This window comes from Bufo bufo, chromosome 2 (genome assembly GCF_905171765.1).
Source record: "Bufo bufo chromosome 2, aBufBuf1.1, whole genome shotgun sequence".
Taxonomy (NCBI): Eukaryota; Metazoa; Chordata; class Amphibia; order Anura; family Bufonidae; genus Bufo; species Bufo bufo.
In genome coordinates this window covers 794,289,702-794,353,459 of record NC_053390.1, presented here as the reverse complement: position 1 = coordinate 794,353,459, position 63,758 = coordinate 794,289,702, and the positions used below count along the sequence as shown (strand labels likewise).

Below are 63,758 nucleotides of genomic sequence, written 5' to 3'. Positions count from 1 at the left end.
TTGTCTCAGATAGGGGCTTATTTTTTGCGGGATGAGGTGACGGTTAGATTGGTACTATTTTGGTGGGCAAACTCCTTACTTTTTGTGATGTAAGGAGACAAAAAAATTGTTTATTTAGCACAGTTTTTATTTTTTACGGTGTTCATCTGAGGGGTTAGGTCATGTGATATGTTTATAGAGCCGGTTGATACGGACGCGGCGATACCTAATATGTCTACTTTTCCCCTATTTTTTTAAACTTTATTTGGAGAAAATGACGTTTTTGTTTAATTTTTCCTTGAGACTTTTAATTTTTGGGGGGGGAAACTTAATTTAAAAAAAAAATTTTTTACTTCATTTTTTGTCCAACTTTGGGACTTCAACTTTTGGGGGTCTAATCCCTTTTACAATGCATTCCAATACTTCTGTATTGGAATGCATTGGCTGTATGAGTAATACAGTGAGTATTACTCATACAGCTTCCGGCCTGTGAGATCCAGGGGGCTGGATCTCACAGGCTCGTCACCGGAAGGCAGCGCAGATGCCCAAGGAAGGCATCGTGCTGCCTTCCATGCCATCGGGTCCCCCCTACAGCCGCATGGAGACCCGATGGCACCTCCGATCACCGCCGCCGCATAAGGTAAAAGCCGCAAACCGCAGGTCTGAATTGACCTGCGGTTTGCGGCGATCGCCGACACGGGGGGGTCACGGGACCCCCCCCCCCCACGGCGTTGTGACAGGATGCCCGCTTAATGATTTCAGAGGACATCCTGTTCCGATCACCGCCCGCAGCGCCGCAATCTAGTTTTAAACTTAGGACGTACCGGTACGCCCTGAGTCCTTAAGGACTCGGCAAACATGGAGTCCTTAAGGGGTTGAGGATAATACAAACGGCTCCGTTCTGAACGGATGCATGCGGTTGTATTATCTAAACGGATGCGTTTGTGCAGATCCATGACGGATCCGCACCAAACGCGAGTGTGAAAGTAGCCTACGTCTTCTAACGTCCTAAAATTTTTTTATGACATTTGCAAAATGATGCCAACATAAAGTAGACATATGTGGAATGTAAAGTAATAACTATTTTATAAAGTATTACTATCCGTCTTAAAGAGGACCTTTCACTAGAATAAAAAATCTAAACTAACTATACAGACATGGAGAGCGGCGCCCAGGGATCCCCCTGCACTTACTGTTATACCTGGGCGCCGCTCCATTCGCCCGGTATAGCCTCCGGTATCTTCATATGTTAGGCTCCACCCAGTGGAACCTGCCGGCGTCTCTTTCTCCCATGCTGTAGCGCTGGCCAATCGCTGCGCTCAGCTCATAGCCTGAGAGAAAAAAAACTCTCAGGCTATGAGCTGAGCGCTGCGATTGGCCAGCGCTACAGCATGGGAGAAGGAGACCCTGGCAGGTTCCACTGGGTGGAGCCTAACATATGAAGATACCGGAGGCTATACCGGGAGAACGGAGCGGCGCCCAGGGATGATAGTAAGTGCAGGAGGATCCCTGGGCGCCGCTCTCCATGTCTGTATAGTTAGTTTAGATTTTTTATTCTAGTGAAAGGTCCTCTTTAAAAGCAAATTCTAATTTTGAAAATAGAAAATTTTCCAAAATTTCTGCATTTTTGGTTTATGCATAAAGTTAAAACGTATGAACTCAAATTCACCACTAACATAAAGTATGATGTGTTACGAGAAAACAATCTCAGAATGGCCTGGATAAGTAAAAGCGTTCCAAAGTTATTTCCACATAAAGTGACACATGTCAGATTTGAAAAATGGGGTCCAAACTGGCTGTCGCTTGAAGGGGTTAAAGACCCGGCCAGCGCCGTACTATTACGGAGCTGGTCGGGAAAGGGTTAAAGACTATGTACACCTTCGGGGACAATTTTTTATGGTTGCATTTTACTCATTTTGGGCTAAAAATCTTTTTTTCAAATGGTCTTTGTTAAAAAATATTCAGCCATTTCCATCACAAAGGGTTAACTGTTCATCTAGCTGCGTGAATCCTACTTTCACTTAGTGCCGGTCATCTAATAATCCTTATCTCTAAATTACTAAAAGGTCATAAACACTTATTTACGACACATTCCTATCAGTAAGATAAGGATTGAGCTATAATAAGTTGCTTAGGAGGTCATACATCAAAAATAAGGAGCCGTCAGCTGAGCTGCCTGATGGAACAGAGTGAAAACAGACTGCATGTTAGTAGAGAATCTCAAGGCTATACAGAGAAATAGGCTCAACATTTTTAATAAAGTCCAATTGAAAAAAATATATATATATTTAGCTCAAAATGAGTACAATGCAATAGTCTTTAATGTAATTAGGGCACTACTGCTTCCAATGAGATATGTGCATTAGGCCACGTTCACTTCTCCAAGAAGTAAATCCGATACAGTGTTCTGGCAGCGGAAGAGACTACCGCAGTTACCATAGTCCCCATTGACTATAAGGGGATCCAACATAAATGCCGGACTTCTGCCGGACAGATACCGCACCATGCATCACAATTTGGGTGAAAATCGGCCACTTTCATGCCAGATCCTCAATGGGAATGTGGCGGTAATTGGCTATGCCAGATATGGCGACCGTAGTAGTCTGTTCCTCTAACAGATCACCTGACAGAGATGTGAACATAGCCTTAGCAGCCTGGGCGAGGTGTTATACCTACTGCTGGGTCAAAAAGTCTGATATCTCATTATTATTAATTATTTTAATCACCCAATGATTATACTCATTCATGTGTCAATAGTCAATAAAGTTATACAAATAAGGGTAGGTTCACACTAGCGTTAGGGAATCCGTTATGGTTTTCTGTTATAACGGAAATCATAATACGGAAGGACGGATCCATTCTTCTGCCCATAGACTTGTATTATCACGGAATGCAAAACGGAAGCCTTTAAAAGGCATTCCGTTTGCTCTCCGTCCCAATAAAAGTCTATGGGAATCAAAACGTATCCGTCGGGGTCCCGTTATGCAAGACGGAAAACAAAGTCCTGTTGACAGGACCCAGACGGATCCGTTATGCCTTTCCATGGACTTCTATTAGGACGGAAAGCAAATGGAATGCCTTTTAAAGGCTTCCGTTTTGCATTCTGTCTGGGCATTCCGTTATTTTCCAATATAACCATGTGGAAAGCCATAACGGAATCCCTAACGCTAGTGTGAAGTGTGAACCCACCGTAAAATAATACAAAAGGCACTATGGGATAAGTAATGGTTACTAAACAGCGTGACAAATGTCTGAAACTTTAACGTCTACTTCATTGCAGAAATGTCTTCTAGTCCAGAAACACCGAGCACAACTACAGCGCCTCACGTAAACGACGCACGGACGTCCCCTAAGAAATAGCGGTGACGTCACACGAAACGTCAAACTAAGGGCGGAAGTTTAACGAAAGACATGAAGTATTGGGCGGAAGACGGAAGTTATTGAAACCGGAAGCGCTGTGTAAAGTCTCTCTGGCTCTGTTTGGTAGTGGTCCGGTACATAGAAATGGGACTTTTCGGGAAAACGCAGGACAGGCCGCCGAAAGATTTGGTGAGTGGCGGCCGGTGGTGTTGTAGTAATCATAGTGCGTGTCAGTGCGTGATAGTCATATACATACAGCTTACTGTACAGTATATAGATCACTCCTCCTGTCTATAACTGTACAGTATATATATAACCTGTCTATAACTGTACAGTATATAGATCTCCTGTCTATAACTGTACAGTATATAGATCTCCTGTCTATAACTGTACAGTATATAGATCTCCTGTCTATAACTGTACAGTATATAGATCTCCTGTCTATAACTGTACAGTATATAGATCTCCTGTCTAACTGTACAGTATATATCACCTGTCTATAACTGTACAGTATATATATATCACCTGTCTATAACTGCACAGTGTATATCACCTGTCTATAACTGCACAGTGTATATCACCTGTCTATAACTGTACAGTATATATATAACCTGTCTATAACTGTACAGTATATATATATCACCTGTCTATAACTGTACAGTATATATATAACCTGTCTATAACTGTACAGTATATATATATCACCTGTCTATAACTGCACAGTGTATATCACCTGTCTATAACTGCACAGTGTATATCACCTGTCTATAACTGTACAGTATATATATAACCTGTCTATAACTGTACAGTATATATATATCACCTGTCTATAACTGTACAGTATATATATAACCTGTCTATAACTGTACAGTATATATATATCACCTGTCTATAACTGCACAGTGTATATCACCTGTCTATAACTGTACAGTATATATATATATATATATATATATATCACCTGTCTATAACTGTACAGTATATAGATCTCCTGTCTATAACTGTACAGTATATAGATCTCCTGTCTATAACTGCACAGTGTATATCACCTGTCTATAACTGCACAGTGTATATCACCTGTCTATAACTGCACAGTGTATATCACCTGTCTATAACTGCACAGTGTATATCACCTGTCTATAACTGCACAGTGTATATCACCTGTCTATAACTGTACAGTATATATATAACCTGTCTATAACTGTACAGTATATATATATATATCACCTGTCTATAACTGTACAGTATAGATATCACCTGTCTATAACTGCACAGTGTATATCACCTGTCTATAACTGCACAGTGTATATCACCTGTCTATAACTGTACAGTATATATATAACCTGTCTATAACTGTACAGTATATATATATCACCTGTCTATAACTGTACAGTATATATCACCTGTCTATAACTGTACAGTATATATCACCTGTCTATAACTGCACAGTGTATATCACCTGTCTATAACTGTACAGTATATATATAACCTGTCTATAACTGTACAGTATATATATAACCTGTCTATAACTGTACAGTATATATATAACCTGTCTATAACTGTACAGTATATATATATCACCTGTCTATAACTGTACAGTATATATCACCTGTCTATAACTGCACAGTATATATATATCACCTGTCTATAACTGTACAGTATATATCACCTGTCTATAACTGCACAGTGTATATCACCTGTCTATAACTGCACAGTGTATATCACCTGTCTATAACTGTACAGTATATATATAACCTGTCTATAACTGTACAGTATATATATATATATCACCTGTCTATAACTGTACAGTATAGATATCACCTGTCTATAACTGCACAGTGTATATCACCTGTCTATAACTGCACAGTGTATATCACCTGTCTATAACTGTACAGTATATATATAACCTGTCTATAACTGTACAGTATATATATATCACCTGTCTATAACTGTACAGTATATATCACCTGTCTATAACTGTACAGTATATATCACCTGTCTATAACTGTACAGTATATATCACCTGTCTATAACTGCACAGTGTATATCACCTGTCTATAACTGTACAGTATATATATAACCTGTCTATAACTGTACAGTATATATATATCACCTGTCTATAACTGTACAGTATATATCACCTGTCTATAACTGCACAGTATATATATATCACCTGTCTATAACTGTACAGTATATATCACCTGTCTATAACTGTACAGTATATATCACCTGTCTATAACTGCACAGTGTATATATATCACCTGTCTATAACTGTACAGTGTGTATATATATATATATCACCTGTCTATAACTGTACAGTATATATATATCACCTGTCTATAACTGTACAGTATATATCACCTGTCTATAACTGCACAGTGTATATCACCTGTCTATAACTGTACAGTGTGTGTGTGTATATATATATATCACCTGTCTATAACTGTACAGTGTGTGTGTATATATATATATCACCTGTCTATAACTGCACAGTGTATATCACCTGTCTATAACTGTACAGTGTGTATATATATATATATATCACCTGTCTATAACTGTACAGTGTGTATATATATATATATATCACCTGTCTATAACTGTACAGTATAGATATCACCTGTCTAACTATATATATATCACCTGTCTATAACTGTACAATGTGTGTGTGTGTATATATATATATATATATATATATATATCACCTGTCTATAACTGCACAGTGTATATCACCTGTCTATAACTGTACAGTGTGTATATATATATATATATATCACCTGTCTATAACTGTACAGTGTGTGTATATATATATATATATATATCACCTGTCTATAACTGTACAGTGTGTATATATATATATATATATCACCTGTCTATAACTGTACAGTATAGATATCACCTGTCTAACTATATATATATCACCTGTCTATAACTGTACAGTATATATATATATATATATATATATATATATATATATCACCTGTCTATAACTGCACAGTGTATATCACCTGTCTATAACTGTACAGTATATATATATATATCACCTGTCTATAACTGTACAGTGTATATATATATATATATATATATATATATATATATATATATATATATATATATATATAATCATCTCCAAAACCAGGTGCCATCAGTCGGGTCTGTACTTCAACCTTGTGATTCTGATAGCTTTCTTGTTCAGGAAGGTGACCACTTGGTGATATGCCTTTTACCTATCACTTTATTATGTACAATTACTTTTGCCCCCCTTCTTTGCCAATTCATATATGTATTTTATACTTTGGTCTTAATATTTGAAAAAAAGATATGTTTTGGTGGTTATTTCTGTATGCAGGTGTTTGGGTGTTCCCATATAGGAGTTGTCGGTTGTAGGCACCTGTGATTGCAAAATTTTGGTTGACATTTGGGCCCTCATTTGAGGCTCCCGTTGACTTTAGGTCTGATCGGTTTCATGTCTGTACTTGGTGTCCAGAAAACGCTATTTTGGCAGCAGGTTTAGTACTTCTCTAATGAGGCAAAAATTCTGGCACCCATGCTGAACTATTAAAAATCATAATTAATTTGTAATGGATTTTTCAATAAATAAACATGACACAGAGCCCGAGCTATATGACTTTGGACTCTGTGTCATATTAATTTATTTTTTAATGGATTTTTCAGTAAATAGTGATTTTTTAGGGTACTTTCACACTAGCATTATTCTTTTCCGGCGCTGAGTTCCGTCCTAGGGGCCCAATACCAGAAAAGAACTGATCAGTTTTAGGCCTCTTTCACACGACCGTTGTGTGCATCCGTGGCCGTTGTGCCGTTTTCTGTTTTTTTTCGCGGACCCATTGACTTTCAATGGGTCCGTGGAAAAAATGGAAAATGCACCGTTTTGCAGCCGCATCCGAGATCCGTGTTTCCTGGCCGTGAAAAAAATATGACCTGTCCTATTTTTTTCACGGCCAACGGTTCACGGACCCATTCAAGTCAATGGGTCCGTGAAAGAACACGGATGCACACAAGATTGGCATCCGTGTCCGTGATCCGTGGCCGTAGGTTACTTTTTATTCAGACGGATCCGAAGATCCGTCTGCATAAAAGCTTTTTCATAGCTGAGTTTTCACTTCGTGAAAACTCAGAACCGACAGTATATTCTAACACAGAGGCGTCCCCATGGTGATGGGGACGCTTCTAGTTAGAATACACTACAAACTGTGTACAAGACTGCCCCCTGCTGCCTGGCAGCACCCGATCTCTTACAGGGGGCCGTGATCAGCACAATTAACCCCTTCAGGTGCTGAAGGGGTTAATTGTACTATCCTATCCCCCTGTAAGAGATCAGGGCTGCCAGGCAGCAGGGGGCAGACCCTCCCCCCCTCCCCAGTTTGAATATCATTGGTGGCCAGTGCGGCCCCCCCCCTCTATTGTAATTATTCGTTGGTGGCACAGTGTGCGCCCCCCCCTTCCTCCCTCTATTGTAATAAATCGTTGGTGGCACAGTGTGCGCCCCCCCCCTCCCTCCCTCTATTGTAATAATTCGTTGGTGGCACAGTGTGCGCCCCCCATCGGCCCCCCCCCCCTCCCTCTATAGCATTAACAACATTGGTGGCCAGTGTGCGGCCTCCCATCTTCCCCCCCCCATCATTGGTGGCAGCGGAGTTCCGATCGAAGTCCCAGTTTAATCGCTGGGGCTCCGATCGGTAACCATGGCAACCAGGATGCTACTACAGTCCTGGTTGCCATGGTTACTTAGCAATAGTACAATAGTAGAAGATTCATACTTACCTGCTGGTGGCTGCTGCGATGTTCGTGTCCGGCCGGGAGCTCCACCTACTGGTAAGTGACAGGTCTGTGCGGCGCATTGCTAAATAAACTGTCACTTACCAGTAGGAGGAGCTCCCGGCCGGACACAGACATCGCAGCTCCCAGGTAAGTATGAATCTTTTACTATTGTACTATTGCTAGTAACCCGCTGCCACCAATGATCAGGGGGGGGGGGGGGGGGAGATGGGAGGCCGCACACTGGCCACCAATGTTGTAAATGCTATAGAGGGAGAGGGGGCCGATGGGGCGCGCACACTGTGCCACCAACATTTTATTACAATAGAGGGAGGAAGGGGGGGGGGGGCGCACACTGTGCCACCAACAAATTATTACAATAGAGGGAGGAAGGGGGGGGGGGGCGCACACTGTGCCACCAACGAATTATTACAATAGAGGGAGGAAGGGGGGGGGGGCCGCACTGGCCACCAATGATATTCAAACTGGGGAGGGGGGGGGGGGGGTCTGCTGCCTGGCAGCCCTGATCTCTTACAGGGGGATATGATAGTACAATTAACCCCTTCAGGTGCGGCACCTGAGGGGTTAATTGTGCTGATCACGGCCCCCTGTAAGAGATCGGATGCTGCTAGGCAGTAGGGGGGCAGTCATGTACACAGTTCTCAGTATATTCTAACTAGAAGCGTCCCCATCACCATGGGAACGCCTCTGTGTTAGAATATACTGTCGGAAATGAGGTTTCACGATCTAACTCATATCCGACAGTATATTCTAACATAGAGGCGTTCCCATGGTGATGGGGACGCTTCAAGTTAAAAAATACCATCGGATTGGAGAAAACTCAGATCCGATGGTATAAAAGGGACTCCAGACTTTACATTGAAAGTCAATAGGGACGGATCCGTTTGAAATGGCACCATATTGTGTCAACGTCAAACGGATCCGTCCCCATTGACTTGCATTGTAATAGTTTGGCTCCGCACGGCCAGGCGGACACCAAAACGACTTTTTTTTCATGTCCGTGGATCCTCCAAAAATCAAGGAAGACCCACGGACGAAAAACGGTCACGGATCACGGAAAAACGGGACCCCGTTTTGCGGACCGTGAAAATATACTGTCGTGTGCAATAAGCCTTATCCTAATGCATTCTGAATGGAGAGTAATCCGTTCAGGATGCATCAGGATGTCTTCAGTTCAGTCTTTTTGACTTTTCAGGAGGAAGATAATACCGCAGCATGCTACGGTATTATCTCCGTACAAAATTCCAGAACACTTGCCAGAATTTTTTCCCTTGAAATGCATTAATGCTGGATCAGGCTCCAAGTGTTCCAGCAAAACGGATCCGGCATTGCGGTCTGCGCATGCTCAGACCGGAAATTTTTTTAAAAAAAATGAACGATCCATTTTTCCAGATGACACCGGAGAGACGGATCCGGCATTTCAATGCATTTTTCATACGGATCAGGATTCTGATCCGTCTGACAAATGCCATCAGTTTGCATGCATTTTGACGGATCCGGCAGGCAGTTCCGGCGACGGAACTTCCTGACGAAATCCTCTGCCGCAAGTGTGAAAGTACCCTTAATAGTTAAGCTAGGCTGCCTGGATTTTTTCTGTATTAGAGAAGTAGGTGTACTAATGGTAGCGGTAGCATGGCATGGATGTGTGTGGGCCGTCTGTCAGCAGTTTTCTACCTATGACACTGGCTGACCTGTTACATGTGCACTCGGCAGCTGAAGGCATCTGTGTTGGTCCCATGTTCATATGTGCCCGCATTGCTGAGAAAAGTGATGTTTCAATTATATGCAAATGAGCCTCTAGGAGCAACGGGGGCGTCGCCATTGCACCTAGAGGCTTTGCTCTCTCTGCGACTGCCACGCCCTCTGCACTTTGACAGGGCCAGGCAGTGAAAACGTCATCACACCTGCCCTAGTCAATCAAAGTGCAGACATGCAGTTGTAGAAATAGTTGAGCCTCCAGGTGCAACGGCAATTCCCCCGTTGCTCCTAGAGGCTCATTTGCATATATTAAAACCTAATTTTTCTCAGCAATGCGGGCACATAAGAACATGGGACTAACACGGAGGCCTTTAGCTGCCAAGTGCACATGTAACAGGTCAGCCAGGTTCGTAGGCACAAAACTGCTGGCAGATGCCCTTTAGGATAAGTTGGTACTGCAGCCCATGGGAAGACTATTGTTTTCTATTCTCTGTTATTAGTGGCACTGCCATCCTGGTGTACAAGAGCTGTGGTTCTGTGTTATCGGCCAGCTAGGCTGATTAATATACTGTTATAAGGTTGTTTTAGCCAAACATTCAGTAGTTCTTCTTGTTCCCTGTAAACTGTATATTCCGTATGCTAATCTAATATTTCTATAGAATGTGAGTATTTTAGTAATGTATTGAGCCCTGGCTGCCAGATTCCTTTGCTTTTATTGCACTCGTATTTTACCAATATCTACATTCATGCTTTGTTGTCTGTTTTTTTGTAGATGGCAGCAACATAAGGCCAGCGCAGTGTGAGTGTAGATATGAGCGAATCTTCTGAGGTTTGGTTCATTTCAGGTTCGCTAAACTTTTCAAAAAGCTCGCTTCAGACCTAAATCGATTCTACTCGAACCAATTGCCCTGAAAATCGGTATATAACACCCTCTGGTCTGCTTTTGTTCATTTTTTTAAAATGAATTTTTGCTTTTTTCTCCCCCTTCCCTAAGCTTGAGTGACACTGACGTACACAGCTACGGGTACGCATGGTTGACGGCGTTAACAAACACCATGTTTAAAAACATACCGTGCAGTTGCATATATGATGCTTTTTCATATTCCAAAGCTTCCAAAAATTGTTCCTTATCGAGGCCAAATGGTGTTTAAACGCACACAGTGTTATAGGGAAAAAATTGTGGTTTGTTGGGGGACCAGGTGCCTTCACGAGGCAGAATGCCTGCCCATATAAAAGAGTGGCTTGTTTTGATCAAGCCTCCAAAAATTATGGATTAACAGGGGAAAATGTTTGCCCGTATTTATACAGACACACATTTTAATTGTAAGAAGAAAAAGTGCCTCATTCTGAACCAGCCTGCAAAAATTCTCCCTTTTTTAATTGAGAGCAGCAGGAGTACATTGTGGAAAGGGTAAGGTAAAAGCGGCATGTAGCAGCACAGCATGGAACATACAAGGCTGTAGATCGGCTGTTTATGGGTGGTAGCAGTAGTAGTGGCGGATGCGTAGTCTTATTAGTGGTGGCAGTAGGGAATTAGCAGCTGTGGCTGCAGCCATATGATACATGTTGGCAGGCGGACAGCGGCAGTGGCACGATGGCAGAAGCAGCCATACAGAACATGATTGCAGGCAGTCAGACAGCAACAGTGGCAAGTGAGGCACCACCGGCAAGGCCAAATCTATTCATCAGTCTCAGCCGGAGGAGTGTGAAAATCCTCTCCAGTCTTTACCTGGTTCATTATGACAAAAGTGATGTTTTGAACACTGGTGAACAACTTTGTCCGTTTGGGTGTCACCACTCCCCCTGCCTCTATAAAAACCCTCGCAAAGCTGACACTGGAGGCTGGGCAAGAAAGAACAACAGAGAGTGCATACTGAGCCACTGTTCTAGTCTGCCTGCCCAGAAGTCAATGGGGTCGGGGAACAGGGCGTGCGCCGAAGACAGGGTAGAGTGTAGCTAGGACCGAACCTGGATTTTGGGGCGGTAGGCTTCAGTTTGCTGATTTGCCTCAGCCTGGTGTGGTACGTGAAAAATACTGTTCCGTGTTGAGGAGACAACTGTCTGCTGTGGCTTGTAGCAGTGAAGATGGCGGGCGGTGGACAGTGGCCTTTCTTTTAGACACGCCGATGACGGGTCTCTGCTCGCCAAAATCGTCAGCAAGCTGCGTACACAGTGTTTCCTGTTAATAACGTAATTTGACCTCCCTTTTGGCAGGAGGAAAACATTCCCCCATTTTTTTTATATCGAGTGTCTAAAACCATGACTATGCAGTAATCATCAGACTGCTTGATGTCAATGATAGGCCTGTCACTGCGTAAGCGAGCGAGCGAGCCTAGCAAGCGTGATCCATTTTCCTCTGATCTCATCTTCACTAAAAACAGTTTTTGGTCATAAGATATATTGAAGCTGACAAGTACTCGATAATCAAGCATCTAGAAAAACTATCGAATTATGAATCTGTCGCTAAGACTCCACCACATGTTTTACAACCCTTTATCTCCACTAACGCCTCATATCTAATCCCATTTGAAGACCTCTTATAATTACCTTATACTTCACCCTTATACTAAAGAAATATTCACTAATAACCAAGATATTTCTTCTCTTTAACTATTTGCTGAACTTTAAGGTAGAAGTACAAGATGTCCAACTGACACAACATGGAGAATTCTCAAACAAGGCCTTTTATATGTAACAGGAAAAACTATAATCTTGCATGGACATAAGTATTCACACGCTTTACTCAGGACTTAGTTGAAGCCCCTTTGGCCGTGGTTACGGCCTCCAGTCTTCTTGGGGATGATGCCGCAAGGTCTGCACACCTGGATTTTGGGGATTTTCTGCTATTCTTCTCTGCAGACCCTCCTAAGCTCTGGCAGGTTGGATGTGGACATCCATGTTCAGGTTTCTCTAGAGAGGTTTGATTGGGTTTAAGTTGAGGCTCTTGCTGGACCACGGAGTTGTCCCTCAGCATCTCCTGTGTTGTCTTGGCTGTATGCTTATGGTGTTTGTCTTGTTGAAAGGTGAACCTTGTGTCCAGTCTTAGGTGCGAAAAAAATGAATAAAATATAACTTTTATTACTCCATCTAATAGTAATCTATTGTGAATAAGTGCTCAATTAAAACTAGCTGGCGCTAGTACCTGTTATTCGAAAGTACTACAGGAGATCATTATAGGGTGTGAACTATCCATAATAATGTCCTACTATTCCTGCTTGTAATTGCCTCCGTAATCAGTTATTTTCACAGACATTCATAGTGAACTCTGCTGCTAGCGCTAGACCTCTGAAATCTATTGACTGCCCCAGGGGACCACTGGGACCCGCACCTGTATCGGAATGGAGCCCCGCAAAGTAGTGGCTAGAGGACTCCGGTCCAGCCACCACCAAGAGCTCTCCCAATAGAAGTGCATGACCGGCCACCGCTCCCATTCACTTCTATGGGCCTGACGGAAATAGCCGAGCGAGTGCTCGGCTATTTGCGGCAGCCCCATAGGAAATAAATGGAGGGCGGCTGCGGTCTCCACCACTTTCGGGGCTCAGTTCTTGATATAGGTGCGGGTTCCAGCGGCGGGACCCGCACCTATAAGACAATGGGGGCATATCCTAGCGATATGCCCCCATTGTCTGAGATGAGACAACCCCTTTAAGTTACCATAGTCAATATAATCTCTATTAACATCTTGTCCTCCTTCATTAGGTGAATGAATGGTCACTTAAAATCCGGAAGGAGATGCGAATGATTGAGAGACAAATAAGAGGTTGGTTTAATTTTCTGCTGAATATTTTTGATGCGTTATTACAATGTTTTATTGTCACACTGTTGGTTGGATAAACTTACATTCTGTTGTGGTAGCTCAAGCTGGCCATGGACGTCAGGTACGTGCCGGTATAACCCCCAACAGATGCTAGTTAGAGAGGGTACGCTGGGCAATGATCACCATGTGCACTGCCAGATGCTGCGCCCGACTTATGATGAGGGGTACAACTGGTCATAAATTAGGCGCAGCATCCGGCAGTCCGTGCCCCTGGCTGGCATAGATTTCAGTGTTCTACTCCAGAAAACTAGCATAGAAGATAAATGCGGCAGAGCCACCAATCCTGCATCCCTCCCCACTCTCACCATGTCGGGGACAGGACTCATCTCAGGTTAATTTGCATATGTATCGAATCGGCCATCTAGCAACCCATGTCCTCAGCTCTATACACAAAATCCTAGTAATAGGTTCCCTTTAACATTGCCAGAGATTAGTGCTTTGCCTTCAAAACAGCACCAGATCTTCTAGGTAGACTTGCACACAGCTTTTGAAGGAACTCGGCAGGGAGGTTGTTTCAAACATCTTGGAGAACTAACCACGGATCTTCTGTGGATGTAGGCTTGCTCAAATCCTTCTGTCTTTTCATGTAATCCCAGACAGACTTGATGATGTTGAGATCAGGGTTCTGTGGGGTCCATATCATCACTTTCAGGACTCCATGTTTTTTTGGGGGTCGTCGTTCTGCTGCAGAATAAATTTGGAGACACACGCCTGTCTGATGGAATTGTATGCTGGATCTGTCTGTATTTCTCAGCATTAGGCCTCCTGCACATGACCATTCCCCCCCCCCCCCGTTTACTGGCCGTTATATTGCCCGCAAATCACGTTCCGTGGCTCCATTCAAGTCAATGGGTCCGCAAAAAAACGGAACACATACAGAAATGCACCCGTATGTCTTCCATTTACGTTCCGTTTTTTGTGGAACCATCTATTGAAAATGTTATGCCCAGCCCAATTTTAGCTATGTAATTACTGTATATGCCATACGGAAAAACGGAACAGAAACTGAAAAAGCCATACGGTCGTGTGCAGGAGGCCTTAGGAATACAATTATTCTGGAACAAATCCCAAATTCCATTTTCTGAAATGCCGCCCTAAACTTGCAAGGAACCTGCATCCTGCACCACTTCTGGCCAGACTTCTCCAAACAGTAGATGAATGTACCTGTTTGCCACTGGTTTCTTCCAGTTCTGAGCTGATGGCACTGCCGGACATCTGATATCAAAGTGACGTAACCATGATGTGTCTTTTTCTGCTGCGAGTTTCCTTGGCCAACCACTGCATCTACGGTCTGCCTCAATATTCCCCATTTCTTTGTGCTTCTTCAAAAGGGCTTGAACTGCACATCTTGAGACCCCAGTCTGCTTCGAAATGCAGGATAACTTCTTGTGTCATGTTTTGCCATAGTGTATGGCCAGTGATATGGACCTGTCTTCCACAACCTCGCCTTTGTAGCATTGTTTGGCTGTTCCTCATCTGTTTCAGTTACTGACTTTCAACCTACATATGACAGTTAAGATCATAATCACCTGCTTGGTATAATTGGTTGATCATACACCTGACTATAAAATCAGGTACAAAATCCATGACTTTGGGCAAATGTACCCAGAACTGATGCTGTTTTGAAGGCAAAGAGTGGTCGCACAAAATAACAAGTGGATTTAGATTTCTCTTTTATTTTTGTTAGTTGATAAAAATAAACTTATTAACAGTTCTATTTTTAAAAGCATTCTTACTTTACAGGTCCGTCCGTCCCCAAACCTGCCTAAAGCTTTTGCACAGTACTCTATATACAGACATACTGTATTCTGCTGAAACAGGAAATGGCCTTAAAAAAGCGACATTTTTCAATTTCGTTCCTGCATGCAGGATTTTTTTCTCCCATTAAGGCCTAGTTCACACGAACATGTGTGACCCGTGCCCGTGCTGCGGGCCGCAATGCACGATCGCCGGCCGTAGGTCAGCCGCATTGGATCGCGGACCCATTCACTTTAATGGGTCCGCGATCCGCCCGTTCCGCAAAAAGATAGGACATGTTTTATCTTTTTGCGGAACGGAAGTACCGCAATACCGCCGTTCCGCAATTCCGGATTTGCGGACCCATTGAAGTGAATGGGGGTCCGCATCCGTGATGCGGAATGCACACGGAACTGTGGCCGTGTATTGCGGGCCGCAATACGGCCACGGATCACACATGTTCATGTGAACTAGGCCTAAGGGTACTTTCACACTTGCGGCAGAGGATTCCGGCAGGCAGTTCCATCGCCAGAACTGCCTGCCGGATCTGTCAAAACGTGAGCAAACCGATGGCATTTGTCAGACAGATCAGGATCCTGATCCGTATGACAAATGCATTGAAATGCCGGATCCGTCTCTCCGGTGTCATCTGGAAAAACGAACCCGGCATTTATTTATTTTTTTCACATTCTTTGCGGTCTGAGCATGCGCAGACCGCAATGTCCGATCCGTTTTGCCGGTAAAAACACTTGGGGCCGGATCCAGCATTAATGCATGTCAATGGGAAAAAATGTTTCGGCATTCCAGCAAGTGTTCTGGAATTTTTGACGTCGATAATATCGCGTCCTGAAAAGTCAAAAAGACTGAACTGAAAACATCCTGAATGGATTTCTCTCCATTTAGAATGCATTAGGATAAAACTGATCAGTTCTTTTCCGGTATTGAGCCCCTAGGACAGAACTCTATGCCGGAAAAGAAAAAACGCTAGTGTGAAAGTACCCTTAAAATATCCGTTTTCAATGTTTTTCGATGCTCAGAATAGGACAGATTAGTTTTTTAATTTTCCGTTTTTGTGGCAGCTCAGAAGAACGGAGAGCTAAACACAGATGTGAAAGAGCCCTTATGGAGAGTAACGAATCGATTTGACTCATTAGCAGGACTTCTTCACCTGTGAGGGGTTGTCCCTGCAGATGAAGAAGTGCCCACCGGCCGCAAGATTGACATGGCTGAACATTTAGCCCACCCCCCGACAACTTCCTTTCTGCTCCAGTTAGCCGAGCAAGGGCAAAGGCTTTGGCTTCAGAGCAGTGACTGCGCAGGTGCAAACTACCCGGAACTGTAGCGGTGCCTACCGAATGGTCATATTTTTGGGTGTCGTCGTCCCCCCCCCCGCTATATTCGGAATCGCATCCCCATGTATTGTACTGTAGCAGTTCTTCCATGTCTACTCCTTGTAAACTGCTTGTGTTTTACACCCTCCCGTATACGTCAGGGTGTTGCCGTGTGCAGGGCTGTGGCCTCTATATATAGAATATTTTCTCAGCTGTTTGGAACTGGTTTCTCTGAACCAAGGCGTGGGTATAAGGCCATCCTCAAAGGCAATGCTGAATATGCAGCTATTAGGAGATCAATTTCCTAAGTAAATATGATAAGAATATACTGATCCTTGTGTCTCTATTACATAACTGCTGTGTATATATAATATTCACTTAAAAATATATATACAGCCAGGTCCATAAATATTGGGACATCAACACAATTGAATTTTTTCTGGCTCTATACACCACCACAATGGATTTGAAATGAAACGAACAAGATGTGCTTTACCTGCAGACTGTCAGCTGTAATTTGAGGTATTTACATCCAAATCAGGTGAACGGTGCAGGAATTACAGCAGTTTGCATATGTGCCTTCCACTTGTTAAGGAACCAAAAGTAATGGGACAATTGGCTTCTCAGCTGTTCCATGGCTAGGTGTGTGTTATTCCCTCATTATCCCAATTACAATGAGCAGATAAAAGGTCCAGAGGTCATTTCCAGTCTGCTATTTGCATCTGGAATCTGTTGCTGTCAACTGTCAAGATGAGATCCAAAGAGCTGTCACTATCAGTGAAGCAAGCCATCATTAGGCTGAAAAAACACAACAAACCCATCAGAGAGATAGCAAAAACATTAGGCCTGGCCAAAACAACTGTTTGGAACATTATTAAAAAGAAGGAACGCACCGGTGAGCTCAGCAACACCAAAGACTGGGAAGCCCACGGAAAGCAACTGTGGTGGATGACCGAAGAATTCTTTCCCTGCTGAAGAAAACACCCTTCACAACAGTTGGCCAGATCAAGAACACTCTCCAGGAGGTAGGTGTAGGTGTGTCAAAGTCAACAATCAAGAGAAGACTTCACCAGAGTGAATACAGAGGGTTCCCCACAAGATGGAAACCATTGGTGAGCCTCAAAAACAGGAAGGCCAGATTAGAGTTTGCCAAACAACATCTAAAAAAGCCTTCACAGTTCTGGAACAACATCCTATGGACAGATGAGACCAAGATCAACTTGTACCGGAGTGATGGGAAGAGAAGAGTATGGAGAAGGAAAGGAACTGCTCATGATCCTAAGCATACCACCTCATCAGTGAAGCATGGTGGTGGTAGTGTCATGGCGTGGGCATGTATGGCTGCCAATGTAACTGGTTCTCTTGTATTTATTGATGATGTGACTGCTGACAAAAGCATCAGGATGAATTCCGAAGTGTTTCGGGAAATATTATCTGCTCATATTCAGCAAAATGCTTCAGAACTCATTGGACGGCGCTTCACAGTGCAGATGGACAATGCCCCAAAGCATACTGCAAAAGCAACCAAAGAGTTTTTTAAGGGAAAGAAGTAGAATGTTATGCAATGGCCAAGTCACTCACCTGACCTGAATCCGATGGAGCATTTCACTTGCTGAAGACAAAACTGAAGGGAAAATGCCCCAAGAACAAGCAGGAACTGAAGACAGTTGCAGTAGAGGCCTGGCAGAGCATCACCCGTGATGAAACCCAGCGTCTGGTGATGTCTATGCGTTCCAGACTTCAGGCTGTAATTGACTGCAAAGGATTTGCAACCAAGTATTAAAAAGTGAAAGTTTGATTTATGATTATTATTCTGTCCCATTACTTTTGGTCCCTTAACAAGTGGGAGGCACATATGCAAACTGTTGTAATTCCTGCACCGTTCACCTGATTCGGATGTAAATACCCTCAAATTAAAGCTGACAGTCTGCAGGTAAAGCACATCTTGTTTGTTTCATTTCAAATCCATTGTGGCGGTTTATAAAGCCAAAAATCTTAGAATAGTGTAGATGTCCCAATATTTATGGACCTGACTGTATATACACAGTCATAACCTGCACAAGTGACATTCGCTCTTCAGCATGAAGCGCTGGTTTAGAGAAAATGATGGCGTTCCCATTCACTTCTATGGGACGGCTAGGTGTGTTCAAGTGGATAGGACAAAGCCGTCCCGTAGAAGGGAATAGGGGCGCCATAGTTGTAAGTACACTGCAGCAGCAGTGCTGCCTCCTCTTTAAGCAGCTGAACGGCGGGAGTGCCAGGTGTCAGACCCCCACTGATCTGATATTGATTATATATCCTGAGGATAGGTCATCAGTAGTAGAGACCTATCTAGAGACCTCCAGAGAGAACTTTACAACCTACACTGACATTACATTATCTTTTAAAGCCCTTTTCCAGTGGACTGGGCCTGTACAGAAGCAGCATAGCTCAGTGTTCACAGCTTATGTTTTTGGAGAGAAAAAAAAAGGTGTTTTTCTAAATCTGGACAACCCCTTTAAAGGGGCTTGCCACAATGGCACACCCTGCAAGTTTTAAAATCACATTTATTAAAAATGTCCTACCGGGGCTGAGCTATGCAACCTGGTCACGTGGTGCCCTGCCTCTGCTTCCTCTTTGCTCCAAGAACACGTGCTGTTCATTGTGCACGTGATCCTGGAGCTTCAGTACCACCTACCATGAACATGTCAGTCAAGGAATGACCACACGTTCATGTACTGCCCCCTGCTCTCCCCAAGCCAGTGGCGCTTAATGTAAACCTGGCGCCCAACCCCCTTGTCCCCACTGCCCAATCGTGTTCAGGATGGCCGGGTGCATAACCCCTTCCATAACGTGGTCCTTCCGCTATATGAAAGGGGCTAACCACTGACACAATGACCCCTCCCCCCTCCTTCCTCCCTCCGCCCTCTCAAGTTTGCCGGTGCAGAACCCCCTTCACAGGTATCCAGCTTGCCATGGTATATCTAAGCCATGTACAGAGGGCAGGAGCTCCCTCCCCCATTGGGCCGCTGCACTACTGTGGCAGCGTCCCGATGGTTACCATGGCACCTGGATGCCTTCACAGGGATTGCTTGCCATGGTATATCTAAGCCTGATCTAAGGCAGTGTACTGCAGTGTATTGTTGAGGCATCAGACCAACTGGATCTTCAAAAACCAAGTGGGTCTAGGTCAAAATATTGTAAAAAAAAATTATAAAAATCAAAGCTTTTTCCTATATCCACACATTTATAATTGGTTTAAAAACCTAAAATACACATGTTTGGTATTGCCTCGTCCGTAACAACCTCATCTATAAAATTATCACGTTAGTTATCCGCACAGTGCACGCCATAAAAAAAAAAAGGGAAAAACAAAATTAAAATTTTTGCCTATCTCTCCTCCTAAAAATGATAGACATATTGGGTATCGACGTTTCCGTAACAACCTGTTCTATAAAAATATCACATGTTATGCCCCCTCAGGTGAATGCTTTAAAAATAAATAAATGAAAGGCATTTTTTGTCACCTCGCCATACAAAATGCATAATATAGTGATCAAAAAGTCATATGTACCCCAAAATGATACCAATGAAAACGTTACCTCATCCTGCAAAAAATGAACCCCCCCACATAAGATAACCATTCAAAAAATAAAAACCAATGGCACCCGTAAACCAATCCATCAAAATCTGCGCTGCAAAAGCCATATGGCGCTCCTTCCTTTCTGAGTCCTGCCATGTGCCTCCACATCAGTTTACCACCACCTATGGGGTGTTGCCGTATTCAGGAGAAAATGGGTAACAAATTTTGGGGTGCTTTTTCTCCTTTGACCCCTTGTGAAAATGAAAAATTTGGGGTTAAAATAACATTTTATTGGAAAAAAAATTAATTATTCATTTTTACAGTCATGTGTTTCTATATTCTATGAAACACTTGTTAGGTCAATACACTACCCACACAATGAATGCCTTGAGGGGTGTAGTTTCCAAAAAGGAGTCACTTTTTGGTGGTTTACTTTCTAGGGGTATCTCAGGGTCTCTTAAAATGTGACATGGCATTCAAAAACCATCCCAGCAAAAGCTGCCCTCCAAAAACCATATGGAGCTCCTTTCATTCTGAGTCCTACGATGCGCCCATACAGCGTTTTACTACCAGTGCTCGATAGTGCTTCCGATCCATGACTCCGCTACATATCTTGAGGATTGCTGACCTATTCCAGTCAATGGGTCCACATCCATAACACGGAGCGCACACAGCTGGTGCCCATATATGGCCTCAGGCTGTTCTTGCGGATACAGACCTATTTGACTAGTATGATTTCACGATCCATCCGCACTGCAAAAAGGCAGTGCATGTGGTACTCCTTTGCGTTGCGAATGGATGGATCGAAATGCCATCTAAGCACTTTATAGTGTTTCCATGGTCTTCTGCTATGTGCCTTCACTTTACACCGCTCCGTATACTGCGGTATGCAGAGCTATTCAAGTGAGGGCTCATGCACACAAGTGTGCTGCCCACTCTGCATTGGGGATAGCGGTCCCCAATGCACGGGCACCGTCCGTATGGCTGGTGCTGACTGACGCATACCCATTCAATCTGAATGGGTCTGTGATCCGTCCACACTGCAAAAAAAAATAGAACATGTGAAAATAGAACAAGAGAATGGGTCTGCATCTGTAATGCGGTGCAAAAACATCCGGTGCCTCTATATTGCAGGCTGCAATATGGGCACCAGCCAACTACAACCGTGTGCATGAGCCCTGAATCAGCATCCCTGCATATGCGGACCCGCCATTTGCAGCCCGTCATATGGGCACGGACAGCCAGCGCCCATGTGTATGAGGCCTAAGGGGGGGGCAGTTCACATCACCGTTTCATTTTCCGTTTTTCTGGTCTGTCAGAAGAAGTGGAAAAAAGGACCCTGTAAAAAATGGGTCCTTTTGCATTCGTTTTAGCCATTTCTGTCTAAGATCAGGTTTTTTTTCCAGACAGAACAATATGCAGGATATATGCAGGACTTCTGTTCTGTCCGAAAAAACGTATCTCAGACACAAATGGCTAAAACGGATGCTAATGTGCATAACGGATGCAACAGGATCCGTTTATAGGCTACCCTCTTTTCTGTTCTTCTGACGGATCAGAAGATTGGAAAAAGAAACGGTGATGTGACCGCCCTCTAAGTCATCACTATCTGATCGGAGAGGGTCCAACACCTGAGACCACCGCTGCTCAGCAGTGTGATTGTAGCTTAGCCTGGGCCATGACCTAGGGGCAGCTCACCCACACAGAAGTAAATGGGGCTGCGATACCATATATAACCGTTATACAATGTACCGCGCTATGAACAGAATGCACTGCTATCTGGAGCACCATGGCTTTTTGTTTGGCAGGCCCATAGAAACACCCGGAAGCACTTCTGTGCACTTTTGGGTCTGTATCTCTGCACTGCAAAAAATATAACATGTCCTATCTTTTGAGAAATGTTATTGTTTAGACAGGCGCCCTATGCAGAGGCAATAAGTACAATTTATTAAATAAAACATAGAACATAAGATTTTCCCCCAAAGAGTGCAACTAAAAATATAGAATAATAAATATTCGCTCAAAAAGGGCAAAAACAACAAATATCGACACCACCGGAGATAAGGGTATGGTAGGTTATTGGCCTGGTTGATGCACTAGGCCGTACCTAAATAAATTTAGATCAGGTATAGACACATATATAAGCAGTAGGTACAGTCTTCATCGATTGGACAGATGGCGCAGATCATTATCCTCTCCATCAGGTGAGGTAGACACTATACTATTTTATACCATGTCCTATCTTTTGCAATATTTTGTGCATGATGGACCCAATAAAAATCAATGGGTCCATACCTAGATATGAAGTTCACACTGCTGCCCATGTTTTGAGGACCACTATTTGCGGTCTGCAACATTAACAAGGTGACCATATGGTCGTGTAAGGCTACTTTCACACTAGCAGCAGGACGGATCCAACAGGCAGTTCACCCTGTCGTATCCATCCTGCCGCTATTTTGCCGTGCCGCCAGACTGCTGCTCCGTCCCCATTGACTATAATGGGGACTGGGGCGGAGCTCCGGCGCAGCACGGCAGTGCATGACGAGAGGCCGCCAGACTAAAAGTACTGCATGTCCGACTTTTTAGTCCGGCGGCCTCTCACCGCGCACTGCCGTGCTGTGCCGGAGCTCCGCCCCCGTCCCTATTATAGTCAAAGGGGACGGAGCGGCAGCACGGCGAAATAGCGACAGGACAGATCCGAAAGGGTGAATAGCCTGTCGGATCCGTCCTGCCGCTAGTGTGAAAGTACCCTTAATGAGCCCTTATGGTAAAGTAAGCGCATGCTGTTTCAGTCTGGTTGCCTAGCGCTAAGTGTGTATCAGACATATAGCCAGGGAAAACACTGTTCTACCTGAGACAAGTGGGGATCTGACTTTTGGGAGATACAATATGATAGCATAGTCTAATGTGCATTAGATCACTTTGATTACTGTGATTCACTGAGGGATAGCAGAGTTGAGTGTGTATCCAACCATTTGTAGCATAAAAAACTGTGCAAAGAGAACTGTGCAGCTCATATACAGTCTGTATATTATACGTGCATATATATTTTACTTTATAACTATATCAGAATGCATTGCTGGGGATCAAAAGCCTTACTAGTGAAACAGGTAAATATATGTGAACATAATCATGATTACCATGTCTGTTATTGGAATATATAGCTCTGGAGGAGGTGAAAAGCACAGCTAGAGTACTGGCAAGAAGGAAGTGTACTGTCTAGTACATGGAAACAAACGGAGTATGCTCCCTGGAGTACTGGGCTCTGAATGATTATGTAATGGGTATAGCTATTAGGCTGATCTGGAGTAGTAGGCAGGGAGGAACAAGAGAAAGAGGAGTGGTGGGCGCGGAGCAGCACTGCCAGGAGGAGCAGTGGGAGGATACAGAGAAGAGTGGTGGGCGCGGAGCAGCACTGCCGGGAGGAGCAGTGGGAGGATACAGAGAAGAGTGGTGGGCGCGGAGCAGCACTGCCGGGAGGAGCAGTGGGAGGATACAGAGAAGAGTGGTGGGCGTGGAGCAGCACTGCCGGGAGGAGCAGTGGGAGGATACAGAGAAGAGTGGTGGGCGTGGAGCAGCACTGCCGGGAGGAGCAGTGGGAGGATACAGAGAAGAGTGGTGGGCGTGGAGCAGCACTGCCAGGAGGGGCAGTGGGAGGATACAGAGAAGAGTGGTGGGCGTGGAGCAGCACTGCCGGGAGGGGCAGTGGGAGGATACAGAGAAGAGTGGTGGGCGTGGAGCAGCACTGCCGGGAGGGGCAGTGGGAGGATACAGAGAAGAGTGGTGGGTGTGGAGCAGCACTGCCGGGAGGAGCAGTGGGAGGATACAGAGAAGAGTGGTGGGCGTGGAGCAGCACTGCCAGGAGGGGCAGTGGGAGGATACAGAGAAGAGTGGTGGGTGTGGAGCAGCACTGCCGGGAGGAGCAGTGGGAGGATACAGAGAAGAGTGGTGGGCGCGGAGCAGCATTGCCGGGAGGAGCAGTGGGAGGATACAGAGAAGAGTGGTGGGCGCGGAGCAGCATTGCCGGGAGGAGCAGTGGGAGGATACAGAGAAGAGTGGTGGGCGTGGAGCAGCACTGCCGGGAGGGGCAGTGGGAGGATACAGAGAAGAGTGGTGGGCGTGGAGCAGCACTGCCGGGAGGGGCAGTGGGAGGATACAGAGAAGAGTGGTGGGCGTGGAGCAGCACTGCCGGGAGGGGCAGTGGGAGGATACAGAGAAGAGTGGTGGGCGCGGAGCAGCACTGCCGGGAGGAGCAGTGGGAGGATACAGAGAAGAGTGGTGGGTGTGGAGCAGCACTGCCGGGAGGGGCAGTGGGAGGATACAGAGAAGAGTGGTGGGTGTGGAGCAGCACTGCCGGGAGGGGCAGTGGGAGGATACAGAGAAGAGTGGTGGGCGCGGAGCAGCACTGCCGGGAGGAGCAGTGGGAGGATACAGAGAAGAGTGGTGGGTGTGGAGCAGCACTGCCAGGAGGAGCAGTGGGAGGATACAGAGAAGAGTGGTGGGTGTGGAGCAGCACTGCCGGGAGGAGCAGTGGGAGGATACAGAGAAGAGTGGTGGGCGCGGAGCAGCACTGCCGGGAGGAGCAGTGGGAGGATACAGAGAAGAGTGGTGGGCGTGGAGCAGCACTGCCGGGAGGAGCAGTGGGAGGATACAGAGAAGAGTGGTGGGCGCGGAGCAGCACTGCCGGGAGGAGCAGTGGGAGGATACAGAGAAGAGTGGTGGGCGTGGAGCAGCACTGCCGGGAGGAGCAGTGGGAGGATACAGAGAAGAGCTGTTTCATCACTTCTGACACTCCCACAACCAGGAAGTACTGAAGCAGAAAATGCTGGCTGCATGGCAGAAATGAGAAAAGTACAGCTTGATCAAAACATGTTTCAAGGTGCTCAGGTAGCTTTAGTCTGTCATATTAGAAGCTATTATAGTGAGTTCTTACATTTTTATTTTTATATATTAAACTGAGTGTACCTTTATGAGAACTAATCATACGTAACTTTTATTATTCCCATTAAAATGGATGAGACAAAAATAGTAAAATTGCTTCTAAACGCACTCTGTGCGTGTTACCTTTAGAAGGAGATGGGATTTGGATGGTCTATTGCCCTATTCAGGTGTTGGTGGTTCACGGTGGGGGTAGTAGTATTGCGTAGTGTGCTCCTTGCTCATTTCTCAGCTCAGCCTAATTAATTCTGTCCCTCATACACTAGTCTAGAATGGGGGAATTGGCTAACTGGCTGTAGTCGGAGCACCCTGAAAAGAGCGACCACCAGCCGCAGGAACCTCGGGCCTGACCTATCAGCTGCCTACAAGCACCATCCAACGCTTGTATTATTAGTTCTCATAAATGTACACTCAGTTTAATATATAAAAATTGTTGAGACTACTGAGTAATTCTGACAGCCTATCTCACACTGTGTCATCCTTATATTTTTATTGACCCGGATAACCCCTTTAAGAAAATATCACCCTCTTCTTCTTTTTTTATTTTTTATTGGCTAAGATGGTGGATCCTGGTGGATCAGCATGTACAAGCTATATTTTTTAATTGTTTGTCGCATAAACTGTATTAGCGAGCCAGATATCTGCACAAGCTGCTGGGTCTTAGCAGACCTAGATCAGTTCTGCAGTCAGACTGAACAGCATCGTACAACCTCTTTGGGACTGTTTTTCCACTTTATTTTATTTTATTTTTTAACAAAAGGTAAATAATGCTTATTCTGTACAATGGTCCAACTATATTTTCCAAAAATACGAAAAGAAGTACACGTAAAGCTGCATAAACCTGTCACCAGCCAGTATCTGTGTATGCAGAGATATGAGGTTACACAATTATGTAAAAGGAGTGTGGGGGATACTGTAAAAAAAAAAGGGGTCCGGTTTTGAGGAATATTGTAGAAGGGGTAGAAGAATTGAAATCAGAATAGGTATGTCATGGGCCTGCATAAAAAGTTGCGTTTTTGGGTTTGTGCATTACAGATCTGTGTTGCATGGGTTTTCAGTATAACTTAAACCGCCCACCTCCTGTTGTCTCATAGTGACCAATACATGGTCCATGTACAGAGGCTTGTGGAGTCATTGTGACACCATTATGGCCTCATGCACACGACCGTTGTGTGCATCCGTGGCCGTTGTTCCGTTTTCCGTGTTTTTCTGCGGACCCATTGACTTTCAATGGGTCCGTTGAAAACTCAGAAAATGCACCGTTGTTCATCCGCGGCCGTGATCCGTGTTTCCTGTCCGTCAAAAAAATATGACCTGTCCTATTTTTTTGACGGACAACGGTTCACGGACCCATTCAAGTCAATGGGTCCGTGAAAAAACACGGATCCACACAAGATTGTCATCCGCGTTCGTGATCCGTGGCTGTTGGCAACTTTTACACAGACGGATCGCACATCCATCTGCATAAAAGCTTTTTCAGATATGACTTGAGTTTTCACTTCGTGAAAACTCATATCCGACAGTATATTCTAACACAGAGGCGTTCCCATAGTGATGGGGACGCTTCAAGTTAGAATATACTGAGAACTGTGTACATGACTGCCCCCTGCTGCCTGGCAGCACCCGATCTTTTACAGGGGGCTGTGATCCGCACAATTAACCCCTCAGGTGCCGCACCTAAAGGGTTAATTGTGCGTATCATAGCCCCCTGTAAGAGATCAGGTGCTGCCAGGCAGGAGGGGGCAGACCCCCTCCCTCCCCAATATTATATTCATTGGTGGCCAGTGCGGCCTCCCCTCACCCCCCCCCCCTCCCCAGTTAAAATCACGTTCCGAATCCCCCATCATTGGTGGCCAGTGTGGCCTCACATCTCCCCCCTTCCCCTTCCCCCCCTTGTTAAAATCACGTTCCCATATCATTGGTGGCAGTAGAGATTTCCGATCGGAGTCTCAGTTTAATCGCTGGGGCTCCGATCGGTAACCATGGCAACCAGGACGCTACTGCAGTCCTGGTTGCCATGGTTACTTAGCAATTCTTAGAAGCATTATACTTACCTGCGAGCTGCGAAGTCTGTGACCGGCCGGGCGCTCCTCCTACTGGTAAGTGACAGGTCTGTGCTGTATAAGCAATGCGCCGCACAGACCTTTCACTTACCAGTAGGAGGAGCGCCCGGCAGCTCGCAGGTAAGTATAATGCTTCTAAAAATTGCTAAGTAACCATGGCAACCAGGACTGCAGTAGCGTCCTGGTTGCCATGGTTACAGATCGGAGCCCCAGCGATTAAACTGGGACTCCGATCGGAACTCTCCACTGCCACCAATGATGGGGGAACGTCATTTTAATTAGGGGGGGGGGGAGATGTGAGGCCGCACTGGCCACCAATGATGGGGGATTCGGAACGTGATTTTAACTAGGGGGGGGTGGGAGATGTTAGGCCGCACTGGCCACCTATGATGGGGGATTCGGAACGTGATTTTAACAGGGGAGGGGGGGAGATGTAAGGCCGCACTGGCCACCAGTGATGGGGGATTCGGAACGTGATTTTAACAGGGGGGGGGGGGGGGAGATGTGAGGCCGCACTGGCCACCAATGATGGGGGATTCGAAACGTGATTTTAACTGGGGGGGGGGGGGGGAGAGGGGAGGCCGCACTGGCCACCAATGAATATAATATTGGGGAGGGAGGGGGTCTGCCCCCTCCTGCCTGGCAGCACCTGATCTCTTACAGGGGGCTATGATACGCACAATTAACCCTTTAGGTGCGGCACCTGAGGGGTTAATTGTGCGGATCACAGCCCCCTGTAAAAGATCGGGTGCTGCCAGGCAGCAGGGGGCAGTCATGTACACAGTTCGTAGGATGTTCTAACTTGAAGCGTCCCCATCACTATGGGAACACCTGTGTGTTAGAATATACTGTCGGTTCTGAGTTTCACGATGTAACTCAAATCCGATGGTATATTCTAACATAGAGGCGTTCCCATGGTGATTGGGACGCTTCAAGTTAAAATATACCATCGGATTGGAGAAAACTCAGATCCTATGGTATATTAACTCCTGACTTTACATTGAAAGTCAATGGGGGACGGATCCGTTTGCAATTGCACCATATTGTGTCAACGTCAAACGGATCCGTCCCCATTGACTTGCATTGTAAGTCAGGACGGATCCGTTTGGCTCCGCACGGCCAGGCGGACACCAAAACGACTTTTTTTTCATGTCCGTGGATCCTCCAAAAATCAAGGAAGACCCACGGACGAAAAAACGGTCACGGACCTACGGAACCCCGTTTTGCGGACTGTGAAAAAATACTGTCGTGTGCATGAGGCCTAATACAGAGGCATTGGGAACTCAGGTCCCATAGGTGGCATCCACATCTATTGGACTGAGATTAGAATACTCCTTTAATTGTACTAGTTTGTTTATTGGTACTCTGAGGGATGTATAACTTCTTGTTCCTATTCCAGATATTCAGAGAGAGCAAGAGAAAGTCAAACGATCTATAAAGGAGACGGCAAAGAAAGGCAACCGGGAGGCATGTATTATATTAGCGAAGGAGGTGGTCCAGTCGAAACGAGCAGTAAATAAGTTGTACGCTTCAAAGGCGCAAATGAACTCTGTGCTTATGAGCATGAAGAACCAGCTGGGTGAGTAGATGGTGACAATGGCAAGGGTGAATGTTGGGTTCTTGTGTGAGCGGCCATAGGCTGGGTATTTGAGGGCATGCTAAATAGATCAAAAATCACAGAAAAAGATACAAAACATTCTGCACCACATGATAACTGAATATGCGGATGCACATGGCAACATTAATAAGGAAAAAAGCAAGGAAAATAATGCACTAACACAATAGATGCAAACATTATATATGGACTAAGCCCTCACTCTGATATGATAAAATCTGAGACTCTCAGACAATATATTTTGATCAAAACACATCTGTGCCCGCCTACCAGCGCCAAGGTGATCTCAGTCAGGCAGGTCCTACTCTAAACCTACCTATGCCGTTGGGCATCTATATTCAAGAGAGCAGACCTTGCACATAAATAATTTAACAAGGGACGACCAACATTGTATTTTAGATACCTTGTAGTCGTAGTCAGATCCTCAAGATTGCAAGAGTCTGCTTATCACTGTGCTTTACAATTATAGTAAAGTTTCCTTACAAATTGTGTAGAGGATGCCATAAGGGTTTATTTTCCTGAGAAGGTTTTTTTTAAAGTATTGATATGCAATGATGACCACAAATATCACTATAGCGCTATATACAATATTTTATGAGCAAATCCTGGATGTACATCATTTTAGTTTATTATATCATACCCTCTTTACATGTTGATTTGGTCTTACTTTAATATATACTTACAGCTGTACTCAGAGTTTCCGGGTCCTTACAGAAGAGTACTGAAGTTATGAAAGCCATGCAAAATCTAGTAAAGATTCCAGAGATCCAAGCCACCATGAGAGAACTTTCTAAAGAAATGATGAAGGTAAGAGTAAAAGTACAGAACATCAGAAACCGAGAATAATATAAGAAATCAAACACAAACCCTGATTGACTGTGACAGGAAAATGTCATTGATTTACGTTTCAAGGCTATAGGCACCTTTTGATCGTGTTTTAATTGTACTGCATGTACTTGGAGAGATGAAACATTTTGTACCACTGTGGCTTCTGCCGCCTGCGTATATTACAATACAGTATAAGCTGCTCAATACCATTCTTTGCCAAGTCCATCAGGCATGCTCCCTGATGGCTGAAGGTTCTTTTACATGGACCGATGTGTCAGGCAATTATCGGGAACAAAGCAGACATTCATAATGGTCTGTCCGTCAGCAGAGGTGAGGGCTGCATTTGCATGCAGCAATCGCCTTCGCTGTGTGAAAACAAGCAATCACTAGTGTGATCACTTATCCCCACAGAAAATCGTCGTTCCTGGTCAGGGGTGCACCTAGCCTTTTTGCTGCCTTAAGCAAAAAATTTTAACGGTTCACACCCACCCCACCCCCATGTCAAATTCTCAACCTTCCCTCAAGCCCTACTGTTAAAGACATATTTGGAAAACATAACATTCAGCACTGCAGAACATACAGTTGAATAAATCACCATGCGTCTTACATCCAGTGACGTCTCCTCTGATGTAGTCAGTCTCTTTCCTCATCTTCTCATTCAGACCAGACCGCCATGATTATTTCTTTCAACCTTCTCTTGTCTCTGTAGGGTTTGACACATAGACGTCTTAGTTTGCTACTTTTCCATCATCCTCCCCACCTTCTAAACACCCCAATACTGTGCCCACTGTGCTCCCCATTACTATACTGCAGAAACAAGTAATCCCCCTGAAAATTCTAGTACCACACAGATAGTGCCCCCTTCAATAATTATTGGCATTATGCCCCTGACACAAATAGTGCCGTAAACTTAGTGTTTCCCAAAAATAATTGTGCCAAACTGGTACTGTGCCAGGTTGCCCCCACCTTAAAATTCCCCCTAAAAGTCCCACCAATAGTAATAATTATCTGCCAGAGTACACTTACTGTTAAGTGCCGCCAAGAGTAATAATGTACCCATAGTGCCCATATTAGTAGTTGTGTTCCCCATAGTCCCCCCAGTAGTAATAAAGCTAACCATAACGCCCCCCCAGTAGTAATAATTCCCTTTTATATTGTGAATAAAATAAATAAATGTGTGGCAGTACAAAAAATACCCCCTTAGGCCTCTTTCACACAACAGTTTTTTTTTTTTTTCTGTTTACGGGACGTTTTTTGCATTTCGTATACGGTTCGTATTTGGAACCATTTATTTCAATGGTTCCGCAAAAAAAACTAAATGTACTCTGTATGCATTCCGTTTTCGTATTTCCGTTTTTCCGTTCCGTTGAAAGATAGAACATGTCCTATTATTGCCACAAATCAAGTTCCGTGGCTACATTCAAGTCAATAGGTCCGCAAAAAAACCGGAACGCAAACGGAAATGCATCCTTATGTCTTTCGTATCCGTTCTGTTTTTGCAGAACCATTTATTGAAAATGTTATGCCCAGCCCAATTTTTTTCTATGTAATTACTGTATATGCCATACGAAAAAACGGAACAGAAACGGAAACAAAAAACGGAACAAGGGATCCGTGAAAAACGGACCCCAAAACACTGAAAAAGCCATACGGTCGGGTGAAAGAGGCCGTACAATGTGTGCCAGTACAAATAATGCCCCTTAGGGCTTGTTCACACGAAGCCCGTGTTGTGGACCGCAAATTGCGATCCGCAATGTACGAGCGCGGTCCGTGGGACAGCCGCATGGGGATCGTGGACCTATCCCTCCGCGATGCCTCCGTACTGCAAAAAGATAGAACATGCTCTATCTTTTTGCGGTGTGGAGGCACGGAACGGAACCCCAAAAAGCACTCCGTAGTGTTCCGTTCCGTGCTTCCGTTCCACATCTCCGGATTTGAGGACCCATTGAAGTGAATACGTCCGCATCCGTGATGCGGAATGCACATGGAACGGTGCCCGTGTATTGCGGATCCGCAATACGGAAACGGGCAGCACGCGTTCGTGTTAACGAGCCCTTACAATGTGTGCCGGTACAAAAAATACCCCCTTACAATGTGTGCCAGTACAAAAATAAAACCTTATCGGGTGCCCCAGTCCTGAGGAGGGTGACATTTGAATCTAGAGAGATGAGTGCTTCCACAATGGAAGAGCTCATTGCCCAGGGCCCTGCCGCCACTCCCACTTTGTCCCAGGTAGCGCCGTCGGAGGCATTCGCCTTGCCTAATTGGCAGTGCACCCCTGTTACTGGGAAGTAGATTGCTGTTTAGACAGAGCATATCCCCTACAGACCGTACCTTTATTGCTTTAAACATGATGATGTTTCTCATTTAAATAAAGCCTCGACAGCTTTGTCTTGGCATGGCCGACGTCCACGTATTACCGTAAGTTGCTGAAGTTAATGGCAGGTAGGGTCGATGGAGGACTGGCCTTCCCTAATGTATGGGATTACAGTCCGGCTTGTATTGCCATTGCTCGGCTCTGACAGTGGAAGCAGGTTTGTGATCGAACTCAAAGGTGTAGGGGGTTGTTTCTTGTACTCTTTGACAAAGCCCCTTGAAATATTTATTTCTGGAAATAAGTGGCTTCAGCAAATGTACTATGTAGTAAAGCCTTACTTTCCCTAGGCTGGCATTATAGAAGAGATGTTAGAAGACACATTTGAAGGAATGGAAGACCAGGATGAAATGGAAGAAGCGGCAGAAATGGAAATAGATAAGATTCTCTTTGAAATCACAGCAGGTAAAGCGGAAAGTGATCCATGTGATGTTCAATGAGAGATTACAGGATCTAATTTATAATTTGCTAAAGCAGAAAAATGTAAAGACCCCTCTCCTGACATGTCTGTTTTTGTAGCCGCTCGCATTCCCCATGTAATAGCAATTCTGGAGTAGCTGTTCTTACCACTGTATGTTATGTCATTCCTTTATTATTCCTGCTAGAAGTTTGTATTGGAGAATTAGGCTACTTTCACTTTAGTGTTTTCAATTCCGCTATTGAGATCAGTCATAGGATCTCAATAGCAGAATAAAACGCTTTCGTTTTGTCCCTATTTATTGTCAACGAGGACAAAACTAAACGAAACAGAATGTACCAAATGCAAGCAGCGTTTTTCTGTCCGCGATGTGGTGTGGAGCAAGACGGATCCGTGCTGACACACAATGTTAGTCAATGTGGACGGATACGTTTTCTCTGACACAATAGAAAACTGTTCCGTCCCCCATTGACATTCAATGGTGTTTAAGACGGATCCGTCATGGCTATAGAAGACATAATACAACCGGATGTATGCGGTTGTATTATTGTAACTGAAGCATTTTTGCAGATCCATGACGGATACGAAAAAAACGCTAATGTGAAAGTAGCCTTAGATGGGTGTTACCAGTTGGGGGGGGGGGGGGGGGTCCTGCTCAGTCTGACACTGGCAGTACCAATTGGATAATATCAGACTGTGCAAGGACACCCCCCCAACTGGTAACACTCAGCTGGACCTTCACTGCAAAATGCCATTAATTAATTTGTATAATTCATAACTTCTAGCAGGAATAATAAATGGATGGCACAACATAGAGTCCAGAATTTGTATTACATGAGGAGTGCAAGTAGTTACTAAACCAGACATGTCCGGAGAGGGAACAGGTCCTCTTTGAAGGGCTTTTTTAGGGGACAGTGTGTGTGTGTGTGTGTGTGTAGTATTTCACTCACCAGTAATCCGTTTTCCTGGAAGTCTCCATGACAGCACACTCGGAGACTGATTTTCTCTGATAGGACAGGAAAAACACAGAGGGGTTAAAAACCCCACCCCTTTCCCTCATCGCCAGTGTATTTTAATGGAAACCAGGATAAAGGGTAGAACCAAAAAGATTATAGGATATAGAAGGGCGGGAAATATGTGCTGTCATGGAGACTTCTAGAAAACCGGATTACCAGTGAGTGTAATACTCATTTTCCCAGTCGTCTCCATGACAGCACACTCGGAGAACTAACAAAGTGAAACCACTCAGGGAGGGACTATAGCAACCAGGACCTTGCGTCCAAAGGCCATATCCTCATTGGCAAATACATCCAGCCTATAATGTTTAGTAAAAGTATGGTCTCTCTTCCAAGTGGCCACCCTGCAAATCTGCTCCAAGAAGGCAGATGCCCTTTCGGCCCAGGAGGTGGATACTGCTCTTACTAAATGGGCTCTGAGAGAAGGAGGAGGCTTTTTTACCAGAGGCTCTATATGCTTCCGTAATAGCACTCCTTATCCAACGAGATATGAAGCTCTTAGCTGCTTTCCTACCTCTATTAGGGCCAAAAAACGGAACAAACTTTTGTCTATCCTCCATTCTCTGGTAGCATCTATATAACGAAGAACTGCCCTTCTTACATCTAAGTTATGGAATTTCGCTTCCTGCTCATTCCTGGTATTGGCACAGAACGAGGGAATGACAATATCTTGGGACCTGTGAAAGTTGGATACTACCTTAGGGAGGAAATTGGGGTCCAGTTTAAATATTAGCTTATCCTCTAGGACCCTGAGGAAAGGCTCCTGGATGGATAGGGCCTGAAGTTCACAAACTCTCCTAGCAGACGATATTGCTACCAGGAAACCCATCTTAAGAGTAAGCCACTTGATAGACAGAGAATCTATAGGCTCAAACGGGGAATCTGACAAGCCTAAAAGAACTGTATTCAGGTTCCACGGAGCTACCAAATTCTTAATTCTAGGCGTTATCTGCAGCCTTCAAAAATCTAGAAACCCAGGGGACATTATAAAGACTATTGTTGTAGAAGGCACCTAGAGCAGACACCTGTCTGGTGAGAGACCCATATCCAGCCCATCCTGAAGGAAATCCAGAATGAGAGGGATATTAGGAGTGGACTGGTTAAACCTGTCTCCACCGCAATATACAAACTTTTTCCACACCTTGAGATATGCCCGAGAGGTATTGGACTTTCTGCTGAGCATTAGGGTATCCACCACTCTCTGAGATAAACCCAGACCTAGGAGGGTGGACTGCTTAGTAACCAGGCTAATAGTTTGGGGTTCGGATGGTTTATTGGGCCCTGCGTTAGGTCGGGGCAAACAGGATTGGATCCTCCCGGCTGAGGATCTCAGAAGATCGAACCAGCCCCTTCTGGGCCAAAAGGGGACTACCAGGATTAGGGTACACTTCTCTGTCTGGAATTTCTGAAGGACCTTCGGAATCATTGGAATTGGCGGAAAGTCATAGACGAGACCCGATGTCCAATCCTGAGTGAAGGTGTCTACCGCCATGCAGGGATCCCTTGGGTTGAGGGAGAAGTAATGAGGAACTTTTTTCTTTGAGGCGAACAGATCCAGACCTGGACTGCCCCACTGAACCTGGATCCTCCGAAAGGCTGTCTGAGAAAGAGACCATTCGCCTGGATCTAGTCTCTGCTGACTGAGAAAATCTGCCCTTAGATTGAGGGAGCCCTTTAGGTGGACCGCTGCAAGAGATTTTAGATTCTTCTCTGCCCACAAGAATCTGTCTTGAGAGATTCTGAAGATGACCGTGCCTTGTTCCTCCCTAATGATGAATGAAAGCCACTGCTGTGGAGTTGTCCGAGTACATGACGGTTTCTTGACTGGGTCTGTGTTGCTTTTAAGCCTTCCCATATTGCCCGAAGCTCCTTGTAATTGGACGACATCCCCCTTTGAGGGTCAGCCTCAAAGAAATTTCCAGCTGCAAGGTCGCCCCAGCCCCAGGAGCTGGCATCCGTTGTCAAGGAGAAAACATCTTCCTGATTCCAGAAGACCCCTGTCTGTACATTCTTGTCTCTGAGCCACCACTGTAAAAATATTTTTACTTCCCTGGTTAGATATATCTTCTAGTCCAGGGTTAGCTGTGACCTGTTCCATTTCCTGAGAACCAGGTCCTGCAGGGGTCTCATGTGGTATTGAGCCCAAGCAACCGCAGGGATGCAGGACGAGAGACGTCCCAGCTTTTACATTCCTTCTCTGACCGAGCAAAACGGACTCCTCAGGAATTGCTGGATTCAGATCTTCAGATCCTGGACCTTTGTGGAAGGTAGCAAAGATTTCTGGAGGACGGAATCTAGTAGGATGCCCAAAAAAACTCTCCGATTGGCTGGAAGGAGGTTGGATTTCTCCCAATTGACTATCCAGCCGAGATCCTGAAGATGAGAAAGGACCAACTGAATATGTGACTGAAGCAGATCTGTACTTTCTGCTACGACTAACAGATCGTCCAGATATGGAACTATTAGTATTCCCTTCCGGCTTAAGGAGGCCACTACCTCTGCATGACTTTAGTGAAGATGCGAGGGGCAGAAGATATTCCAAAAGGAAGGCAGTTGAACTGATAATGATGGACCCTTCCTTCCAGCTGTACCGTGAATCTTAGATACTTCCTGGATTGAGGATGGATGAAGATGTGGAAGTAAGCATCCTTGAGGTCTATCATGGCCATCATAGCCCCTTCTTGATGAGTTTCACTGCAGACCTCACTGTTTCCATTTTGAATCTGCGATAGGTGATATGTTTGTTCAGCGGCTTCAAATTTATTATAGTCCTGAACTTGCCGCTTGGTTTTTGAACTAAAAATAAATAGTGACCCCTTCCTACTTCCCAGCTGGGAACACATTCTATTGCCCCTAGGCATAATAACTCTCTCATGTCGTCGAACAGAAAAGACATTTGAGATAAGGGGAGCCGGGTTAAGGTGAATTTTTGTGGGGGAATAGATTCTAGCTTTATCGCATAACCTTCTCTTATAATGTTGACAATAAAAGGGTCTGCGATGACACGCTCCCAGGTATCTATGAAGGAGCTGAGTCTTCCTCCAACCCTGATGGCGTCATTGCTTGGAGGAGGAAGGGGAAGGATCCCCCTTATTGGGATTAAAGAGGAAATTTCTCCCTTTTACCCCCTTTTGTATAGCTCCACCTCCCTGATTTTCCTCTATCTGTTTTGGTATCCTGAGGTTGTGTTTTGTTACGAAAAAACTGCCTCCTGCTTTTAGATCTGTCTTCAGGAAAACCTTTTTTGCGGTCAGTGGCGTTTTCTAGGATTCTATCCAAGTCGGGACCAAAGAAATACTGGCCATGGAACTTCAGAGATATCAACTTGTTCTTGGACGTCATATCCCCCCGACCAGGCCTTCAGCCAAAGGACTCTTCTAATTGTATTAGACAGGACTGCCGTATGGGCAGATAGTCTTATGGACTCCACTGAGGCGTCTGCTAGGCAGCTAGTGGCCATCTTTAGTAGGGGAAGGCTGTCCAAGATCTGTTCCCTTTTGAGTTTTATTAACTAAATGTAACTCTAGCTGCTCCAGCCATACTTTTAAGGTACGGGCCACACATGTCGCAGCTACCCCCGGTTTTAAAAGGGCTCCCTTGGCTTCCCATGTCTTCTTATGAAGGCTCTCCGCCTTCCTGTCCATAGGGTCCTTCAACTGTGCGGCATCCTCGAAAGGAAGGACCGTTCTTTCGTGACCTTGGCCACAGGAGAATCGACTCTAGGAATGGACTCCCAGTCTGTGCAATCTGCTTTGTCAAATGGATACCGCCTCTTAATGACCCAAGGAATGAAGGAACCCTTTTCAGGTTTGTCCCATTCTGCTTTAATCAGCTTCTGTACGTTATCCGGCACCGGAAACACAGACCTCTGCCTTTCCCCCAGACCCACGAATATCTCCTCCTGAATTGTTCTGGGCTTCCTGGGAAATTCCATCCTGATCGTGGCCCTTATAGCTCTGATTAACTCTTCGATATCTGCAGGGTTAAACAGAAACCTCCTGTATTCATTATCTTCATCGGACTCCTGGGTCATATGTAATATCTCCGGATCCGAAAGATCAGGATTTACTGAATCGGAATCTCTTCCCACACTAATAAGATCTCTAGAAATTCCCGGTCTAGGGGGAGAGGGCCTGGGGGCGGGGGAAGCTTCCCTTTTTTGTGAGGCCAGGGCTGATTGAACCTCTTCCCTATCCATGGACTTGATATCTTCGAGCAGGCTAGAGGACTCAGATTTAACGACCGATGCACTACATTCCTTACACAGTGGTTTAGACCCAGAAGAGGGCAGACATTTCAAACACAAGCCGCACTTCCTGGCCTTAACAGAGGAGGAAGACTCCTTTTCTCCCTGAAACATATAAGGGAGAGAAGGGTCAACCACTACAGGGCAACAATAGTACATGAAGTGTGCCTGACTCAGGCTACTCACTGGACCCTGGGTAGTGGGGGGGGCTCTGATCCTGAGCCGGGTGTGGTAGGGGCACTCATGTTTAGCAGGTCCCGTTCACCAAAATCGCCAGAGGCACAAGCAGGGGTGCAAACACTGGGCGCCATCTTCAGCCGGCAATCTGCCCCTTTTATGCGCCAGAACGAGTGACATCATGACGCAAAGCCACGCCCCCTCTGCGTCTGACATCATCCCCCGGCGGCTGGAGGGAATCGCGTCCTAGCGTCGCTCCAGCCGCCATACCACTCCGCATATAGCCCTCCTGGAATGCTGCAGGAGGGAACTTTGCCGGGGCCACCAACACCAGCAGGGGCCCGGGCACAGACCTTAGCAGGAGGAGGGAGAGCCGAACCTCCGGAACCGACCTCCGGTCTGTATATAAGATGCGTAAAGAAACGATACTGAGAGGAACCCCATAGAGCTACCAGCACCTCTCCGGTCTTCCTTTCCTGGCAGGACAGGAAAAAACACTGGCGATGAGGGGAAGGGGTGGGGTTTTTAACCTCTGTGTTTTTTCCTGTCCTATCAGAGGAAGTCAGTCTTCGAGTGTGCTGTCATGGAGACGACTAGGGAAATATATATAATCCAAATAAATGTAACGCAGCACTCCTTAGATAAAAAGTGAAAAAATACGATATTTATTCAACACATGTTGATACAGGCAACGTTTTAGCTCTCTCACAGAGCCATTATCAAGCCAAGTGAAACACATAATAAAGTGACTGTGCATATATATATATATATATATGGATTGTGTTTGGACCCCAGGACCAAGGGGAAAACACTGGCACCTGAATCATTTGCATCACTTGAAGTAAGGAGTGCTGCCCTGCCATCCTTTGGAGATGTGTATGTGTGTGTGTGTGTATATATATATATATATACTCACCTAAAGAATTATTAGGAACACCTGTTCTATTTCTCATTAATGCAATTATCTAGTCAACCAATCACATGGCCGTTGCTTCAATGCATTTAGGAGTGTGCTCCTGGTCAAGACAATCTCCTGAACTCCAAACTGAATGTCAGAATGGGAAAGAAAGGTGATTTAAGCAATTTTGAGCGTGGCATGGTTGTTGCTGCCAGACGGGCCGGTCTGAGTATTTCACAATCTGCTCAGTTACTGGGATTTTCACGCACAACCATTTCCAGGGTTTACAAAGAATGGTGTGAAAAGGGAAAAACATCCAGTATGCGGCAGTCCTGTGGGCGAAAATGCCTTGTGGATGCTAGAGGTCAGAGGAGAATGGGCCGACTGATTCAAGCTGATAGAAGAGCAACGTTGACTGAAATAACCACTCGTTACAACCGAGGTATGCAGCAAAGCATTTGTGAAGCCACAACACGCACAACCTTGAGGCGGATGGGCTACAACAGCAGAAGACCCCACCGGGTACCACTCATCTCCACTACAAATAGGAAAAAGAGGCTACAATTTGCACGAGCTCACCAAAATTGGACTGTTGAAGACTGGAAAAATGTTGCCTGGTCTGATGAGTCTCGATTTCTGTTGAGACATTCAAATGGTAGAGTCCTAATTTGGCGTAAACAGAATGAGAACATGTATCCATCCTCTGACGGCTACTTCCAGCAGGATAATGCACCATGTCACAAAGCTCGAATCATTTCAAATTGGTTTCTTGAACATGACAATGAGTTCACTGTACTAAAATGGCCCCACAGTCACCAGATCTCAACCCAATAGAGCATCTTTGTCATGTGGTGGAACGGGAGCTTCGTGCCCTGGATGTGCATCTCTCAAATCTCCATCAACTGCAAGATGCTATCCTATCAATATGGGCCAACATTTCTAAAGAATGCTATCAGCACCTTGTGGAATCAATGCCACGTAGAATTAAGACAGTTCTGAAGGCAAAAGGGGGTCCAACACCGTATTAGTATGGTGTTCCTAATAATTCTTTAGGTGAGTGTGTGTGTGTGTATGTATGTATGTGTAATATATATATATATATATATATATATATATATATATATATACACTGCTCAAAAAAATAAAGGGAACACAAAAATAACACATCCTAGAACTGAATTAATTAAATATTCTTCTGAAATACTTTGTTCTTTACATAGTTGAATGTGCTGACAACAAAATCACACAAAAAAAAAAAATGGAAATCAAATTTTTCAACCCATGGAGGTCTGGATTTGGAGTCACACTCCAAATTACAGTGGAAAAACACACTACAGGCTGATCCAACTTTGATGTAATGTCCTTAAAACAAGTCAAAATGAGGCTCAGTAGTGTGTGTGGCCTCCACGTGCCTGTATGACCTCCCTACAACGCCTGTGCATGCTCCTGATGAGGTGGCGGACGGTCTCCTGAGGGATCTCCTCCCAGACCTGGACTAAAGCATCTGCCAACTCCTGGACAGTCTGTGGTGCAATGTGACGTTGGTGGATAGAGCGAGACATGATGTCCCAGATGTGCTCAATTGGATTCAGGTCTGGGGAACGGGCGGGCCAGTCCATAGCATCAATGCCTTCGTCTTGCAGGAACTGCTGACACACTCCAGCCACATGAGGTCTAGCATTGTCTTGCATTAGGAGGAACCCAGGGCCAACCGCACCAGCATATGGTCTCACAAGGGGTCTGAGGATCTCATCTCGGTACCTAATGGCAGTCAGGTTACCTCTGGCGAGCACATGGAGGGCTGTGCGGCCCTCCAAAGAAATGCCACCCCACACCATTACTGACCCAATGCCAAACCGGTCATGCTGGAGGATGTTGCAGGCAGCAGAACGTTCTCCACGGCATCTCCAGACTCTGTCACGTCTGTCACATGTGCTCAGTGTGAACCTGCTTTCACCTGTGAAGAGCACAGGGTGCCAGTGGCGAATTTGCCAATCTTTGTGTTCTCTGGCAAATGCCAAACGTCCTGCACGGTGTTGGGCTGTAAGCACAACCCCCACCTGTGGACGTCGGGCCCTCATATCACCCTCATGGAGTCTGTTTCTGACCGTTTGAGCAGACACATGCACATTTGTGGCCTGCTGGAGGTCATTTTGCAGGGCTCTGGCAGTGCTCCTCCTGTTCCTCCTTGCACAAAGGCGGAGGTAGCGGTCCTGCTGCTGGGTTGTTGCCCTCCTACAGCCTCCTCCACGTCTCCTGATGTACTGGCCTGTCTCCTGGTAGCGCCTCCATGCTCTGGACACTACGCTAACAGACACAGCAAACCTTCTTGCCACAGCTCGCATTGATGTGCCCTTCTGGATAAGCTGCACTACCTGAGCCACTTGTGTGGGTTGTAGACTCCGTCTCATGCTACCACTAGAGTGAAAGCACCGCCAGCATACAAAAGTGACCAAAACATCAGCCAGGAAGCATAGGAACTGAGAAGTGGTCTGTGATCACCACCTGCAGAACCACTCCTTTATTGGGGGTGTCTTGCTAATTGCCTATAATTTCCACCTGTTGTCTATCCCATTTGCACAACAGCATGTGAAATTGATTGTCACTCAGTGTTGCTTCCTAAGTGGACAGTTTGATTTCACATAAGTGTGATTGACTTGGAACTACATTGTGTTGTTTAAGTGTTCCCTTTATTTTTTTGAGCAGTGTGTGTATATATATATATATATATGTGTGTATATATATATATATATATATATATATATATATATTATTTTTATTTTTTTTTTATTTTTTTTTTATTAATTTTTTTATTGCGCACCTGTGACTTTTTATTTCTACATAAGCAAAACCACTATATTCTTCTCTGTAAATATTTCCTTATATAATGACTTACTATAGTTTACTGTCTTTACTGCAACTATGGTTGTCGTGTTTTCCAGGGGCCTTGGGCAAGGCTCCCAGCAAAGTCACAGACGCCTTACCAGAGGCTGATCTGGAGGGAGCCACAGCTGCTGTTGTATCTGATGAAGAGGAGGAGGACATGGAAGCCATGCACTCGCGGCTCGCCGCACTCCGGAGCTAATGACTCACTGTACAGACTCTGTTCTTTATTCTACTTGTAACTTTCTTTTGTGAAAGTCATTTGAGATATATATATACACTATATAAATCTATCTATCCTCGGCTTATTAAAGGTGGCCTACTCCTGTGCTGTCTTTCCCCCCTGGTTCTTGGTACTCACGTCTAGCCCTTTGAGGAGGCACGCAGCGGGGATGACTCCATACATCTGCCTCTAAACGCCGTGCACTCCCCTTGCCTTTCTGTGGCTGGATAACCATGATGACCTGCTGAGTGTGATCAGTGGGATAGACAGACAGTGGACTTGGAGAGCGGGTTTTGCATCTGTTAAATAAATGGTGGATACATAACGGTTTCTATATATAATCTATTTTTTAACCTTGGATTAAGTTTTGATTGTGTTGTCAGATTTCTGAAATGTTGCCTATTGATTCCATAGCAAAGGAAAGATCCATGACGCTCTATAGAGGCAGCCTTTCCCTAAACGTTTTGTGCTGCAAGGGGTTGTCCAGTTTTAGCCTACAATAAAGAACTGGTAAGTACTTACCTGAGAGATTCCGCTCCACCACTTCGGTTCTCCTGGCTGGCCTCTGCAGCAGTGATGTCACGTCACCAACACACAAGCGCTGCAGCCAATCACTGACCTCGGATGTGGATTTTGGTTTTCAGTGGAAGCCAATTGTTGGCTGGAGCAGTTACACATTGCCGACATGACGTCACCGCTGCAGAGGTCGGTCAGGAGAACCGGAGGATCTTTCAGATAAGTACTTGATAATTCTTTATTGCAGTCTGATTCCGAGAGTTGTCTGGTTTCCTCCTCAAACTTGTAATGCTCTTGCTACATAAAAGGGGTTGTCGAGGATTAGGATGGTTTGCTTTTTCCAAAAAACAGTGGCACGCTTGTCTGTGGGCTGTACCTGGCAATGAAGTTCATCCAAATCCTAGTAAATGCTGAAATACCAAACTTAGTCCTTGGTTTTATTGGGGGAAAAAAAGCAAAATCTTGTTCTAATCCTAGATAGCACATTTAAAGTTCTCTGAAAATGAAAGTTTTATATGATAATTACTACACTTATTTTCTTCAAGATCCGATCTTCAGATACTACTATGTGCTCTTAGAATTACTGGATAAAAAAGGGTGTTTTGGTTTCAGAAAATAAAGCCCATATTCCTCTGGGAACTGCTCCTGTCTCCAGAACGGGGCTCCTAAAGTGAAGAAGAGCACACCAGACATACACTGTGTCTTCTCCATTCACTGCTATGGGACTTCTGAAAATAAGCCAAACTAACATGTTTGGCTATTTTCGGAAGTCCCATGGCAGTGAATGGAGAACAAGCCACGCAAGCACGACTACCTCTCCATTCACTACTATGGCACTGCCAGAAATAGCTGGCTCAGGTATTTTCGGAACTCTCTTCACTCTGTCAACCCCTTTCTGAAGATAGGATAGAAGCGGGTCCCAGAGATGGGACCTGTACCTGTCTGACATTTGTGGCATATCCTAGTGCAGGGATCAGCAACCATCGGCACTCCAGCTGCTGTAAAAATACAATTCCCAGCATGCTCTATTCATTTCTATGGGAGTTCGGAGCAGAGTAAGTATGCATGCTGGGAGTTGTAGTTTCACAACAGCTGGAGTGCTGGAGGTTGCCTACGCCTGTCCTAGTGATATACTATAAATGTTGAGATGGTAAAAACCCACTTTTGCGTGGCATAGTTACAATATTCCATAGTTTAAATCTACATAACATAGTGAATGTTTTTGTGAATCCTTTGTGTTACTCATCTTGTACTGTTTCTTAATTATACAATGTCTTCAGTTACCTGAGAGCAGTGCATTGTGGGAGCTGAGCTGTTGGGTCACATGACTGTCAGCATGGTACAGATAAACCTAACGCAGATTGCTAGTAGGAAGCATCAGAATTTTCTTTTCTAGGCATGCATATCTCAGCACAAGATAAGTAAAGAAAGGTATTTTCAAGGATATTCATTCATTTTAATGTAGATTTTGTCGTTGAAGTGATATAAAAAAAAAAATGGAGTATTCCTTTAAGATTAAGCTTAGAGGGATATATTCTCCCGTCTGTTCCAATGCCCTTTTCAAAACCGTGCTATGATGACAAAGAAATCCGCATACTTACTTTTGTTTCCTCTGGATAGCAGCAGCCACCATCTTCACTAGCTGTAACCAGTCTTCCATTAGTGGTGATTGACTACAATGGTCTTCAGTGAAGAAAGGAGATTCAAGTAGTCACCCACTGACTGTAGCACTTGTGGTTACTGATTTACTACTGTTAACAAGTTCTGACTGACGATATAGAAAGTCAATCTGCCCTCATTAATCATTATCGCTGATCGAATGATCGTTAATGCGATCATTCGTTCGCATACAGTTTAGTTATTTTGGAAGGACACTTACATGGGCGATGTGCTGCCAATAAACAGAGTTTAATGTCTGCATAGAAGATGTGACTGCCGACGAACGATTGGTTGCTCTTTGGAGAAGGGGCTGGAGAAGATCCAGCAGTCATGGCCCATATCGGAACCAATGACAAAGTTAGAGGTAGGTGGAGCGTCCTAAAAAATGATTTTAGGGATTTAGGTAACAAGCTTAGGGCAAGGACCTCAAAAGCAGTGTTTTTCCTAAATGTCATGTGTGAGGAGGACTATGACATAGTGGGAATAACTGAGACATGGCTGGATGATAGCTATGACTGGGCAGTTAATGTACAAGGTTATAGTCTGTTTAGAAAGGATTGCCAAAACCGGAGAGGGGGAGGGGGTCTGCCTTTATGTAAAGTCCTGTCTAAAGCCGACAGTCCGGGAAGATATAAGTGAGGGACATGAACATGTGGAGGCATTGTGGGTAGAAATACATGGAGGCAAAAACAATAATAAATTACTAATAGGAGTTTATTATAAACCACCTAATATACCAAAGTCCACAGAAAATGTACTACTAAACGAGATAGACGAGGAGGCAAATCATAATTAGGTGGTTATTATGGGGGACTTCAACTACCCAGATATAGACTGGGAAACTGAAAATCTCATAAAGGAAACAGTTTCTTGGCAATAACCAAAGACAATTACCTTTCCCAATTGGTTCAGGACCCGACTAGAGGGACGGCCATACTGGACTTAGTATTAACCAGTAGACCTGACAGAACAACAGATGTGCAGGTTGGGGGACACCTGGGAAATAGTGACCATAAAGTAATAACCTTCCAATTGTCATTCAAAAGAGTGTTTCTTCAGGGAAGAACAAAAATACCAAACTTCAAAAAAGGCATAGGTCTAACTAACTGGGACAAAGTCCAGCATCTTAAAATCTAATTGTGAGAGGTACATACCTTATGGGAATAAAAGGTTAAGGAACAAGAAAAAACCAATGTGGATTAAATGAACTTTAAAAAAAGCAATAAATGACAAAAAGAAAAAAAATTTAATATGTAAAAAATAAATAAAAGCAGCCAAACTAGAGACCGAGAGATTAATTGCCAAAGAGAGCAAAACTAACCCTAAAATGTTCTTCAATTATATAAATGGTAAAAAGTATAAATCTGAAGGTGTCGGCCCTCTACAGAGTAATGAGGGGGGAGTTGCAGAGAGCGATGAGGAGAAAGCAAAGCTATAAAATATTTTTTTCTCCACTGCATGAGGAAAAGTAAATTCCCCATTAAAAGTGCCCTGTCTGATTCAGGAAGAAGTACAGCGGCATCTTAAAAAGATTAAAATAGACAAATCGCCAGGACCAGATGGCATACACCCCCGTATCTTAAGAGAATTAAGTAATGTCATAGCCAGACCCTTATTTCTGATATTTAAGGACTCTATATTGACAGGGAGTGTTCCACAGGATTGGCGCATAGCAACGGTGGTGCCAATATTCAAAAAGGGTCCAAAAACATTGTCAGGAAACTATAGTACGGTAAGTTTAGCATCTGTCGTGGGTAACTGTTTAAAGGTTTTCTAAGAGATGCTATCTTGAAGTACCTCAATGAAAATAGGCAAATAACGCTATATCAGCATGACTTCATGAGGGATTGGTCATGTCAAACTAATTTAATCAATTTCTATGAGGAGGTAAGTTCTAGACTTGGCGGCAAATCAATGGATGTCGTATATCTGGACTTCTCCAAAGCATTTGACACTGTACCACATAAAAGGTTAGTATATAAAATGAGAATGTTTGGACTGGGAGAATATGTCTGTATGTGGGTAAGTAACTGGCTCAGTGATAGAAAACAGAGGGTGGTTATTAAGGGTACACACTCAGATTGGGTCACGGTCACTAGTGGAGTACCTCAGGGGTCAGTATTGGGCCCTATTCTCTTCAATATATTTATTAATGATCTTGTAGAAGGCTTGCACAGTAAAATATACATTTTCGCAATGACACTAAACTGTGTAAAATAATTAATACTGAAGAGGACAGTATACTACTACAGAGGGATCTGGATAGATTGGAAGTTTGGAAAGGGAAGTGGCAGATGAGGTTTAACACTGACAAATGTAAGGTTATGCATATGGGAAGGAACAATGCAAGTCACCCGTACATACTAAATGGTAAAACACTGTGTAATGGCTCATGTACACGACCGTATGCCCTCTGCGACATACAGTCCGTGAGCGGGCCATATGTCCCGGAGCGGCATACATCGTGCGCATGTGAGTACACAGCAGCATCAGATTATAATAATGCTGTGCACGTCAGGCCGCCCGCATGGCTATTGTCCCGCACTCATAAGATCATATGAGTGCGGGATAATAGCCCCGCGGGCGGCCCGACGTGCACAGCATCATTTTAATCTATGATGCTGTGTACTCCCATGCGCACGATGTATGCCGCTCCGGGACATGTGGCCTGCTCACGGACTGTATGTCGCAGAGGGCATACGGTCGTGTGCATGAGCCCGAACACTGACATGGAAAAGGACCTAGAACTTTTAGTGAACAGCAAACTAAGCTGTAGAAACCAGTGTCAGGCAGCTGCTGCCAAGGCCAATAAGATAATGGGTTGCATCAAAAGGGGCATGAATGCCGTGATGAGAGCATAGTCCTAACACTTTACAAATCGCTAGTGAGACCACACATGGAGTACTGTGTACAGTTCTGGGCTCCTGTTAGACATAGCAGAGCTGGAGAGGGTCCAGAGGAGGTCAACTAAAGTAATTACTGGAATGGGGGGACTACAGTACACACAAAGATTATCAAAATTAGGGTTATTCCCTTCAGAAAAAAGATGACTGAGGGGAGATCTAATTACTATGTATAAATATATCAGGGGTCAGTACAGAGATCTATCCCATCATCTATTTATCCCCAGGACTGTGACTGTGACGAGGGGACATCCTCTGCGTCTGGAGGAAAGAAGGTTTGTACACAAACATAGAGGAGGATTCTTTACGGTAAGAGCAGTGAGACTATGGAGCTCTCTGCCTGAGGAGGTGGTGATGGTGAGTACAATAAAGGAATTCAAGAGGGGCCTGGATGTATTTCTGGAGGGTAATAATATTACAGGATATAGCTACTAGAGAGGTGTCGTTGATCCAGGGAGTTATTCTGATTTGAGTCGGGAAGGAATTTTTTCCCCCTTAAGTGGGGAAAATTGGCTTCTACCTCAGTTTTTTTTGCCTTCCTCTGGATCAACTTGCAGGATGACAGGCCAAACTGGATGGACAGATTTCTTTTTTCAGCCTTACAAACTATGTTACTATGTTGGTCCGCAGATAAGAAAATATGTAAATGGCCTTAAAGCGTACCGAAACTGTCAAATATATGTATTTTTTTAAATCTGCTACAAAGACCCAAATAATACATTTTTTAACCACTTGCCATCTGGGCCCCTTGCCCCCTTCCTGACCAGGCCAAATTTTGCAAAACTGACATATCTCACTTTATGTGGTAATAACTTTGGAACGCCTTTATTTATCCAAGTCATTCAGAGATTGTTTTCTCGTGACACATTGTACTTCATGGTAGTCATAAATTTGAGTCAAAATATTTCACCTTTATTTATGAAAAAATCCCAAATTTACCCAAAAATTTGAAAAATTCGCAATTTTCTAAATTTCAATTTCTCTGCTTTTAAAACAAAGTGATACCTCATAAAATATTTATTATTTAACATTCCCCATATGTCTACTTTATGTTGGCATCATTTTGTAAATGTCATTTTATTTTTTTAGGACGTTAGAAGGCTTAGAAGTTTAGAAGCAATTCTTCACTGTAGAAACTACACCCCTCAAGGTATTCAAAACCGATTTTACAAACTTTGTTAACCCTTTAGGTGTTCCACAAGAATTAAAGGAAAATGGAGATCAAATTTTTAAATTTCACTTTTTTGGCAGATTTTCCATTTTAATCAATTTTTTTTTCTTTAACACATCGATGGTTAACAGCCAAACAAAACTCAATATTTATTACCCAGATTCTGCGGTTTACAGAAACACCCCACATGTGGTCATAAACTGCTGTATGGGCACACGGCAGGGCGCAGAAGAAAAGGAACTCCACATGGTTTTTAGATGCCATGTCCCATTTGAAGCCCCCTGATGCACCCTTACAGTAGAAACTCCCAAGAAGTGACCCCATTTTGGAAACTAGGGGATAAGGTGCCAGTTTTATTAGTACTATTTTTGGGTACATATGATTTTTTGATCATTCATTATAACACTTTATGGGGCAAGGTGACCAAAAAAATTGGTTGTTTTAGCACAGTTTCTATTTATTTATTTTTACAGCGTTCACCTGAGGGGTTCAGTCAAGTGACATTTTTATAGAGCAGATTGTTACGGACGTGGCGATACCTAATATGTATACTTTTTCTCATTTATTAAAGTTTTACACAATAATAGCATTTTTGAAACCAAAAAAATGATGTTTTAGTGTCTCCATGTTCTAAGAGCTATAGTTTTTTTATTTTTTGAGAGATTTTCTTATGTAGGGGCTCATTTTTTGCGGGATGAGGTGACTGTTTTATTGGTACTATTTTGTGGGACATACGCGTTTTTGATCACTTGGTGTTGCACCTTTTGTGTTGGAAGGTGACAAAAATTGCTTGTTTTGACACAGGTTTTTTTTTTTTTTTTTTTTTACGGTGTTCACCTGAGGGGTTAGGTCATGTGATATTTTTATAGAGCTGGTTTTTACGGACGCGGCAATACTAAATATGTCTATTTTATTTTATCTTTTATTATTTTTTCTATTTAAAATTTTTTTTTTTATTCCTTACTTGGGAATTTTTATTTTTTTTTTACATGTGAAACTTTTTTTTATTTTATTTTTTCAACCCTTTATTTTATTCTTATTTTATTTAACACTTTTCGTCCCCCATAAGGTCATACAAGACCTCTGGGGGACATTTGCTTCACTTTTTCATTTTTTTTTCACTGTTGATTTCTCCTGTAACTGGGGCTGACATAGTAGCCCCAGTTACAGGACAAATGCACCCCTAGAGAGGCTGTACAGCAGCAATCCAGCGCTGTACAGCCTCAGAGCAGGGCTGATCAAGGTCTCTGAGAGACCTCACACAGCCCCTGCACTCTCTGGTCCCGGCGGTCACATGACCGCCGGGCCGGAACAGGAAGCGCACAGCGCTTCCTGCTCTGCATACACAGCGCTCGGTGAGCGCTGTGTCTGCAGCGATCGTGAAGGCAGGGACACCTGGGAACTGTCCCTGCCTTGTCTTAGGGTTGCCCTGCTGTCACTGACAGCGGGCAACCCGATCAGCAGCTGCACGATTAGCGTGCAGCTGCTGTTTCTGAAAGGACGTTTTAAAACGTGCATTAGGAGATAGACGTCCACCCATAGGACGTTTATATCCTATGGGCGGACGTGAAGCGGTTAAATATATTTTATTTATTGATTTTATTGTTTTTCTACCAAAAACAGGTCCCCCGAAGTTCGGGCCTGTCTACAGCGCTTTTCATTGCAGCGCATACAGAATCCATACTCTGTGGCCATGTACGGATTCTGTGTTCTGCAGTGAGCACTGTACTGGCCGGAGCACACATACGGTAGCTACTCCTGCATGTCCTCACTCTACTCTTATTAACATTTACATAATACATAAGTGCAGGATACCCTCCACTGATATACTATGCCAGGCTTTAGCAGAGAGAGGATAAGGCAGGAGCAGCGACATTTTATGCAGTGTGCTATACATGGCTGCAGCATATGGATTCTGTATGCGCTGCAGTGGTAAGCTCTCCACCACTTTTGGGACTCTGTTCTAAATATAGGCGTGGGTCCCAGCGGTGGGACCCGCACCTATCAGACAACGGGGGCATAACCTAGCGATATGCCCTCATTGTCTGAGATGAGACAACCCCTTTAATGCTGCCATATAAACAAAGGTCTGATTTTTAACCCCTTAAGGACTCAGCCCTATTTCACCTTAAGGACTTGGCCATTTTTTGAATATCTGACCAGTGTCACTTTGTGTGAATAACTTTAAAACGCCTTTACTTACCCAGGTCATTCGGAGATAGTTTTTTCGTCACATATTGTACTTCATGACACCGCTAAAATTGGGTCAAAAAAGTTAATTTTGTTGCATAAAATAATACCAAATTTACCAAAAATTGGGAAAAATTTGCAAGTTTCAAAGTTTCAGTTTCTCTACTTCTGTAATACCCCAAAAAATTGTGATGACTTTACATTCCCCATATGTCTACTTCATGTTTGTATCATTTTGGGAATGCCATTTTATTTTTTGGGGATGTTACATAGCTTAGAAGTTTAGAAGCAAATTTTTAAATTTTTCAGAAATTTTCCAAATACCACTTTTTATGGACCAGTCCAGGTCTGAAGTCACTTTTTGAGGCTTATGTAATAGAAACCACCCAAGAATGACCCCATTTTAGAAACTACACCCTTCAATGTATTCAAAACTGATTTTACAAACTTTGTTAACCATTTAGGTCTTCCACAAGACTTCATGGCTAATGGACATAAAATGTAAAAATTTAAATTTTTTGGGAAAATTTTCCAATATAATAAATTTTTTCCAGGAACAAAGCAAGGGTTAACTGCCAAACAAAACTCAATATGGGTTGCCCTGATTCTGTAGTTTGCAAAAACACCCCATATGTGGTCCTAAACTACTGTTTGGCCAAACTGGAGGACATAAAAGGAGGGGAACGCCATATGGGTTCTGGAAGGCAGATTTTGCAGGACTGGTTTTGTTTATACCATGTCCCATTTCAAGCCCCCCGTTGCACCCCTAGAATAGAAATTCCAAAAAAGTGACTCCATCTAAGAAAGTACACCCCTCAAGGTATTCAAAACTGGGTTTACAAACTTTGTTAACCCTTTAGGTGTTCCACAAGAGTTAATGGCAGATGGAGAAACAATTTTGGAATTTCTATTTTTTGGAAAATTTTCCATTTTAACCCTTACTTTATTACTGTAAAAAATGGGTTAACAGCCAAACAAAACTCAGTATGGGTTGCCCTGATTCTGTAGTTTGCAGAAACACCCCATATGTGGTCGTAAACTACTATTTGGCTAAACGGCAGGACATAGAAGAAGGGGAACGCCATATGGTTTTTGGAAGGCAGATTTTGCTGGACTGGTTTATTTACACCATGTACCCTTTCAAGCCTCCTGCTGCACCCCTAGAGTAGAAACTCCATAAAAGTGACCCCATCTAGGAAACTACGGGATAAGGTGGTTGTTGTTTTGGGACTATTTTAGGGTAAATATGATTTTTGGTTGCTCTATATTACACTTTTTTGAGGCAAGGTACCAAAAAATGTAAATTTTAAAATTGTTTCTACATTCGCTATTAAGTTTTGTGGAACACCTAAAGGGTTAACAAAGTTTGTAAAGTAACTTTTGAATACCTTGAGGGTTGTAGTTTCTTAGATGGGGTCACTTTTTTGGAGTTTCTAGTCTAGGCTACATCAGGGGGGCTTCTAATGGGACATGGTGTAAAAAAAACAGTCCATCAAAATCTGCCTTCCAGAAACCATATGGCGTTCCCTTCGTTCTATGCCCTGCGGTGTGGCTATATAGCCATTTACAACCACATATGGGGTGTTTCTGCAAACTACAGAATCAGGGCAATAAATATTTCGTTTTGTTTGGCTGTTAACCCTGTAATCCCTCTTGTCCTTATACCTGACCAGCAACAGGTTTCCACTGGTAAGGGCATGGGTCTCACCCCTGGGGATAGGTACCTGGAGGGCTGGGCAGGGAGGCCGCGCTGATTTTTCCGCACGGTCCCACAAGCGGACGTGGATCTGGCGGCAAGGGACCTGAACAGGGGAATGCTAGTATAAAAGTTATCCACGTACAGGTGGTAACCCTTATCTAGCAGTGGGTGCATAAGTTCCCACACAAGATTCCCGCTAACACCCAGAGTGGGGGGACATTCTGGGGATTCAATACGGGAATCTCGCCCCTCATACACACAAAATTTGTAAGTGTACCCTGAGGTACTCTCACAAATTTTGTACATTTTTACACCATACCTCGCCCGCTTAGTGGGAATGTATTGGCGGATACTGAGTCTCCCCTTGAAAGCAACGAGAGACTCATCAACCGCGACCTCCCTTCCAGGTACGTAGGCCTGCGCAAATTTGGCCCCAAAGTGATCGATGACCGGCCGTATCTTATACAGACAGTCATTGGCAGGATCACCTCGGGGGGGACATGCTGCATTATCTGCATAATGCAGACATTTCTGGATGGCCTCAAACCTGGGGCGTGTCATGGCCATACTGTAGAGTGGGGTCTGGTAGAGGACGTCCCCACTCCAGTATTGCCTGACACTCGGTTTTTGCACTAGACCCATGTGCAGCACGAGGCCCCAAAACGTCCTCATCTCGGCGTCCAGCCACCGGGTCTAGCCAAAAAGGAGCCCGGGTGCTGAGCAACGAACTGTTGGGCGTATAGGTTCGTCTGCTCCACCATCAGATTCACGAATGGGTCACTGAAAAAAATTAAATAAAAGTCCATTTCAGTGGGGGGCAAGTGGCAGCACTCCTGGTGGGTCTAGGGTCTCATAGCTAAGTGCTGTGGACCCCAACCACCAGAAACAATAAATCAGATAGTTTTGGGTTTTTTTATGTTTTTTTTCCCCCCCTAACTAACTCTCCCTTCTATCCCTGCCTAATCGTGCCTCTCCCTCACTGACCCTAACCTACCTGGAGGGTGATGGGTGCCGACGGGAGGATCACAGGAGCTGGTGAGGACGGTGCAGGAGCAGCAGCAGGAAGAGGAGGGGAGAGATGATCGCCGGGAGTTTGAATCTCCCGCCTCTCTCCCCGCACCAAGGACAGCACCGCCGCCCCCAAATGCTCCTTCTGTGATCGCCGATATGGCCCCCCCCCCCCCCCCCCGGCGTTGTGACAGGATACCCACTGAATGATTTCATCGGACATCCTGTTCCTATTAACCCCCGCCGCACCGCAAGCTAGTTTTAAAGTTATGACGTACCGGTACATCATGGGTCCTTAAGGACTCAGCAAACATGCCGTACCGGTACGTCCTAAGTCCTTAGTCCTGTATTTATGCCTGCAGTATCACCCTAAGGGCTCATACCCACGAGCATAAGCGCTCAGTGCCCATGCTGTGGACTGCAAATAGCTGTTCGCAATGCACGGGCACTGGCAGTGTGCACTACGCTTGCGGATGTGGACCCATTAACTTGAACGCGTCCGCAAGACACGGCCAAAGATAGGACATGTCCTATCTCAAGGCAGAGGCACGACATGAAAGCCCACTGAATCACTTTATAGTGCTTCCATGGGCTTCTGGTCTATGCCTCCACTCTGCAAAAAATAGTTTAAGTCCTATCTTTGGTCTTATCTTGCAGATTGAGGACCCATTGAAATCAGCCGGTGCCCGTATATGCCCTTGTACACTATATATTTGTCAGCTTCCTTAGTAGATCTCATCCTAGTGAGCATAGGTAAAACAGTGGAACCCATTTTTATGTAATTGCAACATGTACAGATGCGGTGGCCGCATTTAAATGTACCCTTGTGCCTCAACCAAGCACTTTTTTCTTTTTTACTGATGTCACTATCAGAAAATAGACTTGGGCTGATTTTCTGCGCAATGGTAGGTGCGCGACGTGCAATGCGCCGCTCTCCATGTCTGTATAAATAGTTTAGATTTTTTAATCTAGTGAAAGGCCCTTTTTAAGTATGTAGCCATTCAGCAATAAACTTGTCATGAATAAGGATCAGTATTAGAGCATCCGAAACATGTAGACTTGCTTGCTGTGTTGGATCTTTTTATTCTGTGTGACATTGGAATAAAGAACTACGTCTTTTTTGGAAGCTGGACATCCCGTTTTATTTCTATATAGGACCAGATTAGTATCGGTAAAACAGTAACAATTCTTTATTCCAGGTCTATGCGTTTCGGGGGAGAACAGCCCTCTGCATCAGGACAATAAAACATTTACAGTGTGCGTAATTGTGTGTGTTTTATTTATGCTTTGTTTGGGCGCGCTATTCTCGGGCGGGAGGGGGAGGGGAGGATGTTTGTTGGCGGTGTTACGCCCGAGTGACAGCGCTGCTACATCGTAGTGGGAGAAAGCTGCGGGCGGAGTGCCGGCTGAATGGTCACTTGCTGGGTGATAAAAGAGAGTGCGGGTGAGCGCTCACTGTGTAGTTAAAAGGGAGCGATTGAGGGCGAAAAAAAACTGTCCGGGTTGCTCTAATGATTGGTGGTATGGAGAATTTGACAGTGAGTGGGGTCAAGGTCCGGATGACAAACGGATGGGTGTCGGGGCTCTATCTTCTTCTATGGACAACCACTGCAGACAGCTTACTGGGTGGTAGGAGTAGGTGAGACATTACCAGTATGTCAGCGTTCAGTGTGTAGCTGAGGGGGAGCGATCACGGGCGGATGTTTTGCCCAAGTGAAGTCTGCAGTGATTCTAAGAGCGACGCCTATCATGTACATGTCATACGGACTCACAGTATTGTTTCACTACCACAGCAGACTCCCTATGCGTGTTACTGCAAGGCACAGTGTTCTACACCACTATAAAGGCTCTCTGCAGCCAGGAAATAGCCGGTTTTTTTTCGCATCGAACCAAATTTTTCCAAAAAATTCGGCACACCGACTGAATAGAATTTTTGAAAAATACACTCATCTCTAGTACAAACAGAACACAATATATAAAATCAGAAGAAAATAAAGCTTTGACATGTTTACGTCTTTGTAAGTTCAATGAGCATTTATGCAATTTTCACATTGCCTGCAGCTAATTGTTTTGTGCAGGTCATTCTTCAGCTTTGCTATGTTATCTAAGATAAAATGAACAGAGATCAGGAGGATCATAATCTCTACAAGTAGAGCAAAGAGGAGGCTGAGGCTGCTCTTTAGCTCAGTGTTGTGAAGTAACTTGTCCTCCTGTGTGATTTGGACAGGTTTTGTGTTTACTAGTAGGACAGTGGCCATTTTGTTTCCCCTGATGATTGCTTCCCAGACAAAATGAGCCATTATAACTAATGAAAGGTATTTGAGAATATATTAATAATAAAGTAATATTTATGTATTTCTATTTTCTTAATTCCCGGAGAACCTTTTAAGGTCTGCCTACCATATATTTGCGGTTTACATGTCTAAAGCCTGCGTCACAGTAGATTACACTAGGCTTTAGCCGGCTGCCCAAGTAAATCGGGAAGCTGAGCATTGGGTCCTCCCACTGTAAAAGATTGTGTGGAACCTGAGAGAGAAGATATGAACGTTTTTCACCTCTTTGAGCCTCCGTTTCTCCTGGTGATTGTGTGACTGGTCGTATGATTGTCGGGATCCCGCTCCTGCCAGGTCTAACTCCACTCGCCCTGTGTGTATTGGGCTGCTCCCCTGTAGGTCAGCAACCAACTACACCAGAACTACTCCAGGAGGTAGCAGCCTGGTTGGTTCCCAGCAGCGAAGTCCAGATCCCTGTATAGGGGTTAAAGGGGTGAATACTAGTGAACTGCCAGGACAATGCCCTTAGGTTTAACCCAAATTCAAACTGCTTAACCACCTCCGGACCGCTGTACGCACAGACGCGTCCTGGAGGTGGTTGATTCATTCCGCCTGGACGCATATACGCGTCATCTCGCGAGACGCGAGATTTCCTGTGAACGCGCGCACACAGGCGCGCGCGCTCACAGGAACGGAAGGTAAGAGAGTTGATCTCCAGCCTGCCAGCGGCGATCGTTCGCTGGCAGGCTGGAGATGTGTTTTTTTTAACCCCTAACAGGTATATTAGACGCTGTTTTGATAACAGCGTCTAATATACCTGCTACCTGGTCCTCTGGTGGTCCCCTTTGTTTGGATCGACCACCAGAGGACACAGGTAGCTCAGTAAAGTAGCACCAAGCACCACTACACTACACTACACCCCCCCCCCGTCACTTATTAACCCCTTATTAGCCCCTGATCACCCCATATAGACTCCCTGATCACCCCCCTGTCATTGATTACCCCCCTGTCATTGATTACCCCCCTGTAAAGCTCCATTCAGACGTCCGCATGATTTTTACGGATGCACTGATAGATGGATCCGATCCGCAAAACGCATCCGGACGTCTGAATGAAGCCTTACAGGGGCGTGATCAATGACTGTGGTTATCACCCCATATAGACTCCCTGATCACCCCCCTGTCATTGATTACACCCCTGTCATTGATCACCCCCCTGTAAAGCTCCATTCAGACGTCCGCATGATTTTTACGGATGCACTGATAGATGGATCCGATCCGCAAAACGCATCCGGACGTCTGAATGAAGCCTTACAGGGGCATGATCAATGACTGTGGTGATCACCCCATATAGACTCCCTGATCACCCCCCTGTAAAGCTCCATTCAGATGTCCGCATGATTTTTACGGATGCACTGATAGATGGATCCGATCCGCAAAACGCATCCGGACGTCTGAATGAAGCCTTACAGGGGCATGATCAATGACTATGGTGATCACCCCATATAGACTCCCTGATCACCCCCCTGTAAAGCTCCATTCAGATGTCCGCATGATTTTTACGGATGCACTGATAGATGGATCGGATCCGCAAAACGCATCCGGACGTCTGAATGAAGCCTTACAGGGGCATGATCAATGACTGTGGTGATCACCCCCCTGTCATTGATTACCCCCCTGTAAAGCTCCATTCAGATGTCCGCATGATTTTTACGGATGCTCTGATAGATGGATCCGATCCGCAAAACGCATCCGGACGTCTGAATGAAGCCTTACAGGGGCATGATCAATGACTGTGGTGATCACCCCATATAGACTCCCTGATCACCCCCCTGTAAAGCTCCATTCAGATGTCCGCATGATTTTTACGGATGCACTGATAGATGGATCGGATCCGCAAAACGCATCCGGACGTCTGAATGAAGCCTTACAGGGGCATGATCAATGACTGTGGTGATGACCCCCCTGTCATTGATTACCCCCCTGTAAAGCTCCATTCAGATGTCCGCATGATTTTTACGGATGCACTGATAGATGGATCCGATCCGCAAAACGCATCCGGATGTCTGAATGAAGCCTTACAGAGGCGTGATCAATGACTGTGGTGATCACCCCATATAGACTCCCTGATCACCCCCCCTGTCATTGATTACCCCCCCCTGTCATTGATTACCCCCCTGTAAAGCTCCATTCAGACGTCCGCATGATTTTTACGGATCCACTGATAGATGGATCGGATCCGCAAAACGCATCCGGACGTCTGAATGAAGCCTTACAGGGGCGTGATCAATGACTGTGGTGATCACCCCATATAGACTCCCTGATCACCCCCCTGTAAAGCTCCATTCAGACGTCCGCATGATTTTTACGGATCCACTGATAGATGGATCGGATCCGCAAACTGCATCCGGACGTCAGAATGAAGCCTTACAGGGGCATGATCAATGACTGTGGTGATCACCCCATATAGACTCCCTGATCACCCCCCTGTCATTGATTACCCCCCTGTAAAGCTCCATTCAGACGTCCGCATGATTTTTACGGATGCACTGATAGATGGATCGGATCCGCAAAACGCATCCGGACGTCTGAATGAAGCCTTACACGGGCGTGATCAATGACTGTGGTGATCACCCCATATAGACTCTCTGATCACCCCCCTGTCATTGATCACCCTCCCCTGTCATTGATCACCCCCCCTGTCATTGATCACCCCTCTGTAAGGCTCCAGACATTTTTTTGGCCCAAGTTAGCAGAATTTTTTTTTTTTTTTTTTCTTACAAAGTCTCATATTCCACTAACTTGTGTCAAAAAATAAAATCTCACATGAACTCACCATACCCCTCACGGAATCCAAATGCGTAAAATTTTTTAGACATTTATATTCCAGACGACTTCTCACGCTTTAGGGCCCCTAGAATGCCAGGGCAGTATAAATACCCCACATGTGACCCCATTTCGGAAAGAAGACACCCCCAGGTATTCCGTGAGGGGCATATTGAGTCCATGAAAGATTGAAATTTTTGTCCCAAGTTAGCGGAACGGGAGACTTTGTGAGAAAAAAATTAAAAATATCAATTTCCGCTAACTTGTGCCAAAAAAAAAAAATTTCTATGAACTCGCCATGCCCCTCATTGAATACCTTGGGGTGTCTTCTTTCCAAAATGGGGTCACATGTGGGGTATTTATACTGCCCTGGCATTCTAGGGGCCCCAAAGCGTGAGAAGAAGTCTAGTATCCAAATGTCTAAAAATGCCCTCCTAAAAGGAATTTGGGCACCTTTGCGCATCTAGGCTGCAAAAAAGTGTCACACATCTGGTATCGCCGTACTCGGGAGAAGTTGGGGAATGTGTTTTGGGGTGTCATTTTACATATACCCATGCTGGGTGAGAGAAATATCATGGTCAAATGCCAACTTTGTATAAAAAAATGGGAAAAGTTGTCTTTTTTCAAGATATTTCTCTCACCCAGCAAGGGTATATGTAAAATGACACCCCAAAACACATTCCCCAACTTCTACTGAATACGGCGATACCACATGTGTGACACTTTTTTGCAGCCTAGGTGGGCAAAGGGGCCCATATTCCAAAGAGCACCTTTAGGATTTCACAGGTCATTTACCTACTTACCACACATTAGGGCCCCTGGAAAATGCCAGGGCAGTATAACTACCCCACAAGTGACCCCATTTTGGAAAGAAGACACCCCAAGGTATTCCGTGAGGGGCATGGCTAGTTCCTAGAATTTTTTATTTTTTGTCACAAGTTAGTGGAAAATGCTGATTTATTTATTTATTTATTTTTTCATACAAAGTCTCATATTCCACTAACTTGTGACAAAAAATAAAAACTTCCATGAACTCACTATGCCCATCAGCGAATACCTTGGGGTCTCTTCTTTCCAAAATGGGGTCACTTGTGGGGTAGTTATACTGCCCTGGCATTCTAGGGGCCCAAATGTGTGGTAAGGAGTTTGAAATCAAATTCTGTAAAAAATGACCTGTGAAATCCAAAAGGTGCTCTTTGGAATATGGGCCCCTTTGCCCACCTAGGCTGCAAAAAAGTGTCACACATCTGGTATCTCCGTACTCAGGAGAAGTTGGGGAATGTGTTTTGGGGTGTCATTTTACATATACCCATGCTGGGTGAGAGAAATATCTTGGCAAAAGACAACTTTTCCCATTTTTTTATACAAAGTTGGCATTTGACCAAGATATTTCTCTCACCCAGCATGGGTATATATAAAATGACACCCCAAAACACATTCCCCACCTTCTTCTGAGTACGGAGATACCAGATGTGTGACACTTTTTTGCAGCCTAGGTGGGCAAAGGGGCCCACATTCCAAAGAGCACCTTTCAGATTTCACAGGTCATTTTTTACAGAATTTGATTTCAAACTCCTTACCACACATTTGGGCCCCTAGAATGCCAGGGCAGTATAACCACCCCACAAGTGACCCCATTTTGGAAAGAAGAGACCCCAAGGTATTTCGTGATGGGCATAGTGAGTTCATAGAAGTTTTTATTTTTTGTCACAAGTTAGTGGAATATGAGACTTTGTAAGAAAAAAAAAAAAAAAAATCATTATTTTCCGCTAACTTGTGACAAAAAATAAAAAGTTCTATGAACTCACTATGCCCATCAGCGAATACCTTAGGGTGTGTACTTTCAGAAATGGGGTCATTTGTGGGGTGTTTGTACTGTCTGGGCATTGTAGAACCTCAGGAAACATGACAGGTGCTCAGAAAGTCAGAGCTGCTTCAAAAAGCGGAAATTCACATTTTTGTACCATAGTTTGTAAACGCTATAACTTTTACCCAAACCATTTTTTTTTTACCCAAACATTTTTTTTTTATCAAAGACATGTAGAACAATAAATTTAGAGCAAAATTTATATATGGATGTCGTTTTTTTTGCAAAATTTTACAACTGAAAGTGAAAAATGTCATTTTTTTGCAAAAAAATCGTTAAATTTCGATTAATAACAAAAAAAGTAAAAATGTCAGCAGCAATGAAATACCACCAAATGAAAGCTCTATTAGTGAGAAGAAAAGGAGGTAAAATTCATTTGGGTGGTAAGTTGCATGACCGAGCAATAAATGGTGAAAGTAGTGTAGGTCAGAAGTGTAAAAAGTGGCCTGGTCTTTCAGGGTGTTTAAGCACTGGGGGCTGAGGTGGTTAATTGGCACAGTGGGTCCACACCCATTATCCAGTACACGTCATTTTAAAGAGTGCTAGGGACTGGGTAGCTTCCCTCTGGCTCTGCTCCATTGACAGGTCCCTCCCTATTTTGATACAGGCAGAGACATGTCAATCAAACCAAGTAGGAGGGGAAACACCTGCATGGATACATGTCCCTGTGCCCGTCTCTGGTTAGGGCAGTTGACTCTGCTGATGTTTCCCCTTAATCTCTCATGGGTGTACACAAAAATCATAGGGCATAAATGGAAAACTCCTTACTGAGAGCTTTGCCAGATGTATTAAAAAAGAATGTCTATCATTCTGTTTTTCGGTCCCAAGGTCTGTCTGTTCTGATTAAGATATTTTTACAGGGGAACCCCGTTCTCTGACTTGGTAAATGGTGTACTTTTGGCTGCATGCAACCTCCACTAGGGGGAGCTCTTTGGATGCTGTACAAATTTGTTCGTTTTGAGCTCCCTCAACTGGTGGTTGCAGGTAAACGCTATGACAGTAGTACAGCAAGCAGGGGAAGCAGGTCACTACTGGTCTTCAAGTCCCACAGCAGTCATGTGCCCTACGTCTTGGGTACGTACACCACTGCAGCTCCTTAGGTTTTATTGCCCGTCTTAATAGAGGTCGTCCTACCAAAATGCAGCCATTATAATCAGGCCGCAAGTTATTAGATATGATTTACAAAGCCAGATATCCAGCTGTAAACAGTCGTAACTTGTCCAGAACCACGGGGACATGTACTGAGGATCTTAGCGCGTCTACAGTAAAGCTTATCTATTTGCCAACATAACATGGAGCGCTTCTTCAGATAATAAACATATGTGCAAGTAATTTAATTACTCCCAGACCATGCTTAAGTACTTGCTCTATGCAATAATGTCTCGAGACACTGCTCGTGATCAGCAACACATGTCAATTTGTGCCTTTTCACACACACATTATGTGCTCTGCGCTGCCATAATAATGTTTATAATACTCCCCTGGCAATTACACGCCAAATAAGGGAGCGAGACACAGATTTTACGGGACTTACCAAATAAGTCACAGCAATATTTTTAGAGTGTTCATATTTTTTGGCACTTATAATGCTTTTTTTTTTTTTTTTTTTTCGCTTTTTTTTTTTTTCGCTTTTTTTTTTTTTAATTCTCCCCAATGCTAATAACAGGTTGCTTTTCATTGATGTTTTGATAGTACGGATGATCTTTTTTACATACCTGTTTAAACCATTGAGGAACAGTAGAACCTGAGGGGGTGATAAGTTTAGTTTTTTTAGGCCTCTTTCACACAAGCAATAAGGATTGTGTTCAGTTTTTTTCTGTGCTTGCATTGTGTAAAACTTTATTTTTTCCCGTCTGGATTGTATCTGTTTTTTATGCGTTTTCAAGCGTGTGAAGAAAAACGGAATAATAACAATCAGCGAAACATGTTGTGGGGGGAGCACAGACTACTCTTTTAAATGCCAGCTTTTTTTCTGTGCTTTGTGCATATTATGCGACCTGCAGGCATACATTAACAGCAGTGTATTATTATTAGTTGTTTCACATTGCTGACACTCTGATGAGCGTTACAACCTTTTTACAACATACCAAACACAGCGCTGTACGTTGTATGGTGGTTGTGCTTGGTATTGCAGCCCAGGCCCATTCACTTGAATGGGACTGAGCTGCAGATAGGCCATGTGACCGATGAACGTGACGTCACTGGCCTGTTCAAGCAGCCGATCGGCGGGGGTTCCGGGAGTTGGTCCCCCACCAACCCGATATTGATCGCCTATCCCGAGGATAGGTCACCAATATCTTACTCCCAGAAAACGTCTTTAACTATCCCGGACAAAACCGTCAAGTCAATTTCTTTTCCAAATAGATGGATTTCCTGATGATTTTGATGGTGTATTAAATATGCAGAATGTCAGATGAACGACATCTCGCACACTTTTTAGAGAATTTTCCATCTTTCAATTAAGAAAGCAAATAGCAAAGAAATATTTAATTCATAGATTCTAGTACACTGCTCAAAAAAATAAAGGGAACACTTAAACAACACAATGTAACTCCAAGTCAATCACACTTCTGTGAAATCAAACTGTCCACTTAAGAAGCAACACTGAGTGACAATCAATTTCACATTCTGTTGTGCAAATGGGATAGAAAACAGGTGGAAATTATAGGCAATTAGCAAGACACCCCCAATAAAGGAGTGGTTCTGCAGGTGGTGACCACAGACCACTTCTCAGTTCATATGCTTCCTGGCTGATATTTTGGTCACTTTTGAATGCTGGCGGTGCTTTCACTCTAGTGGTAGCATGAGACTGAGTCTACAACCCACACAAGTGGCTCAGGTAGTGCAGCTTATCCAGGATGGCACATCAATGCGAGCTGTGGCAAGAAGGTTTGCTGTGTCTGTCAGCGTAGTGTCCAGAGCATGGAGGCGCTACCAGGAGACAGGCCAGTACATCAGGAGACGTGGAGGAGGCCGTAGGAGGGCAACAACCCAGCAGCAGGACCGCTACCTCCGCCTTTGTGCAAGGAGGAACAGGAGGAGCACTGCAAGAGCCCTGCAAAATGACCTCCAGCAGGCCACAAATGTGCATGTGTCTGCTCAAACGGTCAGAAACAGACTCCATGAGGGTGATATGAGGGCCCGACGTCCACAGGTGGGGGTTGTGCTTACAGCCCAACACCGTGCAGGACGTTTGGCATTTGCCAGAGAACACCAAGATTGGCAAATTCGCCACTGGCGCCCTTCGCTCTTCACAGATGAAAGCAGGTTCACACTGAGCACATGTGACAGACGTGACAGAGTCTGGAGACGCCGTGGAGAACGTTCTGCTGCCTGCAACATCCTCCAGCATGACCGGTTTGGCATTGGGTCAGTAATGGTGTGGGGTGGCATTTTTTTGGAGGGCCGCACAGCCCTCCATGTGCTCGCCAGAGGTAGCCTGACTGCCATTAGGTACCGAGATGAGATCCTCAGACCCCTTGTGAGACCATATGCTGGTGCGGTTGGCCCTGGGTTTCTCCTAATGCAAGACAATGCTAGACCTCATGTGGCTGGAGTGTGTCAGCAGTTCCTGCAAGACGAAGGCATTGATGCTATGGACTGGCCTGCCCGTTCCCCAGACCTGAATCGAATTGAGCACATCTGGGACATCATGTCTCGCTCTATCCACCAACGTCACGTTGCACC

General features: G+C 44.5%; 1 protein-coding gene across 1 annotated transcript; it reads left to right on the top strand.

The window, feature by feature from the left end:
• Positions 1-3,401: 3,401 nt before the first annotated feature.
• CHMP3 (charged multivesicular body protein 3) lies at positions 3,402-42,305 on the top strand. Its single transcript, XM_040419275.1, has 6 exons — positions 3,402-3,528; positions 13,534-13,594; positions 28,682-28,861; positions 29,583-29,704; positions 32,390-32,504; positions 41,797-42,305. The coding sequence occupies exons 1-6, from the start codon at positions 3,484-3,486 to the stop codon at positions 41,937-41,939; spliced, it is 666 nt and encodes a 221-aa protein (XP_040275209.1). The 5' UTR covers positions 3,402-3,483; the 3' UTR covers positions 41,940-42,305.
• Positions 42,306-63,758: the final 21,453 nt, after the last annotated feature.

What these genes read in the sequence shown, in the direction of transcription:
- CHMP3 (XM_040419275.1), top strand. Translation starts at nt 3,484, where the DNA reads ATGGGACTTTTCGGGAAAACGCAGGACAGGCCGCCGAAAGATTTG. An exon ending in GAGCATGAAGAACCAGCTGG is followed by an intron (nt 28,862 to 29,582) that starts GTGAGTAGATGG and finishes ATATACTTACAG; the next exon opens with CTGTACTCAGAGTTTCCGGG. An exon ending in TCTCTTTGAAATCACAGCAG is followed by an intron (nt 32,505 to 41,796) that starts GTAAAGCGGAAA and finishes CGTGTTTTCCAG; the next exon opens with GGGCCTTGGGCAAGGCTCCC.